The following is a 72,089-nucleotide window of genomic DNA, read 5'->3' as shown; positions in this document are numbered from 1 at the left end:
ACTATGTCCCTCTGGAGGAAGAGATCCCCTTTAATGACCAGTTTGTGGTCGACGAGCCCAACAATGACGAGGCAGACGATGTGGTGGTGGAGGTGATACCTGACCCCAATGCACCAGCAACTGCGGGTCAGATCAACCACCTGCACAGACAAATCCTCGATGAACAACGACTCTTTCGAGACTACCTGAGGCAGCGGGCGACGTCCCACCGCCGCAGAATATCGCCGTCAGCAAGGGCAGAGTCCGTACCTCGACAAGAGCCAAACCGTAGGAGATCATCTCCCAGGGGCGTGGGATCAGAGAGACTTGCGCGATGGGCAACCCCCACTCCGCAGCGGGGAGAGCCTTCCCAGCGACTCAGGAGAACAAGAGACCTCCCGCCACAGTCAAAGCGTGAGAGGACACCAACACCCAGGGCGAGGGTGCATAGCCCGGAGAGATCGGTCCAGAGGTTTGTGTTCAACGGACGACTTGAAGGAGGTCACATACCACGACGAAGCCGAACCTACAGAGAGGAAAGCCCCTCACCTTCGCGACAGGGTTCATCACGGCGTGACCATTCACCATCCCGCCAACACTCAAGGCGGGAGGGGACCTTCAGGAGAGAGCATGAACGAGGTCGCAGTGAACGTCCTGCCCGGCGTGAGAGACAGACACGGGATGAGGAGCTTGATCGAAGACTCCGCGACCTGGATGAGAAGCCGGAAGGGTTGAAGAAGCAGACCAAAGGCGAGACACATTCCATACCTGGACAACGCCCATTCTCGATAGAGATCATGTCAGCCACGCTCCCTTTCAGGTTCCGACTGCCTACCTTTAAACTCTACAGTGGTACCACGGACCCTAATGACCACATCAACTACTTTAATGGCATGATGACACTGTATGGTGGGTCGGATGTGGTCTCCTGTCGGGCATTCCCTGCATCCCTCAAGGGAGCAGCCACATCATGGTTCTCTAGGCTACGACCGAGATCTATAGGCTCGTTCGCGGAGCTATGCGAACAGTTCGTCACCCGCTTCCAGAGCAGTGTCAAGCAGAAGAAGACCACCGTCAACCTACTGAACGTGGTACAGAACCCTGGGGAATCTCTCAGGGAGTATGTTAGCAGGTTCACCAAGGAGTCCCTGGAGGTTCGAGACTTGGACGACCAGACCCAGCATGCAACCTTCGCAGGAGGTATCAGGGACCTGGACCTGATCAAGGACCTGGCACATCATGAGACCAGGACTATGAAAGAGCTCCTGGAGCGGTACAACGAGTTTGCAAATATGGCCGAGGTACTATAAGCTAGAACGAAGATAATTGAGGCCAAGCCGCAGGACAACAAGAGGTCAGCACCTGATGACCGCAAAGAAAGTAAGAGGTCGAGGACAGAGCGTCGACAAGAGAAGGGCGACCGCCCATCTGGGAGGACTGACTGTCTCCCAGAGAGAAGTAAGAGGGCAAGCAACCCTGAGTTCACCCCACTGAATACCACCAGGTCCCAGATCCTCATGCAGATCCAAGGCCGTGACTTACTCCGTTGGCCACGACCTATGCTAGCAGGACCAGAGAACGAAACCCTAACAAGTACTGTCTCTTCCACAAAGAGAATGGACATGACACAGAGGAGTGCTATCAATTGAAGAAAGAGATAGAACAACTTGTAAGAGCAGGAAGCTTGAACAAATATGTGAAGGGGAGACGTGACAACCACTCAGGCCAAGGAGACAGAGGTCGTGATGGAGACAAAGTAGAACCGAGAAGGGAAGAAAGAAGAACAGATCAAGAGAGAGACCGCCCAGAAGAGCGGAGAGATGCAACAGAACCTAGTGGCACCAAGGGACCTCCTATCCTCACCATACTTGGAGGACCGGGGCAAGAGTCCACCAGAAAGGCTAAAGCCCATGCCAGGTTCGTGGGAGTGGCAGAGAAGCCAAGCAAGATAGCCAAGACCGAGACGATGATCTCCTTCTCGGATGAAGACCTGGAAGGACTAAGCTTCCCACATGAGGATGCCCTGGTAGTACAGGAGGAGGTAGCCAACCGACCTGTACACAGGGTATTGATAGACACAGGGGCATCTGTAGACGTACTCTCCTTGGACGCCTATCGACAGTTCGGTTTCGGGGACGATCAGCTCAAACCAGAGCCCACTTACCTCCATAGATTCTCAGGTGCCACCGCCTCTATTAGAGGTACCATAGAACTACCCGTCACCTTCGGGGTACACCCTCGACAAGTGACTATCATGGTAAACTTCATGGTTGTCAAGTCCGTGGTGTCCTTCAACGGCCTCCTAAGGCAGCCATCTCTGATAGCCCTTAGAGGAGTCATATCGCCACTTCACCTGAAGATGAAGTTCCCTACCGAAAATGGGGTAGGCGAAGTCCGAGGAGATCAGAAGAAAGCAAGGGAGTGCTACGCCACCTTCATGAAGAAGAATAATGGTAACACCCGCGGAATGGCACTCTGCCTAGAGAACATGGTCAGTGACCAGAGAGATGAACTGACAGAGAGAAGAGGAAGACCAGTGGAACACCTCATCCCATGGCCCCTCAACAGGGGCGACCCCTCCGAGGTCGTACAGGTTGGCTCGCTACTAAGCAAGGAACAGAAAGAAGGACTTGGATACCTCCTCCAAGCGAACATGGATGTCTTTGCATGGTCGACCTCTGACATGCCTGGAATACCACGTTCCATAGCAGAGCACCAACTACATGTCGACCCAACCAGGAAGCCCATCCAACAGAAGCGGCGTAACTTTGCCCTCGATCGGCAAGCAGCAATCAAGGAAGAGGTCAAGAAGTTAAGCCAGTCAGGGTTCATCAGAAAGGAGAAGTTCCCAACCTGGCTCGCAAACGTGGTCATGGTACCAAAACCCAATGGGAAGTGGAGGATGTGTGTCGACTACACCGACCTAAACAAGGCATGCCCAAAAGATGAGTACCCACTGCCCAGGATCGACCTACTGATCGACGCCACCGCCGGCCATGAGATGCTGAGTTTTATGGATGCCTACTCCGGGTACAACCAAATCCTCATGCATGAGGGTGATGAGTCCTACACCGCATTCCGGACAGACAAGGAGAATTACTGTTACCATGTCATGCCATTCGGGTTGAAGAATGCAGGGGCCACCTATCAGAGGATGGTCAACAAGGTGTTCGAGGAACAGATCGGGCGCAACATGGAGGTATATGTGGATGACATGCTCATGAAAAGCATCCACGCCAACTAACACCTGACCGACTTAGAGGAAGCATTCACAGTACTGAGGAGGAACCAGATGAAGCTAAACCCTGCAAAGTGCGCCTTCGGTGTAACGTCAGGAAAATTCCTGGAGGTCATGGTCTCAGTACGTGGAATAGAAGCCAACCCATCCAAGATTAAGGCCATCCAAGAGATGGCACCTCCTCAACCGGTCACGGAAGTGCAGAGGTTGAATGGAAGGGTCGTCGCCCTTTCAAGGTTCGTGTCACGGGCAAGTGACAAGTGCCTACCATTCTTCAAAACATTGAAGAACCTCCGAAGCCCTAAAGACTTCACATGGACAGAAGAGTGCAGAAGGCGTTCGAAGAATTAAAGGAGTACCTAGAGAGCCCACTACTGCTTGGGCGACCAGAACCTAACGAAGAATTGCAGCTCTACCTGGCCACCACCCCTGTCACGGTCAGCGCAGTACTGCTGAAGGAAGAGGACAAAGTCCAGAGGCCCATCTACTATGTCAGTCATGTTCTGATCGATGCAGAGACCAGGTACACCAGGATCGAGAAGGTAGCCTATGCATTGGTAATCGCGGCTAAGAAGCTACGACCATACTTCCAAGCCTATACCATCACAGTCCTCACCGACCTACCTCTGAAGAAGGTACTCCACAAGCCAGACGTCTCCGGACAATTGATAGCATGGGCAGTGGAGTTAAGTGAGCATGACATCAGGTTCAAACCAAGGACAGCCATCAAAGGTCAAGCCCTGGCAGATTTCATTGCAGAATGTACCCTATCTGAGATCGGGCAAGAGATAGGGGAACCCGAGGAGAAGGATCGCGGAACGTGGGACATATTCGTGGACGGGTCGAGTAACGCAGCAGGAAGCGGCGCTGGCTTCATATTAACCAGCCCCGAAGGATTCCGGATCCAATATGCTCTCCGATTCACCTTCCAGGCATCCAACAATGAAGCAGAATACGAAGCATTACTAGCTGGACTCCGGGTGGCCAAGGCCATCCAAGTCACACACCTATCCACCCGGAGTGACTCCCAGCTTATGGTGAACCAGGTAAATGGAGAGTACGAGGCGAAAGATGATAGGATGGCATCATTCTAGCACGTGCTCAAGCATTGATCGAGAGTTTCGTAAAGTTCGAGATGGTTCGAGTTCCCAGGGATGAGAACGCCGCCGCCGACGCCTTATCCAGACTAGCCAATGTTGAACTTCGAAATTTGGCTAGTGCAGTCTATGTTGAGATCCTACATGAACAAACATATAAGGAAAAGCAGGTTAATGAAATCGAGGAGGGACCTAGTTGGATGGAACCCATACTCAACTACCTCCTGAACGACGTCTTACCAGAAGACAAGACCGAGGCAAGGAAGATCAGGATGAGAGCTGCAAAGTACACCGTCCCTGGCACGGGCATCGTGTGCGGGGGCAACAAAGACCACTACTCCTGACACTAGGACCTAAGGGGGCAGAGTACGCCCTAGCAGAAGTCCATGAGGGGATATGTGGAAGCCACATGGGGGGACGAGCCCTAGCCTACAAAATCCTCCGCCAGGGACTGTACTGGCCACCAATGCAAGAGGAGGCCATGCAATATGCCAAGAAATGTGAGCAATGGCAGTTGTTTGCCCCAGTACCCCATCGACCCGCCACCAAGCTGACATCAATCCTCAACCCCATACCCTTTGCCATGTGGGGGATGGACATCTTAGGAAACTTCACCGCAGTACCGGGAAACAGAAAGTACCTAGTCGTCGCGATTGATTACTTCACCAAGTGGGTCGAAGCTAAACCCTTGGCCAAGATAATAGAGCCAGAGATGGAGAAGTTCGTCCGTGACGACATCATCTACAGGTTTGGAGTACCACAGATCCTAATCTCAGACAACGGCAAACAATTCAACAACCCCAAATTCCAAGCATTCTGTCAATGCTACAACATCGACTATCGGTCTGTATCGGTAGCATACCCACAGGCCAATGGTCAGGTGGAGGTCACCAACAGAACACTGCTGGAAGGAGTCAAGAAAAGGCTAGAGGGAGCCAAAGGAAAATGGGTCGAAGAGCTACCAAGCGATCTGTGGGCGTACCGAACTACAGTACGGACACCCATAGGAGAGAGCCCATTCCGCCTAGCATATGGCACTGAAGCATTAGCACTAGTAGAGGTCTGTGCCATGTCCCATAGGGTTCTGCACTTCAACGAACGTACCTATATCGACGGACTACGGGCGAACCTAGACTTTATAGATGAGGTCCGTGAGAGAGCACTCCTAAGGAACGTCGCCTACCAACAATGTACTACCAGGTACTATAACGCCAGGGTTAAGGAAAGGCTATTCTACCAGGGAGATCTAGTCCTAAGGAGGGCAAGTGCATCACGACCCACGAAGCGGTGGAAGCCGTCGCCCAACTGGGAAGGGCCTTACATAGTCTCCAAGCAGATACGCCCAAGGACCTACCGCTAAGACTCTGGGGGACAAGGTCCGATGACCACCAAGGCGCAATGCCACCAAGGTCCGATGACCACCAAGGTTCAATGCCACCATGGTCCGATGACCACCAAGGCGCAATGCCATCAAGGTCCGATGACCAGTAAGGCGCAATGCCACCAAGGTTTGATGACCACCCAGGCGCAAGGCCACCAAGGTCCGACGACCACCAAGGTGCAATACCACCAAGGTCCGATGACCACTAAGGCGCAACGCCACTACCAAAGTCCCATGACTGTCAAGGTTCATAGGGCACCAATGTGCAATCAACCACCAAGAGACAGTGTAATCAAAGAAAAGCAACAGCGATCACATAGAGAAGTCATAATAGTTACAGCTCAAGTTCAAAAAGAAAAGGTTCAAGACGTCTATAAGTTCGATACGGCCATAGGGTCAAGGGACCACAGAGGGGTGGGTCACCTCCTACCCGGCAGGAGACATCAGGTCCACCTCGAGAAGGCACACAGCAGCACCCCCCTCAGGCAGGGCAGTCTCCACCTCTAGCACTGGGACGCTCGCCACCACCGCAACACCAGGAAGCGCCGCAGCAAACTCAGAGAACCCAGGACGGAGAAGTCATAACCGGGGGTTACCTCCAGGACGCAAGCGGCTAAGTCCCGGATCCCTCCCTCATACGCCGGTTGAAGCTACGCCTGATACAACGTCGAGAACGCCGGAGACGCCTGGAACTCAGCCACAGCTCGCTCGCCTGCAGATGCTAGCTCCGCCTCATGACTCCCCCTCAACGCATGAAGCTCCTCCTCCAAGGCAAGAACCCTGGCCAAACTCTCAGCTGCACCGGCAGAGGTCACTCGAAGCTCCTCAGACGCCTCCAGGAGCTTCCTGGACGCCACTGCGAGCTCCTCCGACGCCCTCTCACGGGCATTGATATGTCCCTGGAGCTCCCTCTCCACATCACGCAGGGTGCGCTGTATTTGCCTCAGCAAGATGGTGATGGACCTACAATCAGCATGACAAGCGGTAAACACTCTAAGTATAAGAGGAGCAGCGAACGTGACGAAACCAAAAGGAATAACTCACTGAAGCCATATCATGGTAGAGAGTCTGGGCCAGACATGCGTCACTAAGCCTCTGTAAGGCTACTCTCGCGGTAGGAAGCCTCCCCTTGTCCACCCATTCCCGTGACACGCCGGACCCAGCCAAGGTCGAACCCTCCGGCACGCCCAAGGTGATCACCAGGGACTCATCCGTAGCGGGAAGATCAATGGCAGTACCACCGGAGGAACTCACCCCTTTCCCCTTGGAGAGGGGCAATGCAGAAGACCCGGAGGGGGCGACAGTAGGAGGCGGAGGCACAGAGCCCAAAACACCATCATCATCAGGAGAAGTACGGGGAAGGAGGACACGCACACCAGAGCTCGTCACATGTGCATGTCCTGGACCACCCTTCCGCTTCGCCCCAACAGCCACAGGCGCGGAAGAACCACCAACATCTGTTACTCCAGCAGATGAACCACCCTGAGAAGCGGCCTTCTTCCACAGATTACCATGGAGCAAACTGAAATCCGGACGCGTATCCACTGTGTGACAACATCAAGCCAAGACCGCCCAACCAGTCAGATGACATACATATTAAAATACAAGCATGCCAATCAAGTACAAAAGACAGTGCTCTTACCAGGACTCAGCTTCCAAAGGGACAGGAAGGCCTCCCAGTCCAACTCCTGGACGTGGAATGGATCGCGACCCAGGCACTGCTTGAGGGAGTCACCCTCAAAATCACTTAGCTCAAGCCCCCGGTTGACCCTCTTGAGGTCAATGACTTCCCTAACAGTCCGTAGTGGGCATCGGGGGACCATGGCAAAAAAGAAGCGATCCCTCCAATACCCAATACTTCACGTTGCTAGTGATCCCTGTGAGAAGCTCCAAAGAGGCATAGGGCCCCTTGAGCACGCGGCGAGCAAATTGATAACATCCATGATTCCCCTTCTTCAGTAGATAAAAGTGGGAGAACAGGGGAACAGTGGCGGCACGCCCCATGTAGGCAAAAAATACATAGAAACCCAGGATCACCCTCCAAGAATTGGGCAATACTTGCCCAGGGGCGAGGTGCCAACGCTCTAGCACCAACTCGACAAAGCGAGGGATAGGAAGGCGAAGGCCCTGGAGGAAAAAGGTACGGTAGAGACAGATCTCGTCTGCACATTGAGAGAAGGCATACTCACCAGGTCCGGGAATACGTAATATGACCTCAGCAGGAATGTGGAACTCCTCACGAAGGGAGACCAAGTCGGAAGGGGACAAGATACTAGCAACATGACCCAACATATCAGCAGGACCGGCGACTGAGGACGCCGCCCCAGAAGGCCTACGATCCCTACCAGGACCAGAGACACTAGAAGGTCCCACACCCCCATCACTAGCACTGGGGGAAGGTACAGAGGATGGAGTACACACAAAAGAAGGCGATCCTGGGGAACGCTCCTCTGAAGATCCAACCCCGACCGAAGCAGGGCCAGGGTCATTAGGAGACGACATGAACGACAAGAGAAGAATAGACTACTTACTCGAGAAAGCGATCTCCCTCAAAGACAAGAAGCTAACAAGAAAAATGAAATGAAGACCACCGGCAAAGTATAAACAGCAGATCCATCACAGACAAGAAGGAGGAGAGTGGAGAAGCATGAGGGTCCATCGCACCCACGTGCGCGGCCTCACACCCATAGGCGCGGCCACACCCGCAGGCGCGGCCTCATGCCCGCAAGCGCGGCTACCCCAGGTGCGGCCTCACACCCACAGGCGCGGCCTCACCTAGGTGCGACCACACCACGGGCACGATCAAGTGACAGAGACTACCAAATGCAAGGCACTCAAGCCAAGCACCACTCAAGCCCTCCAAGTAAGCAAGGCACTAAGTGAGCACAAGGCATGCACAGGGACCCAAAACCAAAGGAAGGAAAACCAAAAAGTTGACACTAGTCTAGGTGACCCAAGGACAAGCACATGGTGGGCACCAAAAAGAGGGCAAAAGACAAAAGTGCAATGCAAAGGAGAAATAAATAAAAAAAGCAAAAAGTAAGAAAGAGAAATGATGAGGAAAAATGAGAAATGAAAAAAGAGAAAGTGAAGAAGAGGGACATATATCTACAAAAAACAAAGCAAAAAAGAAGAAGGAAAAGTGTAGGAGGAGAGGTTTGAACCTCCAACCTCTCCTACCTCACTAACAGATTTACAGGCAAGTCCCACAAAAGAAGTTCATTCTCAGCGGAACCCTCACTATATAAAGGCATCTACTCTCTTGGACATCCTATCTCAAGAGAGTTGGGGGCAAATGATACATCCAAGATTCACCAAACCAGTCAGCGGCTGCCACGTGTCACAAAGCGACCCGCTCCAGAACCAACCGGGGGTCCCACCCGGGCGCGGCCTGCACCCAGGTGTGGCCTCACCCAGGCGTGGTCTCACACCCAGGCGTGGCCTCTCACCCAGGCGTGGTCTCACACCCAGGCGTGGCCTGCACCCAGGCGCTGCCTCACCCAGGCGCGGCCTCTCACCCAGGCGTGGTCTCACACCCAGGCGTAGCATCATGGACGCAGACGTGATGTACACGGACACCGAGGCCGCTCGTCTATGACCCAATCATGTCAATGCAGACTTATGCCACCACCAAGACTCTGGGCCACCGCTTAGAAGTCATGTCACCCAGACGGATTCAAGCACCAATGACGTTATCACCACACGAGAGTATCTATCCGCCAAGGATCTTGATACCACCAGGACACTCCCTCCCGCGGGGAGATGGCCAATCAGGATAGAGCCCTACTACCCAGGGCCTCTATCCACTCAACGGCACACTCGCCATCAAACTGGGACTCTCCACTCTGCCACAAACCACTATAAAAGAAGAGGTATCTCACACCCTCAACCTATCTTGAATAATCACTATATTCATCTGTTTGCCCAGGAGATCTGACTTTGGCATCGGAGAGCCCTATGCCGGAACCACACCGGTTCTCTCTGGTGACTTCTTGGTCCTCTTGCAGGTGACGGCACTCGCAGGACCGCCCGACGATTTCCTGACGCAACACTTTGTTTTTTTTTTTTTTAATGAAAATGCTTTTATAATATCCTATATTTTGTTTATTGTATGTTGGTTTTTTCATATCAGGTGATTATTAGCATAATTATATCATATTGCAGTGATCTGGCTTCTATGTTTCATATTAGCATAATTATATAAATGATCATTCTTATATTACATATGGTCATATATTGCATGTCTAGGGCACCTAAGTGATGCCTAGGCGGATGCCTTGTCACCTAGGTGACCCTCCAATGCCTTGGGTCGACTGATTGCCTTGACAACTATGGTCTGGTCCAATGTCTTGGACAAGTCTCTTCAAGTTGATTGTTGCTCTTCCACTTCTTTCATCTCCTTCTGTCATTCCTATGAATCATGTCTCTAAGTTACCTAAATCATTTTACAAATACCCTCTATATTCCTCTGTTTAACTTTCCCTTTTGTCGGTCTACTTCGATTTTGTTGAGGCTTTAGTTTAGCTATTATTGTTAAATAATTAACTGATTCAAAAGTGATCCTCTTTGATGTTTGTATTTAAAACTTAAACCATGTTCAGGAAAAACCTCTGGTTCTAGTGCTTAAGATGAATTGAAGAATTGGGTACCTTCAATTTCCCTAATCCTGAATCACTGACATACCCTGAGGCCTTACTTCACTCCAGTTCAGAGCACTCTCATTTTGTACTTAAATTATGGTGGAATCAACTCAATCCTGCAAGTGATTCTTGTAGGATTTCTTGGTTCAGAATATTAAATTTGGTGTATCCCTCTCACTTTTCAGCTGTCTGCTTCTGGAGATAGTGGAATTCCTGAAGTAGTTGCTGATCCTCTAGGGGAAGTTGCCAAGACATTCCAGGACCTTGGTGTATGTGTTGTCCAACAGTGTGCAAAGATTCGCCAACAAGGTTTTCTAACATCTTCAAATCTGGATGGGAGCAACCTATATTTTTCTTGGGTGTAAAAGAATTTGGATCATCTCTTGCTTCTTAAGTATCTTCCAATATTGGTTCATATGATTACTTATATTGCTAGTGCACATTTGAATTCTTACTTTATTTGGTCACAAGTAGCTGGAGCATTTATGGACGATGAATTATTCATATTAGCTTCATTTTAGTGATAAATTGTTTTTTTTTTTCAGTGTCAACAGCTGTAACATATGATAAATATATTAAAGCAATCAAGGTTAAAGTACCAGATTCAGATGAAGAGTTCCTTCTGCATCCTGCAACTGTTAGACGGAATGACCGCTCTGCCCAAAGTGTTGTACGTGGATCTCACCCTCAAATATGAATGTATATTATCTTAGTAACTTTACGTTGAATATCCTTTCATGATTAAGAATGAAAATGTTCATATGGGAGCTTTTATCACTCCTCAAAAGATTAACATTATAATACATTGTGGCACCACTGTGTAGTGCAATGTGGAACTCTGTTGTCAAGTGTGAACATATAGATAAATAAGTGCTGCTAAAATTTAAAACAAATACGATTTGTCTGTACATGTAAAAGAGATTTTCAGCTTAGGTTTTATTCTTGAAACTGAATACATTGTTATTTTAATGATCCAGAGTGCAAGATACTGTACAGTTTGTATCCTAATCCATGTTCATTATTCATTATTACAAGGATTCTAGTGTATACAAAATCGTTAATGCTTCATTATTTCTATATTTTGATATCTTAGTTTTATGTATCTTACAATTTGAAGCTGAGCAGCTGGACCTAGTGGAATGTTTTCCACTACACAATACCTAGAGGTAGAAGTCAACTGTGTGGATTGGAAGGGTTACCTCAGTAAATACTGATTAGGATATATTGCATGAAAGCTCATTGTATTATACTGTAAATTTTGTATCGTGATGACTTCAAGGAAACAGAAGAGGAGTTTGTATGCACTTTTGACCATTGTCTTCATACTCTTAAAACATTCTATCCATTCTGTTTCCAACTTGCTCCTCTGATGGTTACTTTGGCTCTTTTGTTGAGACAGGATGAGTGGTCCGGGGAGCAGAAATTGCAATATGCAGATGTCCCTGAAGACATAGAACCTGAAGATATTCGGCCTATGGGAAACTATGCTGTTTCAATTACATGGCCAGATGGATTTAGTCAGGTGATTTGTACCTCCTTTTTTTTGTGTGTATATATTGATCTAATAAGGTTTTGAGGACATAAGATGCAAGATTATAGCAATTGGACAGTAAGCAGTCATGCATCTGTTCAGCTTCCCATTTGTTAGGCCTCATCTTTGTTTTGATATTTCTCCCTGACAGAGCATGCATAACAAATGTCAACCTGGTATGCTGGCCCAAATGAAAAACATCTCTCGTGCAGTTCCAAATTACCTCTGCAGTCTAGACCACTCAACAACTACTTGAGTTTTGCTACAGGAATTTTGTCCTGCCATTCCACTTATCTAGTTCCATCTCCCCAGTGAAGTCACCACTAATGCATTTGCATATTGACATGCTAATTCTTTCTTCTAAAAAGTGTTTTTATCGTTATAATATTTATAATTTGACTCATTCTTTTTTGTCTCTTTGCTCTTTAGATCGTTTTCTGTTAGAAATAGAGAGAGTATTCCAGACCTTTCGAGCAGAATACGCTAACTTGAGCAATGCTGAAGTCTTCATTGTCATTTTGACCCTCAACTGCATCATAAACATATAACTCCTCCCTGCTGCAGTCATTGGTCCAAACCATGTGTCAAATTCTCTTCATCTTGTCATCTATCAAAGCTACTTTAATTCGCCAAATATGACTTCTAACTCTATAGTTGTTACTTTCTCATCGCCACTCATTTATACCGTCCACTATTGAGAAACAAATTGCTCATTAACAAACTGACAGATAACATTTTCTACATGTAATCATGTATTTATTTCTGTTTTTGTTCATTGTGCAGATTGCCCCCTATGATCAATTGCAAACCATAGAGCGATTAGTTGATGTTCCAGAACCGACTCCTGTGCAGGTGAAACTTCTGTTATTGATGGCATGATAGGTGTGGATCCACCCCCACCCCTAATGTTAAGTCTCTCATAGTCTGTTTTCTGTCTTGCTATGTCCCAGGCATGATAGGTGCTGATGGAAATTGGAAGAGATATCGTCTTATAGTTATATGAAGATTGAAGAGAAACAAAAAGAATAATCTGGATACTGAATGGAGTTCTATAAGTGTGATCTTCATTCTTATTGATTTCTTTGGCGGATGCAAATATCTATGTACATTATAGATAGTTATATGTAAGCATGCAATCTTATTTGCTTAATAAATAGGTTCATGGCGCAATGTTAATTCTTCATTTATCAGAGTACTCTTTCTTTTAGAGAGAGAGAGAGAGAGAGAGATCAGATGTGCTTCAGAAGACCAGAACAATTGAACCAGTTGGAATATTACCTGTACACCAAAACATTGAACCTTCAACCCATCCTTCCCTACCTGAAACCCAATTCAATCCCTTTAAACCCGATCGGCTGCATCAACCGAAATGACCCAGATGATGGAACCACTTTACCCCTTGATTCAGCAATGTTAGACAATTATTAATTCATATTTGTCAACTTGAACCAGATAATCCAGTTGTAAACCGTTTGAACTGTGAGCCAACCATCAAAACCAGTTAGTCTTTGGTCAGGCCCAATGGCTCAACCTGAAATTATCCAAAAACTGAACAAAGAAGATTTTACAAAATAAATAGGAATACTACAACCATAAGTATCTTCAAGCCTCAAGAGAGCTGAGATTGCTAAGGGGGATCCTGTTAAAAGTCATGAAATGAATAGCAAACAAGCTGTCCAAGAGGAGAGGGATCACAAGGTAGAGCTAGTTTGTCGGTAGAGGGCTCCCTCCACTCTGCTATCTGTATCATTTCCATGGACTCTTGGGATTATTCATGCCAGAATTACCAAAACTATATGGTAATTCAGATTTTACTGTAGTGATCCAACGGTCAAATTATCAAATCAATTCTCCAAATAGTAAAACTAGCTACTTATTAAGGGAATTTTGTTCAATATTTGTGGACAAACCTTAATTAACATGCACTTGAATCTAGAGTCTGGACACCTATTACATCGGGTGGTTGTCAAGTCCAAGTCAATCACTGGCCCACCACAACTTTCCTTTTTCGTCTTTCTTTTCTTGGGAGTGTTTCTCCCTTTGTGGTAACGACATATAACAACTTCAGGTGGCCCAGACCATGAAAGCAAACCAGAAACATCACGTGTTTGATTTTGTGTGTTAGAGAGAGGGAGACACACACCCACTACCCCGATTGAGCTTAGGGATGTGAAGGGATTGAATTCGATCGGATAGTGGCATTATCATATTTGTATCCAATTGTATTCGGACGGATTCGCATAATATCTTATTGATTTTCGGATGGATTCAGATAATTTTCGGATAGTGATTTTTTGAATACAGATTCTCCTAAATTGATATGAACACGGATCAAATATGAATTTTCGACTATCCGTTGACATCTTTACCGTTTTTATGATGAGGGTTAGGGTTGAGACTTGAGAGTTCAGCAACTACCCTTTCTTCTACTCGATCTTCTTAGTCTTTGATTTTCTAACATTTTTTACTTTTGATTTTATCTTGTATTTATTTTAATAGATATGTGATTCCATGTATCACATTGCATAAAACAATATATATGACCCAATAGCAAATCTAGAAAAAAATCACATTATATAAATTTATAAAAATAAGATAACAAAATTCAATAAAGTAACTTAAAAGGATAGACGAACACAAAGATCTATTTCAGATATTTTATTACCGTTAGATTGCTAAACGAATCGGATAATAATCGATCGAATAGGGGGATTATCATATTCATATCCGATTAGTTTTAGACAAATTCGGATTCTCCTAAACGAATACAACGTGGATCGAATACGGATTTTTGAATATCCGTTTACATCCCTATTTGAGCTCCTCTCTATAGACCCAGCTCCCAGGGAGGCATCCAACAGCATTATGCTGCTGGGCATGCGAGAATGTGTATCTAACGTGCATCCCGATTCGTCTAGCACCGTTGGATGCCCCCTAGGTACTCCCTGAGCACTGGGCTCCCTGCAGAAGAGCCGGATTCCCCACTACCCACCATGACTTGAAAATTTAGTTGAGAGTTCAGAGGATAGGGCTGGGCATCCCTACTCTTTATGGATCTTTATTGACTTTGATCCCACATTGTCAAGAAGTTTCAGACAATAAATGCGGCTGAAGTCTTAGGTGAATTTTTGGTTAGAATTAATGACATGATTAAAGGCCATGTACCAATTCAACTTTCTGGTTTTATGTTTTATTTTTTGGTATTTTCCTCCTTTTTCCTCCTTTTCTTTCTGACTTTTATTGTTTATAGGAGGAAAGGAATATGACTATGGATAGCTTATTCTTTCTGCATCAAACATTGCTGTTATTGGGCTACGTTATTAGTTTTTTCCTTGCTTTTTCAGTTTTTGGAAAAATATTTGGAGTTAACCATAGTTTAAAAATCAGGTTTTGAGTCATGAAGAGTTGCCCAAGTTAGAAATGATCAGACCATGTCCAAGTAAGTATAGTTTTTATTGACTTAGTGTTTTTGCCCGAGTCATGTGAAATTCACTGAATCTAGTTATTTTTTATTGGACTATATACTATTTGGCCAAATGTACTCCGTGCCGAGCGTGCAGGCTGCGCACAGACGCATGGAGGTGGGCAAAATGACCACCCCGCCCCTTGAATGGCGAAAATATCGCCCCCATGTGTCTAAGCGCAGCTTGCACTGCAACTAAGAGAACATCGACCCATACTATTTATAGAACATAAGTTCGATCTACAATTAAATAAAACCTTAGATTTTTGTTTGTTGTCTTCAATATTAGTCCATTTTTGCTTTTTTGTCTCATTTGAAACAACCATAGCTCTAGTAGTCCCTCCTTACTCAGAGAAGGAGCAAAAGGAAGATATTAACAAAAGGGAGAGGGTTCTCTGAGCAAGTGGTATAGAGGATTGACTCAATGAGGTGGAACAAAATGGTATCGTACATTGAAGGGCAGTAAGGTAATTTTATGTGAAGAGGAAAGAAATAGAACAAAGATGCTAGCCAACGGCTCAGAGAACCTTTTCCATTAAAAATTAAGAAAAAAACATGACTTGCCTAAGTCACTAGGTTTTGAAAAGGGTGAATAGAATAAAAAAACCTGATTTTCCAGCTATGGAATTAGCATGATAGTTACTTGGATGCTTTTATGTATTTCTATGAAAGATCATTAATTTTACATCATACAACACCATGAAGTGCATGTTTGGGGGAGGATTGATTGGGTTTTCGCTTATGAACTTTAGAAGTCAACTTCTCAGATTCAAGTTTGGATGTGGAAAAGACTTTAAACCAACATTTCTCATTGGTAATTTTTGGTAGGAAACAAGAAAAGCAAATAAGAATGATATACCATAAAAAAGAGAATCATCATTAATCTAGATTGTTAATTGAAGATAGATACTCTAAATCCAGCAATGATGAATAGAAGCAACATAATAGAGTCATAGAAGTATATATGAATTATAGTTCCTTTTTTGATGAAAATGTAATCACACAAACCACACACCAATCCCAAAAGATTAATTAATCGACTTTTAGGACCGTGGAATGATGGATATACACAACACACACCACACACACCCGATGTGGGATTAAACCCACACACCCAACGCACACAACGCAACTTTTTTTGATGAAAGTGTAATCACACAACAATCCCAAAAGGTTAACCGACTTTTAAGACGAATTATAGTTCCTTTGAAATCCAAATAGTGAATTACCATTTTTCACTACAATGCAGTTCACCTAAATCACAACTTTTAGGCATCAGGACTTGCACTTCCAAAGTCATGACAACATTTCATCAGATGGGGATGAATTTCTATCTCAATGGCCGGCCTCCACCCAGTGGAAGTGGTATAAGTCGAGAGTTCTCCTACCCCCTCCCTTCTTGATATATAGTAGTACTATTAGGTAGGTATAATAAATGGGACTAGGCTCTTGTCCAGCACCTTGCCTGGGTTGCACGTGCAGTGCCGGACACAGTGAGGTGTGAAAAGACCGCCTCACCCTTGCCTGAACGCCTTGCCCGAGCAGGGGTGAGGCGGTCTTTTCACGCCTCACCAAGTCTGTTGCTGCACATGCAGCCCAGGCTAGGTGCTGGACAGAATCCTTTTCGTATTAAATGTGATCTTGTGTCCCCTTGCTAGCCCCTCATGGGTCCCTATCTCTGGCTGCAAGGTGGGCCTAGCATCAAAACAAAAAAAAAAAAAAAAACATATCATGAGAGAGAGAGAGAGAGAGAAGAGAGAGAGAGAGAGAATAAATGATAAAACAACAAATCAAGTTTCACATGGTCCTGGGCATATTTTGTTTCCTTGTTTGACCATTTGAAAACTATTTAAATTTCTAAATTGTAATATGGTTTAAAAAAATCCCATAGAAAATTTTGAATGCTTCAAGGGACCAGGTTTTCCAAACTCGATTAATATCTTAAAAAATGAACATAATCAATCAAATCTAAAAAGTTCAAATGGTTTTGGATGCCCGGAACTATGATTTTTCTATTTACTATGCAACTTGATATAAATTTTCAAACATTGCACTATAAGAGAGATTTATTAGAGAATTGCCAAAGAAAACTGTTCTACATTAAGCAAGTGCAACTATGATACATGCATGGATTATTGTCTTGCATCGGGACAGTACACATGGCTGAATTTTGTTTTATAGGAAACAATCTAGATTTTTCTTTTAATTAATGTTTTTTTCTTAATAATAAGTCCCCATCAAGAGAGGTTAGCCTAAAAAGTCTTGTGTTCTTAGCGTACAAAACACGGAACCCCCTAAGTTAATTTGATGAGTCAACTCATTCATAAATACCAAAAGTAGCAACCCCACAACGCATAATGACACAATTGGCCGATTTCCTTTTCTTATTAAGGAGTGTTCTAGAAGTGGACCTAGAGGGGACCCCTCCCCCATTGGGGATCATGGGATGAAAGGTGAGTTGATGCATGTGTGGTTCTAAATCGGTCAAAAAATCTATTTTTAGAGGAAGATCATGGGTAAATTTATCCAATATGATTTATTCTTGTCAATACCGATCCAATAATGTATCGATTTTCGAATTGACCGATATCGGTTCCGATACGATGCACTAAAACCATAGATGCATGGTATTCTTAGACTCATGTTCCATGTCTACCACGGCACCAAGGATCCAGATCCTCTACTACCGAGCTGCCCGGCAGGACCGTGCTGCCCAGACACGGTGCTGCGCTCAAAAACCGCCTTGCCCGAGTGGGGTTAAGGCGGTCTTTGTGCATAGCACCATGTCTGGGCAACACGGTCCTACTGGGCAGCTCGGCAGTAGAAGATCCAAATTCAGACAGCAATAATACCTGTAATTGATGCAACACATTATCTGCACAAATCTTAAAAGAACCTCATGTTTTAAACAATCAGATTTATGTCAATGGCTTTTGACTCCAGATTCATTGCCTTGTTGATGAAGCAGCCCAAGCCTCCTTTGAGGTTTCCACCACCATCATTCATTAGGGATCTAAAGCTCCTTCAATCGAGTCTTGAGTTATGTTCCTTCATTCATATATATATGTAGAGCTGAAAATGCTTGTATCCACTCTATTTTAAAATGGGCAATGAACTACCCTAATTAGAGACTTTAAAGGCCTCTTTCCCTAATGACCTTCTAAAGATTGTATCTATTGTTTTACCTTTTGAGGAGACTTAATAACCACCCCCCCCCCAATGGCATTGTTTGCGCCTATTGCCCGTAGAAAACCGATTAGGTTGACTTGGATGAGCTTTTCTACAAAATTAAAGAGCTAAGGGTATAAGAGAGTATCAAAGCAGACTCCGCGAGGGGGGGGGGACTCTCTGATGCCCAAGTCAATTTTCCAAGCAACGTCATGAATTAGTAGAGTAACTTGTGCAAGAGAGTGAAAGATTGATCGATTCCTACCTGAGTGCTTATCCCTATATTTATAAGATGAAATGACATGGCCATGCTAAGAGTCGATGTTGGAAGTCCAATATCGACAGGTAACCTCCGAAGGAAGTTGAATCCTGTTATGGGGCAAATCCTTGGCGAGGTAGAAGGAGAGTCCCGATGTATCACTGTCATTTAGCGTTGCCACTTAGTGTATCTTGCAATTTGTGGGTTATCTATCTTGGCCATATGTCGACTAGGCCATGTGTTGCTTGCATATTGGTAGGTGATATTTATGTGTATCAACACCCAAGAAAACTTTCATTCTTTTGACCAATCCAACTCTAGAAATAATTGTAGACTTGAAGTCATATAAGCCGAAGATCCATCGTTCCATTTGGATATGTTTTTTTGGAAAATTTTCACATACCTCCCTTGAGGTATCATGTAATTACAAAAACACCTGTCAGTTTTGAGAACTTTCGTGTGCCTACTACTTTTTTAAAAAGTTAACGCATGCCCCATTCTGTTAGTGTAGGACTAACAAAGTTAAAATTAATGGATAAAGTGATAAAAATACCCTTACAAGAAAACATCTGCAACTTATCTGCCCCAAATTGTTTAGGGTTTGAAAAAAGGAAAAAAAAAACCTACAATTATTTAAATATTTTTTGTTGAAGGTGAGAAGTCGTATTGTAGTGGGTACAATGTTATTCAATGCTACCCTAAAAATAGTCAATGAGGAGGTCCAAGTTGAGAAAGAATCAGCCGGAGTTAATAGAAGTTGAAGATTGTGTACGGTGTTCTTCAACCTCCACCGTTGTTGGCATATGATTGTGCTAAGGTCTTGGCAACCGATGAGGGCTTTTCTTGCAAGGGCATTTTTGTCATTTTACTCATTAATTTAACATTGTTTTAATCTTTACTAACGGAATTAAGGTATTTGTTAATTTTTTAGAAAAGTAAAAGATATGTAAAATTTCTTAAAATTGACGGATATTTTTGTAATTATGTGATACCTCAGGGAGGTACACGAAAATTTCCTCTCTTTTTTTGGGGTGAATGGACCAGTCATATTAGAATTAGCCATCATCAATCCAGACAATTCCCATCGGTTCTAGCAGATTTAGACAGATTCAATTAGAATAGATTAGTGGCACTGACCAATTCAATCCCGGATTCCAGTTTTCAAAACCTTGGCATTTACTCTTGGAATCAGATCCCTTTCAATTATAAGCCTATTGTCAACCACCAGAATTATAAAGCAAAGACAAAGACAAATTAGTGAGTACAGATGGAATCCAAGGGCAAATCATACAGTGGTGGGACCTATTCCCCTTATTCATTAAAGGAAAAAAGGTTTCCTTTGGACTTATCTTCGTTGCCAACCCGTCTAAGAGAGACAAAACGTCCTCCAATTGCGTCGTTACTCTCAATCACAGACATCACGCGCACGCCTTCTCTCTCTCTCTCACAAGTCGTCTTGTGGCCGTCGTTTCTTTATAATTTTCCTCACTTATCTCTCTATTTTGCTTTACCTTAATTACCTTTTATTATTTGTTGTTAATAATTTCGTGTGATCCCCATAAGTTAGATGTAATGACTGAAATACTCTACCTGCGGGAAATTTTGTGGTATAACTCTCCATTTGTTTTTGTTACCAAAAAAACCAGAGTGCAGGAACATTTTATCACCTCTGATTTCCCTTCCAAAAAAACAGTGAACTCTTACATCTTTTCCCCTGTCATTGCTACACAAGGAAAGGTTTTACATAATTAGTAACCTACTTGCATGTCTATAGATCCATGAAGAACATGTATATTTGATGAAGGTTTTCCATTAATTTCAGGAGCTTAAGGTTCTCTATTAATTTCATTTAGTACTAACGAAATTTGTTGTCACCCGAGCTACAAGAATTTTCCTGATACTCGAACTTCTAGTAAAAAAAATTGGAATTTCGAAGGGTACTTTGGAAATTACAAAAACTTAAGAGGTGTTTGTGAAACCAAAGGAGAAGTGAATTATGTAAGATTTCTCAGTGGGCTTAATTAATTATATCTTATCTATTGGTATGGATCTATTACCGCAAAAACCTAGTTTGGGATCACTTTAAGGTTAATGAGGGTATTCTAGTACTTTCTGTTGTGAGAGTGGATAAGGATTAGGATTTTGTATTATAAATACACAGTTAGGTATCCCTTGTAGTTTCTTTGGTCTCATTCTCCGTTCTTCCAATCAAGAAAGAAAGATGTTAGTGGGAGAAGACTATGGAAGACCCAAACCAAAGGTTTTATCGTGTTCATCGTAAAGAAGTTTTACGAGGTCTTCTTCAACATTTCTAAATGTAAAGTATGCTCTAATCTTGTTATATCCATTGATCCATCACGTTCTAGGGTTCTGTGTGATTTTCTTCCTAAGATTTCTGTCAAACCCAAATGAATTTCGTCCAACAAATTATTCTATTTCTTTGGTTGCAAGCCCAGGTAGTAGGAAAGTTCCTACAACCCTGGTAACAGCAATTTTAAGTAGGGAGGTCAGGTGTAAGGCTTTTAGTCAAATTTGCAAGAGAATAATGGGGTAGGGAAGGTAATCCTATGGGCGGTAAGCCAGTAGTCTAAAATTATAAATTTGTTTCTAAAAATGGGTAATAATAATTTTTTTACTAAGTCAATAAGTCACCCAAGCTTGAAATTATCTTAAAAGTTAGGGAAAATTATGTTTAATACCCTTGTAGTTTGAATCTATTATGTGTATCATCCCTATAAAGTAATTTATTACATCCGTACCCTTAAATGTTACCTCTATTAATTTTAAAAAGAAAATGACAATTTTATCCTTTCTTAATACTCGAAGAAAAAACCTTTTTTTTTTTTTAATTAAAAGAATCGAGAATCAAGAATCAGATTAGGAATATTCCTTCTCCTTCTTCCCCAAATCGTGAAACAGAATAGGAAACACAAATCCAAGAGACCAAGCAGTCGCCAATACTGAACTCTCCTCTCCATTATCAGATCTCGAAAGAACTTCCTGTTGGCAGTCGCAGTTGTTCCGACTTCTGAGATGAACGGATCATAAAAGGTAATGCTCACCTTGTTTTTATCTGAAATTTTAACTCGATCTTGACTATATCATAAGGTTGGACGCTTTGAGTATTTTTTGAAGAAAACTTGGTACTTGTTGCTAATCTTAGAGGATTTTCATGATTCGGACAGGAAGATGGATCGACGTTGAGAGTTAAGCGAAACAGGAATTTATAGAGAATACCAAGCATGGTGCTTCTGTCATCTGTTGATTGAGGTAATTGCAAGTTTTCACCTTCCACCCTTTTCAATCCCCCCGAAACGACTCAGTGGGCATTAGTGTCATTTTTTTAAACGATCGATCCAACTAACCATTAGAAAAAAAAGACTTGAAATGCAGCATTTAGTAGAGTGACTGAGCAAATAATTTGTTGCGTTTATCCATTGAAGGTACCACTGGCAAATCAAGAAGAAAGATAGATGAATTGATCAGATCGCAGCCATTGTCGTGGATTTAGGTGGCAAGCTTATCATGAAGATAGAAACACGTCAGAGGGTATTAGTGTCATTTTATCCCATCAAAGGTATTATAGGTATTAAAATTAAAATTGTGCGATGATATCATCACTTAACTGTTCTAATCTAACAGTAAGGGTACAATTATAAGATTTTTTCAAAATACAGAGAAGGTTTTTGAAATAAATGAATTTTTAGGAATGATAGACGTAATAGATTCAAATTACAGGGATGAAAAATGTAATTTTTCCTAAAAATTATCATTAAATAGGAAAGAGGACGAACAAAGAACAGAAGATACATAGACAAGGACAAAAGAACTCTTTTAACATCTCTCTCTGTCTCTCTCTCTCTCTCTCTTCAGGCTTCATAAAGCCTTCAACCTTACTTTGCTTCTTCTGCTAAAGATGGTACTGATGATGGAGAAGAGTCTTTGGAGCTCCATGAACGCAAAAATAATTGGATCAGGGAAAGAGTGTGTGGTGTTAGCTCATGGGTATGGAGGAGATCAATCGGTTTGGGAGAAAATAGTTCCACACTTGACCAAAAGTCGTTACCGTGTGCTTGTCTTCGATTGGAGCTTCTCGGGTTCTGTGAACGATCTGAACCTCTTCGATCTTGATAAGTATTCTTCGTTAGAGGCCTTCGCTGACGACCTTATTGTTCTCATGGATGAGATGAACTTGACTTCCTCTGTTCTTATTGGCCACTCTATGTCTGGTATGGTTGGTTGCATTGCCTCTATTAAACGACCTCATCTCTTCAAGAAGCTCATACTCCTTGGAGCTTCTCCTAGGTAGACCTCACATCTCTCTCTCGCTCTCTCTCTCTCTCTCTCTCTCTCTACAATTACTGCAATATATTACTCATGCACTTTCAATTAGTAATTTTTATTCTATCATAAAAAATAATAATAAAAATAATAATTTTTATTTGGGGCGATTTTCTATTCACCGCAGCGCATGGGGGTGCAGGCTGCACCCAAACACATGGGATGGGGTTGGATGGTCATTTCAGTCATTCAAGAGATGAGGCGCGGAGTTATTTCGCCCATCCCATGTGTTTGGGCACAGCCTACGCCCCTGGTGCAGAGAACATTTTCCATTTTTATTTGTAAACATATAAATCAAAGGGTATTCCTTCTACTCCTAAGATTTATTTGAGTGGATTTTATAAATAGGTCTGTTTATGGGGTTTTATGGGATAACCCACCTATTTGTATCACATAGCAGCTCTGATCGAAGACTGAAATTTTGTAGACAGGTGGACCTAAGAAGTTCCCTTTAGCATATGTCAAGTTTTAACTCAATTGAAATTGGTACGTGACAAATTAAATAAATTTAAAATAAAAAAACAAAAAATTAGGACCACTGAGAGGATGCATGAAAATGCTTAGACTACAAAGAAAGTTCAAGACAATAAATGAGAGTGTATATGATTGACTTTAAGTATAGAATTTGGCAAGTGACCAATTCGTACCATTCCATGACACTAATCTAGCACAACTAAGGGAATCATCCATAGGTACAATATGACATGATCATCCATAAAATTTTTTGCTTAATATAAATATACCATGAAGCCTAGAAGTTTTCTTGTTGTTGCCCCAAAAAAACATTTCTAGGAGTTCAGCCTTAATTGATATTAAAAAAATAAAAAGCTCTAGGATTGCATAGGATTCTTTGCAACCGTTGTCTTGGTCAAAGTCAAAGACCCAATCAACCCTAGCCGCCGCCTTAAGAGAGATTTTTATCCCTCCCTTCCAGTTTGGTTTGAAAGAAAGGTCTCTCGAGAAGGTTGAAACTCCTACTTGATTTGTTTTGAAGCCCCAGCTTTAGACTAGGTATAGGTCTCTTTAGAAGGTTGTGGATTTCGCACTATCACACTATAGTTTGGTGTGGTATTGTGCTGAATTGGTTCATCCCGGAGCGCATTTTATCAATTATGTAGTTCTCAACAACGATATGGTAACTAGAGATCATGATGTTGCGAAGGCCTAGCTATGAGGAATCGCTTGATGAACTTGGAGTCACACTATCACGACAAAAGTCACTTGTGTTTGATATTGGAGCTTTTGAGTTTGCCAAACGATTCTGCGTTCATGCTAGTACTGTTGACATTAGTCCTATATCAAATATGCTTGTATTCCTTTGATCAGAAAACCATAAAAATTTCTTATTTTCTTAGATGTTAAATGGAAGATGTAGATTGATTGGCTTGACCTATCAGATGATTTGATCCACATCGTCCATTCAACATACTTGGAAACCTCATAAATATTCACTAAAACTACCCCTTGGATTCCTATCAAACTAATCCCATCTCCTATTAGTCCGTCTAGTTTGACTTTGATGACCAAAAAGGTTCTTTCTTCTTGGCTTAATTCCAAGTAACCAAACATTCCCCCTGGTCTAGCTTTGGGTTTGGGTTGAAACCAGGTCCTGGCCCGTATCTCCCTAGTCCCTACTAAGGGTGTCAATCGGTTCGGTTCAATTCCTGAAACAAAATGTATAAATCAAATTGAACCGAACTGAGAATACTTTTCCAAAATCAAATCAAATCGGTTCAATTTGGATTCGGTTTCTTAATGGGTTTTAATTTGGTTTCACATTCGGTTTAAGTCTTATTTTAAGTGTTTGGGACAACTTTTTACATCTTCACCAATAAGATACCCTTATTTGTTAAGTTAAAAAGTCCATCAAACTTTTCCAAACACTAAAAAAGAATAGAATTTATCATCCACATTTTATGGGAAAAAAATTAATAGAATTTTATTTGGTTCCTTATTCGGTTTGGTTAAACGGTTTTAGGCATGAAACTGAATCAAACCGATAAAAGATTCTAATTTTTTAAACCAAAATCAAACCGATTTACTCTGGTTCAATTCGATTCGATTTTAAACGGCCAATTTCGATTTTCGGTTTCAGTTCTAAATTGACACCTTTAGTCCCTAGTACACTTGACTACTTGTTAAGCAAAAGCAGTAGAGAATTTGGGCCAAGAAAGGCTTTATTTTCCTGTCCAATAAGTATAAAATGGGCCAAATTTGAGGGTTTTGTGGATTAATTTGCAGGTACTTGAATACGGAAGATTATGAAGGAGGGTTCGAGAAATCAGAGGTGGAGCAATTGTTGTCAAACATAGAGTCCAATTTCCATGCATGGGCACCAAGCTTCGCTGGTCTTGTAGTGGATGCAAGGGATAGCGTGTCGGTGGAGAAGTTCGGGACACTCTTGGGACGAATGAGACCCGAAGTCGCACTCTCACTGGCCAAAACCATCTTCTACTGCGACTATAGAGATGTTCTTGAGAAAGTTGATGTCCCATGCACCATTGTTCAGACCAGCAACGACATCGTCGTTCCACTATCTGTTGTGTATTACATGCAGAGGAAGATAAAAGGGAAGACAACCGTGGAGATCATTGAAGCTGATGGGCATTTCCCACAACTTACAGCCCCTCAGCTGTTCCTTGATGTTCTTGATAGGGTTCTGGGTGTTGATTCTGAAGAAAATAACCTGTGAAGACATATGTATGTCTGGAGAGAGAGAGAGACAGGTGGTGGATATTGATAGCATTCCTCTATTATTTCGGTTTGGCTTTATGTGCAGTTAGAACTCTAAGATTTGCTTAGGCTAGTGTAGGGTGTTGTTGTAGCTGGGTCTATGGATCATTATCTGCGTGCAGTTAGAACTCTAAGATTTGCTTAGGCTAGTGTAGGGTGGTGTTGTAGCTGGGTCTATGGATCATTATCTGTTGCATTTTCCAAGTCCCTTTAATAAGGGGGGGGGGTTGGAAATGACCACCCTACCCCTGATCGAACACACTGTCTGGGTGGGGTCCACCTCCCTCTGTTAGAGGGACTTGGGGAACTGAACTGGGCAGGAAATGGAGTAGATAATTTTCCGAGATTGTTTGGTTGGGATTCTGGCTTTGGACTCTGGTATATATAGTAATTAATAAGAATCTGGCCATAAGCATCATTGTTGTATGGTATTGATAGTCAATTATTGAATTATTGCAGTAATTCTTGTTGGTGATTATCAAATCGTAGAATTAGTGTAAGTCTCCCAAACAAATTGATATTTCCATATTGACACTTAGAGGAGGATGAATTAGGGTCACAATTTTCTTTTCGAATTTATACCGACACACTTATGGAACACCATTGTTATCCCCAATATTGATGGCACTGCCTATCAACTCTTCTGGTACAACACTCACAATACAATCTTGTTGAAAAACACTCTTATAACGTATATTACTTCAGGTACACACATTGCTACTGATGTAGAGATCTTCAACCAAAAACAGTTTACATGCACTAGCACAAACACCAAGTGGCTGGGGCACCCCCAATTTTACCAGTCTACAATTTAGTATGCCCTTCTGCCTTGCAAACACAATTGGTCAGGCCAACTGGAAAGTGCATATATACTCATCTTGTCATCACCATATCAATCCAATATCCAAAAATAAAGATAAACAACCACAATGATATAGAGTTTACGTGGTTTGGCAGTGTGCTTACATCCACGGAGTAATGGTCAAACTAACCTCAACGTCTACTCAGTCACTAGTGATTTTTTACCGTAGCAATAGCTAATGAACACCTTATCCTACATCAACACTTACCTACACAAATACAATGACAACAATCCCAAATGGTGTGTTTCAGCCACAAAGTGACTCAGGAACACTAACCTACTTCTACCCTTGACAACAGAAAGGTACGCAAGGACTACAATCCCAACACCTAGACAAGTCCCAACTTGCTAATTTACAAGAAAGATCAAAATAATCAAATCCCCTCCCTTAATAACTCTAGAACAAATAAAATAGGGATCTGTAATTACGGAATACCTCTACTAGTGTATTCCTGATGACTTTTGTTTACTTGATGCATACGTGTGGCCTCAAATACCCTCAAATAATGAACAATGATGTCTCAACAACCAAAACCCATCACAGCAGCAAATAAGGGTTTTGCGTCAATAAATACCTCCCTTGGGTATTCCCACACTCCACTGTGTCGTCGGAGATCAATCAATATGTTGCACACTCTTCCAACTACATGTGGATTGATAAAGTCTTCAATGAATCTTTATCTATGATGCTTTTATACTTTTCTCTATATAGGGACGAAGCTCTCTAAATTCTAAACACGTAGGAAAAGATTGTGTCCAAATCAGAGTTAAATTGGCCAAAATATGGCCATCCAAAGTTAGACAGTCCAAATAGACAACTACGAAGGGCAAGTCTATAATTTTATAGATTCTTCGTGACATTCTACATAGCACTAGGCGGCGGTGTGCGTTTGCATAGCATCACAAGGTCGTTAAGTGAGTTAATGGCCGTTCAATAAAGTTTCTAATTCACAAGTGAGTTGTGGTTATTCGGATGGGAATCTTTCCCGTCTCGATTGATTTTGCAGATGCAACGTAGATGACTCATTTGAAATCTATGTACCAAAAATGATACATATGCTTTACACCACAAGGGACTCTAGGAGCACATGCGACTATAAAATCAGCTAATTGATCTTGATTCAAATCAACACATCAACTATGAGTCGTTAGATATCGGTCGTTCCATCAAAAATTCGGGTGCAACCAGAAGCAATAAAATGGAATCTAAATGCTTCGAACGGTACGTTGGTGTAACGCAATAACGTCCTAAGACGCACGGTAAATGGTAGCTTTCAAATTATCAGCTTCCTTGTCATCGTACAATTGCATGCAACTACTGAATTGGCCACCTAATCTGGTGTTGCATGGCGCACTGAGCATCATACCCCCATTCAATGAGAGATGCCACGATGGCATCTATTCTGTCAACTTCCCGCACCTAAATGTGGGCCTTCATGATAGCCAGATATTCTGAATCTGATGACATGGTTCAATCACAGCCGCATATAAACCCACTCCAGTGTATGACAGAGTACCTTAAGTCAGTGCTCCCAACCTCTCATAAGCATGGAAATGGAATCTAAGTCATAAAATGTTTATTTTAATGAAATTTTCATGGATTCCAATGCCAGGAGAAAGAACAAGGGTCGAGGAATCATGTATGCTACCGAAACCATTCATATCTGCAGGAAAACTGGTAGAATGCACCCCAAACTCATCAAAACTCGTTCAAACCTCTTTCTATTCACAATGTTTTCATGCGACCATACGAAAATCATTGTAACTTTCTCATGATAGCTTTTGCATTCCTAATCATAATTACCGATGGACAGTGATTCCTTTTGGACTCAAAACAACTCCTTCCATCTTCCAACGAGCTATGATAAAGATCTTTACCCCTAATCAGGCTCATGTATTAATCTATGTAGATGATATCTTACTCTTCTCAAAGGATGCAGAATCTCATCTCAAACTCCTACAGCAGTTTCACCAGATTGTCCAAGAATATGGCGTCATGCTCTCTCCAACAAAGTTTCAAATTGGTGTTAACCAAATTGATTTTGTTGGAGTCACAATTAAAGATGGACAATACCTGTTTCAGCCTCATATTGCCACATCTCTCCAGCAATTTCCAAATGGTCCTCTTACCAAACATCAGATACAGCAGTTCCTCGGCATTGTCAATTACATGACTGAATTCCTTCCAGAACAAATCAAGTACACTGTTGTAGGTATCGCGGCCTCCGGATGCAGGTTTCTCCGTCTTGCGGGCAGGATCTATGAGTTTCCAGTGGCTCCTTTGGCAACAAGGGCTCTTCTTTTCTATGTTGGATCATATGAATAATCACGGGGGTTGGGATAGTGCTTAAAATAAATAGACTCACCACCTAGGATTAGGGCCTAGGACTCAATGGGTGTAGCCCTATCTGAATGAACAGAAAGAGCTACGTGATTCCATCTGCTCTGGTCAGAGATTGGGTAAGGGGTCAGGTTAAAAGAATGGGAAGGTATTACCACCCATCTCGCTCGGTCAAATCGGTCTTTCTATTAGATGCTAAATATCGAATATTCTCCCTTTTTTGTAATTCTAGATCAACATATGAGGCCAAATAACATGTACATGAGAAAACAAATTCATAATATTTACATACATCTAATCATGGTCTATTTTACACATTAAAATATGCATGAAATATACTAATTAATATTTACACTACCACATTATGCATTAATGATCTACATTGTGCCAAAAATAGAATACGACAAGTGTAACTTTATGCAAAATTGCAAGGGACTCTATCTATCAATTGTCTCACGGCTCAAGTGGAGACAGATGGTAGAATTGCTTTCCTTCTACTCAAATCAATCAATGGATTTTGTCAGAGACTTTCTTCACTCGGACAAAGTAACAACTAATGAGAAAGGTTTCTAGTTATCGATATGTAAACAGTGTGACATTCACTCTTGGCTGAGGGTCATGGAAACATGATTATACGTAGGTTAATCTTCATTTAGGATAATCAAAGGATCTAATCATTTTTTATTGGCCAAAGGAGGAATTCAAGGGGAGCAAAGTGGAAAAATGGGGAAGGAATGGGTTGCGGGGACACTCTCTCCCGCTTCTCTCTCTTTTTCTCCTCTTTTCTTCCTTATTCTGAAGGTATGCGGCTCCACAGTCGCATTACCATGCTTACGTCGCGGTTGTATTATCCCCCTATGAGTGATTTTTTTTGGGGTTTTTTTTGGGTTTTTTGGGATCGTCCAGTATTCAGGGTGTGATTCCTTCTTTCATCCGTGTCTCATTGTCATCATTACTGGGGGTTGGTGACAAAAATTAAGTGTCTATAGTTTGCTCTTCTTTTGTCGAAACCTGTGTCACAATCGTAGGACAGACAAAAGAGCATTTGATTTTGTCATTAAGAGCATGTACTATAGGCGCCTTGCTCAAAGGCGACAGAGTTGCAATGCGAAAACATAACCGATTAATCTCAATGAAATCAACTGATAACCATGCTTAAATCAAAATATGGTTAAAATCGATTAATCATCTGAGAGTGATGTGGTACCTCTCGACCATATGTATTCATGTGAGGATGATGTGGCACCTCTCGACCGTATGCAATCATGTGAGGATGATGTGGCACCTCTCGACCATACGCAATCAAGTGAGAGTGATGTGGCACCTTTGGCCATATGCAATCATGTGAGGGTGATGTGGCATCTCTCGACCGTGCAGGGGTAAAAACATGTGCCAAGATTCAGTTTTTTGAAGCTACACGCTTGAGATACATTCAGATTACTGCAGCGAGGTTGGCAAGTTCAGAAACCTTGGCAGCAAGGTTGTATTATCCCCCTAGAAGTGATTTTTTGGGGGGTTTTCTAGGTTTTCTGGGATCATCTGGTATTCGAGGTGTGATTCCTTCCTCCATCTATGTCCCATTGTTATCATTGTCGGGGGTGGTGACAAAAATTCAATGTCTACAACTGTCCCCCTCCGCTAACTCCTAAAAAAGAATGCTCCTTCGTGGTCTCAAATTCATTCCACTGCAGGTGCACTTTCCGAGAAAAGATGTTGTGTCCAAATGGGGGAAGTGACACCTATTCATAGGGGTTTTGGGGCGATCCACGGCGTCGCAGATCAAAACTTGAATTATTGAGCCGCTATAGCCACAGCGGCTCAATAATACCTATTTTTTATTTGTGGCGTTGTGTTATCTGCGACACCGCGGAAGGATATTACCTCTTTCTGCAACATTGTAGAAGCCTGGCCCATGCTTTAGCTAAATCTACCTGGCTAAGGGATATTTTGGGTTTATTTGAACATGTTTTGAAGCTTCGGGGGGTCTTTCGAGAGACATCATCAATCATCTAAGTCTTGTTGTCATCATTGCGAGGGGGGTGGCAAAAATGTAGCATCTACAGTATGTTGGCCATGTCAACGTATCGAGGGGGTACAGTGCTCATCATTCCTTCCTTGTTTAACTTAGTGAAAAGAAGGGTTGGCTTCATACCTCTGAAGTCGAACACCTGTTTGTTGGAGGGTTTTTGGGTTGGAGGTTCAGGTTAAATTACTAGTGAGGAGGATGTTGCAGCAACAACTTGTAGCTTTGCTTGTTGGTGACTTGATCCTACCACATTCACGCCTTTTCCCATTGTTCCTTTAGCAGCTCTTCCCGAGTAGGATCCAATGGCTTCCTTAGAAGTGCTTTGGGTTTGCTTCTTGAACAGTTTATCCTCAATTCGTTTATTGGTAGCCATGAGTGTCTCAAAAGTCTTGATATGTTGGCAATAAAGACGGCCATGATATTCCCCATACAAGTTTTTGAGGATCATCTCTACTTGCTCTGATTCTGTCGGACGGTTCCACATTTTGGCCGCTTTTTACAACATCAAAATGACACGAAACAAGTTATGTTGGAACTAAGACTCAATGAACTACATTTTTCATATAGACCACTTTGCCAATTATGCCTTTCAAAATCAGCTTCGAACATGCTGCCACTAGACAAACCTATGAAATCACAACTTTTAATGCACGAGGCCTTCACTTGCTGCTTCTAACTTATGCCAAACCCTGTAGTCCTATAATAAATCTGTCAAAGCTGCTCCACATGCCTAGAAACTTCTGTAACATGCCCAAACACTGTCTGCACTGAAATCGAAATGTCTACACTGCAAACTCACTTTCTGCCACTGCCAGAGCTACCACAACACACGTGCATTATATGTAATATCACCAAATACTATAAAACACTACTACACATGTCTAGAAGCTTCAGTACTATAACAAACTGACTGTACTACCACTATACTGCCAAGTCAATATCTGCGACTAGACATCACCAGACCTTCACTAACAGTCATGTTATAATAGTGTACATGTCTGTATTGCCACTGGTACACTTTTGGTGTTGATCCATGTCATCTGTACTGACCTTGCCATACTGTCCTAACTCATGATTGTTGCTGCCATGTCATCACATTAACTGCCATGTTGATATTGTACATTATACCATCTGCTCTGACACATTTGTCATCTCACTGACAACTTGCACTTTACGGCATCATCATATACAAGAGCACTGCCACTGTGCTTTCTACCTTGTACATTTATCCACCTACTGTGCCACTATCCTGAATTGTGTGAGTGTGTTCACTGACTGTTTCTGTGTGTGTCACTGATTATGTTGACAATAATGACAACAGTAATTGTCAGTTACCCAACACAAATGGAATCTCAAATTCTCAGAACTTTTGAAAGGCACTTGTGCGGTTGTAGCTATTAAAGATTTAAACCCAAAAGCTTGAACTATTTATGGAGAAATCCAACTAATATATGAAGGCATTCAAGAACCCAGAGTCTTTCCTATATTGAAATGTTCTCATTCGTACCTTGCACTAGGGAAGGTGTTAGGGTTTTATGTTGAGGTTTGTGTTTAATTAGTTAGGCTCGAAGTTCAAATAAGTTTTTTTTTTTTGGTAAAAAAATGAGAATTTTATTCGCACATGACTATAATTAATATAAAATAGTTACTAGACCCAAGTTGTTTCCTCCCCAAACAAAAAAATGAGTAGATAATATATTAAACAAAAGGAAACAACAATAATAAAGCCGAAGGGGCTATTCAAGGGCAAAAGTCCCTATCAAAGAAAACCAAATAATCATAAAATGGGGATACATCAAAACTTGGGGGGGGGGGGGGGGGGAGAGACAAAACAACTAACCAAAGAAGGTGATGCAATAAAAAACAGGGTGTGTGGGAAGAAACAAAGATGAAGGATGATACAACAAAATTAGGGGGATTAAGGTTGAAGAAGGTCTTTGATTTTCCATTTCCTCTTTTCCCTTCAGGGAGTTGAGATTGAAGAAGATCTCCAGCTGGTTAGACGAGCTTCAGAAGTTTCCATATGTGTCTCCCTATGAAGACTCCTTCTAAAACAGCAGTAGCTCTGAAAAACAGGTTGCGGCCATTCTTCACGAATCGCTAAGCCTCTCGGGCCATGAGGATTGGTAGCTAAAGCCTAAAGATGAGGTTGCCTTTAAGGGAGGTGTCAAAGTTTGGGGAATGCAGCTAGCTCTCCATTATAGTACTTCTTGTCAAGGAAGAACCAAATGATTAGCTCCTAAGGCTAGGAGAAAGAGGTGGGAAGATTTAGCTAGGGGAGCCTCCAGTGTAGAATTAGTCGGAAAGCCATGGCTCATTGAAGCTTCCGGGGAAGTTGGTTTTGCCGCCCCAGTTTCTGTACAATCTACATTTGAAATGAAGAGAGGGAAGCAGAGGAGAGATGAGAATGAGAGTAAGATGAGCCGTTGAGGGAACTGAGATTCTTGTGAAATTAAATCCTTAGATCCCTCAAGAAACTGATATGACATTCAATATGAACAAACAAATATGGTTACAAATTCTGTTTAGATAAACACTTTTTAACCTAAATAAGAAATTTTGGTAATCATTATTTAATATGATTGTATAAACTATTTAAGATTTTTATCATATTTAGTAATGATGATTTTTAGATTTAATTTTTATTTTACTTTTCATGCAAAATAATTAATTGAATTTTTATAACCAAACCTGAAATGATTTGGAGTTAGTAATATAATTATATAGTGTTTGAATAATAAACTAGGAATATAGAACTTATCTATGGTGCAATATAGGTTCTAGCGAATTGACCTTCAAGATGAAACAGTTCTTTAGGCCGCCTTCAAGTATTTATTGCACTCACTCACTGGGCCATGCCAAGGTATTTTCAGGTTGTGCTCAACAAAACAAGACAAAGAAACAAGTAAATCCTCTTGAATCGTTATGCAACAAGACAAAACAAAGAGAGCTTTTAGCATACAAAAATCATATCTTTGAGAGCCTGGGATGAATCCTATTTACAGGCTGAAGGAACCCCTTTGAACGCACCTCTACGAAAGGAGGTGACATAATAGAGAAAACACATGAAACGGACACCAGTTGCAGCTCAACTCGACTCAATCATCGTGCACGAGTGTGAAAAGCACGTACCCCAGACCAACTCCGAACATGAGGGAGGAGAGATACCTCTATTCAAGGAACTCTACCCTTGTAGTTCCCATTCTCATATATTAACCTCTATTGTTTCTCTTCCACTTCCAATATGGGAATACAAGTCCTACATAACTCTTAAGAAAACAAACTTGTCTAAGAGAAAACACCAAAACCAAAGTTTCAAAAATATATATATATATATAATTTTCTGATGGACCGAGTTTCCCTCCACCCACGCGGTGAATGGGATCCCATTCTCCGCAGGCGGGAGAAAGCGGAAAAGTGTACCAAGAGGGTATTTTGGAACATACCAAAATCCTAGGAGGGGGTTGTGAACCCTAAGATGGTGGATGAACCATCCTCTATAAGTGGAGGAAACTTAATCCTTTTTTGAAACTTTATTTATAACATATACGATAATAATTACACAAGTTCATTTTTAAGGTTTGAAAATTCCACTTCACTTTAAGTTCCCTTGGACCCAAACGGATTAGGTGAATCAAAGCATGAAGCCAAATCCCAATATCTATCATTTGATGTTAGGTTGTCGACATGATGCCGTTTTCTGATTTATCCATGGATTTTTCTGAGTGTAAGGATTTAGAACCCAACCCTTTATAGAGCCTGATAACTAATGCGTAATGATTTAAATATATCAACAACAACAAAAAAAAAAAAAAGGAAAATTACAGCGCCACCCCTTGAGGTTTGTATCAATTACAGCGCAACCCCCTGTGTTTTCAAATCATACAGCTACACCCCTTTAGTTTTGATGATTTGTTACAGTCAGCCCCATTTCGTTATGTCATTCCTGTTATGTTGCAAGGAGATGGTAATTCATGACCTAAAATGACTCATTTACCCCTAATAATTATTTGAGTTTCCCACACCCATCCCTGCCCTGTTATTCGAACTAAGGATCTTCCCTCCCGTTTTGGTTCTCTGCAACTTCAGAAGAGGGAGATGTATACAGGGAGGGTTCATTGCCATCCCATCCCTGCTACATGATTTGAGAAGTGTGCGACCACAACCTGCGACGACAAACTACGACCAGAACCTGAGAACTGCAACGTTGGAAAGCCATCACCGAGATCTGCAACCTACGACGAGAACCTGCGACGATAAGGAGGTAATCCCTTCCCTTTTTTCATTTCTGATGCTTCATGGCAGCAAGAAACATTTAAGGTTCTTATTTGTTGCATCCAAGTATGTCGATTTAGTGTTTTGAATCCAAACATTTAGGGTTTTTTCACAGAACAGAGGAATCGCATAGCACTTCTCCCCCCCCCCCCCTTTCGAATCCTCTCCTTACTCCATCTCCATGGTAGAAGAACAGAGGAATCGCATAGCACTTCTCCCCCCCCCCCCTTCCAATCCTCTCCTTACTCCATCTCCATGGTAGAACAAAGAATTCCTCTGCATCAAGTTTTTATACCAATGACTGATATATGCTTGGTGGGACCATTGCAATCACCAATGTTGCTGACCATCAGAGCTGAAAAGGGGTTCTTTTTCAGAACAAGAAGTAAGAACCATCATTGATGTTCATAGAATTCTAGGCAACAGGTTTGTTTGTGTGATCAAATTCTTTAAAATCCCAACCCATCAAATTTCTCAGCATTTCCGATTTCTCATCACATGGAGTTCCTTCCCTTAATTTATTTATTTTTCACAGATGGGCCCAGATAGCAAAGCATCTACCAGGAAGAACAGATATGAGGTGAAGAATTTCTGGAACTCAAGCATTAAGACAAGAATTTCTGAAACTCAAGCATTAAGACAAAACTGATTGCACAAGGATTGGATCCAAAAACTCACAATCTCCTCCCTTCTCATCAGTTTACCAGCAATTAAAATATCCCTAAAAATAACAATGGATGCAATAATCTTCATATCTACCAAGATCCCACTTCAATTTTCTCAATAAATTCACATAAGAGAGATGGACCAATGAACACAAGTTCACTTTTTATCAAATTTTGAAATTCGCCGATTTTAGGGTTAATAGCAAATGAGAAAGGAAAAAAATCCGAGATGGAGTTGCAGTTGCAGGTCAGAGATGGAGTTGCAGTTGCAGGGAGAATAGATGAGGGAGAGAAATAGATGTACACTTGTACGATGGAGTTGTAGTTCACCAATGGAGTCGTAGGTCAGTGATGGAGTTGCAGTTGCAGGTCGGATTGCAGGCCAGTGATGGAGGCAACTTCACATTTGGGAAGAAAACGTTAAAAAGGGTTTTGGGTTATAATCTTACATCAGGGCAAATATGGAATTTCCACTAAGTTTAAATAGCATATTAGACAAGGGCAAAGTTGGTATATAAAATGTATAAATTAACACCATCCACGTAGCTGTATGATTTGAAAACACAGGGGGTGGCGCTGTAATTTACCCAAAAAAAAATGAATTAAATATATCTCCAATCACAAGGACCGAAAAGGCATTAAAAAAGATGGGCTGTCACATCCCACGTACCTCCCTTTGGATGGTTAATTGGTTGGGCCAGCCAAAAAGACCCAACAAGCGTTGGACTTGACCCACAGTCTCCCAGCCTCAGAATTAGGCCCATTTGACGCTCAAGGGGCGCAGGATTCTCCCAAATAAATAGCTTAGAGGCCCAATATTTGGGCCCGCTCCACAGCCTTCATTCAGTAAACAAACGGATCCAGAAACATGTAAATGAAAATTGGGAGAAAGAACTGCTATGCCGTCTTGGCGTGTACCTGCACCCCGCAGACACAGCCCAACGCGAAAAGACTGGTTTACCCATGGTCCAATCCAAATTCTGATTAGAATGGCTGATCTGATTCCACCTTTTAAAACATCAGTTTCTTCTTAAGAACCTAGCCACCTAAGCTTGCATGTAGTTGGGCTGCTGAAGCTGACTATGCCTAGATTATCCAATTCGGTTCTTCTCATCTTATTAGAAATTTTATTGGAATGGGTGGAATCGATCGACCCTGATTCTGATTATATGTCTAATTTTTAAGTCAATCGACCATGATTGCACTTAGATCTTCATTTTTTAGCTTTTTTAGAACCTTCTTGTAATCAGTAAAATATTTTTTTTTTTAAATCAATAAAATTTACCTCTCATGACAAGATCTTCAATTGTTTTGAATAAAGAACTTTAATAGATCATAAATGTGTAGAAATCTTTGTTTCCTCTTTCTAATTTTAATTTATAGGGTTTAGGTAGAGATTCCAAACTGATTTCAATCCGATTCCCATGCCCTATTCTTGGTTTTTAAACTTTGCTTTTTCTCTAAGCAGCAATGATCACTTGTTTTCTTGATTGAAGCGTATCTGCTGTGAGGATCAAGGTGCAAAATCCAGGTATCGGATTTGGTATCGGTCATTGCCAAAACCTTTTTAGATTGGGATCAGATCTGTGCACCCCCAAAATCTTTTTTTATGGATCGGGTCATGTATCGGCCAAAGTTAGTGGATGTTTTGATCTCGGGATCGGATCAGTCGATAGTATGCAGATCGGATCAGTCAATATCAATTGGTATCGGTCAATATCGATTAATATCGGTCTAGATAATATTTTTTTTTTTTAAAAGCTTAAAAACTTTGAAAAAAAAAATATTCAATTGGATCGGATCGACCGATCCAATCGAGTTGGCCAATCCAAGGAATGATCCAATCAAACTTTTTCGTATCAATCAAATCTCAGGATCGATCTCGACCGATATTGATCCAATTCGACCATTATCAACTGATTCGATCCAAGATTACGAACCATGGTGTGGACGAGCCAACAAGAAAAAATACATGAAGATGATCCATCAAATGTATATAAATAAAGTGTTTAGTGGAGGCAGTTAGAACTTTCCTTTTTGGGACTTCACTGAGTTTTAGTGCAAGACAAAAGCATACTCATCGTGAGAAGTTCAAAAAAACATAGCATAAACCATAAAGGATATATATGGAGTTACCAGGACCCATGTGGGTCTGGAATCTTATCCTGACACCCTATGTCGCAGAAGAAGGCAAGAAGTGGTTCGTCTTCTTCTTCCTCTTCTTGTTCTTCTACTTCTTCTTCATCGTCATTATCATAATGTATAGCACTTAATCATCCCCTAGCTTGCTAATCCAAGATTAGCATGGTCAGATAGCCTCATCTTATGTAGGCATTCTCTTTACCTTGTATGAGGTATCGGTATCAAATCGGTGAGATTGATTGGATCAGGTTGGTATCAATCAAGATTGATCTTGAGGCGAGAATTGGTATCGAATCAAAGATAAAATCGTTAATAAAAAAAACAAAATAATGAAAACTAGTGGTAAAATTGATCGATACAAGGCAATCCAGATAGGTATCGAATCAGTATCAGTGGAGATGATACCGATATCCCAATCCCTACTCATTACAGTATCCTCACACAGTCACACCTCACTTCCTCCAACTTATAGGATCGTTGGCATTTCCAGTTGGCACTTGACGGTCAAACGACTGTGAGCAAATGAATGAAAATCATCTATATCACTCCGATTTTGTCCAAGTTTGACTTGTTGACCCAAGTTTGTTACTCGTCACCGTCGTCGTTCTTAATAGGGGGAAAAAAACGTTACCTAGTCATGTGGCTGCAATATAGGTTAAGGGTGTCAAACAAACAATTCGGCCTAGTTTCAGTTGGGCTGAATCAGTTTCAGTCTCGGAATGAGTAAGACCAAAACAAATCATTAAGACATTTTGATTTTTTTGTCATTTTGGTTTGGTGCGGTTTTGGTTTATTTTGATTTTTTAAATATCGGGTTAATATTGTTTTAGATTAGTTTGTTTTTGGATTTGAATCACAATGAAATCTTACATTCATAACATGTAGTGAGGAAAGAATCGATAAAAACACTTTAATTCATCTTCCCCCAAGTCAAACATGTAAACAACCATGAATAGAAAAATTGATTTGATATGTTCAAGTTGTAATCCGAACAAAGAAGATAAATTGTAAGGAAAGAAAACTAATATTAAAATCAATGGATAAATAGAGTTTGTAGCAAAATCATTGTTACAAATCATATCATTATTTTTCATTAATCATAAAAGGAAGATAACTAATATTGAAATCAACGAATAACTAGTTAATAAGTAGATAAATATTATTGAAATCAGAAAATGAATCTTAGAAATCAATTTCTCTATTCATAACTTCATCATAGTCATTGATTTGTAACAATTCCCCTCACAAACCAGAAATTTTCTCATTAATATTAAAATCAATGGATAATCAACTCATTTATTTATAATCTTATACTCAATAATTTTTTATCGGTTTCATTCGGTTCGATTTTCAATTTGGATATCGGTTAGTTTGGTACGATCCAATTTTTAGCCAATCTCATCATACCCCAATCCAAAACCAATCCAATAAAGATCGGTTCAGTTCAGTTCAATCCAAGTTTTTCTGGTCGATTTTGATCGATCTTATCTGTTCAGTCTAGGTATTGACACCCTTAGGCTGCATAGTTTCTATACCTAGACATAAAAGCATGCAAAACCATCGCACTACACCATGAAAAGTGGAAATCGTGTCCAAGGCGATGCTTGCGTGTGCATCCAGTGCCCATGCAAAACAATAGTGATAGAGTGTAACACAGCGTACCAACTAGAATTCTTTCATAAGATTAAATGCCAAAATGAGTCTAATTTCACCGTCTGATTGGTACCACTATAGCATTCGACAATATTTGGAAACACTCTCAATTTTTTTCTTAGAAAAAAAAACAAAAAAACAGCATCAGATACAGTGCGACACAGAGTACCAATAAGTAGTAATTCATTCTCGAAGAGAGAGGAATGTGGCTTATCCCACCGTCCGATTGGTACCAGATGGGATTCGTGCGAGACCAATTTTGAAAAAAATTAAAAAAGGCGAAAGTTTCTAGAGAAGAGAAATTCGTGCGACACAGAGTCCTTCTCCGTCTCTGTCTGGTCTCTCTCCCTCCCTCTCTCTGTCGGAGAGACATACTACCGTGCTACAGCGTTCAAAAAGCTGTTCTGCTTCTGCACCTGTAAGTGCGCACATTTAGAGCCTCTTTAAAGTTATAATCCTTTTTCATGTCTTTTCCTTTTTTATTGAGATTTCGGATTTTCTGCTTCGAAAATACTGCTCAGATCTATTGCTCTGAGCTTTCACAGTCTCAGATTTGTCAAAGATCGAAGTAATTTATTTTCATTCGAAGCTGAGTGCTACTGATCAGTTGTGCTTCCTTTTTTGTTTTTGGGATCGAAGTAATTTATTTTCATTCGACTCAGTAAGTTTCCACTGAATTTGTGATTTTTGTGTGTGATCTACATCGCTCCACTGTTCTTAATCTAGAATGTGAAGAATCTGTTTTTGAACTTAGTGAGTTTCTCTGGTTGAGTTTTCCCCTGGTTTAATTCATTAATGCAGCTCAGGAGTGCTTCTTACTGTGAATCGTTTTCCCCGGTGAATTCATCGTTTGTTGTGGCATTGATCTTGATTCTGTAGTCAGAAGATTGCTTGATTTCTTATTTTATGTAGGTTACCGGTGAGGAACTGTAAACGATCTAGCAGAGTGCCTCCTTCGGTTGTGTGCAACAAATGTTGGCTAGTTCTTCAAGGTTTCTGCTGGTTCGGCTAAGGAATTTGGTTTGATGAATGATTCGCATTTATTTGTATGATTAAGTGCAAGAAATAAATGGAGGAAAGTGACAACAGAGATTTTCAAGGAAATGTCGTTAGGCAGGCATCTTTACGTCAAAGTGGGAGTTTGAAATCTACACTATCAGGGAGATCAACTCCTAGAGGTTCTCCTTCGTTTAGAAGATTAAATTCCAGTCGAACTCCTCGAAGAGAAGCTCGTAGCAGTGGAGGGTGTTTACGGTGGATTGGGAGTAACCGTTTGTTGTTTTGGTTATTCTTAATAACTCTCTGGACTTATCTAGGGTTCTATGTTCAATCCAGATGGGCTCACAATGATAATAGGGATGAGCTAATAGGTTATAAAAGTAAACCAGGTGGCATTTTCAACATGAAACGGGATCATCAGCCAGATTTGATTACAAAAAGAGATTCTTTGGTAGCTGAAAATGCTTCTACTGAGAATAAAGAGGGAGTCAAAAATGTAACACAGTTTAAGATACTGGACGTGGTGGCTTTGGCCAAAAATGGGAATCGCCCTCCATCCCGCCGGAAGAGGAGTAAGAAAACAAGTATGGAACGAAAGTTGCGTAGTAGTAAGACACGTGACAGGCAAAAGGCTGTTGTAGAAGGTACAACCAGCAGCTTGGAGGAGACGGAAGAGGAAATTCCTAAAAGAAATACTTCATATGGGTTACTTGTTGGTCCCTTTGGGTCAACAGAGGACAGAATATTGGAATGGAACCCTGAAAAGCGAAGAGGTACTTGTGATAGGAAGGGGGAATTTGCACGTCTTGTTTGGTCTAGAAAATTTGTTTTGATATTCCATGAGCTTTCGATGACTGGGTCCCCACTTTCAATGATGGAATTGGCAACAGAGCTTTTGAGCTGCGGAGCTACGGTGTCTTCTGTGGTTCTTAGCAAGAAGGGTGGATTGATGGCAGAGCTTGATAGGAGAAAGATCAAAGTGCTTGAAGACAAGGCAGAGCTGAGCTACAAAACTGCCATGAAGGCAGATCTTGTCATTGCAGGATCTGCTGTGTGTGCATCATGGATCGGTGAGAAATCTCTTCTCAACAGTTAACTGATATAAATTTGGCTTAAATGATAACTTCCAAGTGTTTTCTGTAATCCCGACACCAAAATTGCTTTGTGTTGCTATTTGTGGTATTTGCACTATAACTAAATTGAATGGGAATCTTTTATGATGAACCTTTGAATTATATTTTATTTTCTTGTCCCTGAGGATTTATCTATCAAGTTATTGAAGGGCCAAGCTGAAATGACTGATATTAATCAATTCTATATCGTAAAAAAAGAATTTGTATGGGGGAAATTATCTCCTCATATTGTAATCCCCTGCAATTTACATGAATGAGTTTTTGGTCTCATGCTATTTTTAATCCATAGAAGGAACAGATAGCCTGATTGCCTTCCTGTACACACACAAGTATATTTTTGCCATTGTAGTACCATACTGTTGATGCAGCACATTCTTTGGTTAGTACATGTCATCTTCATCATGTAGTTCATCTTGCAAGTGGTACCTGCTTCTGACCTGAGTTATCTTAAATGATTTTCCAAAGCTCCATGTGATATCCCATACTACAAAGTTTTAGCTTTGTTTAATAACAGATTCAAATGCTAATATTTCATATGGCTTGTCATTAAGTATGTGTGGTTACATTCCATGTCCCTTATCCTGATGAGGCTTTTTAATCTATCGGGATGGCATTGCTGTGTCTTTATTTCCCCTTGTCTTTACAGTAAGCATTGAACTCTATCAGTGTACAGTTGAGGAAGCATAAAAGACAAGGATATCTTTAGTCCTTTTTGAATTGAATCCATTGGTGACGTTTTTATTTCCTGTAACAATTTATGCTTCTAATGGGGTGCATGGGTGGGATTCAAATGCTTTTTGTGTTCATTGTAAAAGTTACTATTTCTTTTTCTGCTATTGGTATTTTCTTCTTATAATATTTTACTTTTAAACAATGTCACATCTAATATGAGGGAGTCTAAGGGTGAAATGAAATCGTATTCTTCTTCTTTGGTGTGCTTCCTTGTGATTTAATGGTTTAACCTGAAATGAAATCAACATTTTTTTTCAGAGCAATACCTCAAACGATTTGCAGCTCGATCAAATCAAGTTGTTTGGTGGATCATGGAAAATCGACGGGAGTACTTTGACCGATCAAAGCTAATGCTCAACCAAGTAAAAATGTTGATGTTTCTTTCTGAATCACAATCTAAACAATGGCTAGCATGGTGTGAAGAAGAAGGTGTTAAGCTGAAGTCTCAGCCTGCTTTGGTTCCACTTTCTGTTAATGATGAACTGGCCTTTGTAGCAGGCATTCCTTGCTCCCTAAATACACCATCATTCAGCATTGAAAAGATGAAGGAGAAAAGGCAGCTGCTAAGAGATGCAGTTAGAAAGGAGATGGGATTAACAGATAATGATATGCTTGTGATGTCTCTTAGTAGCATCAACCCTGGAAAGGGCCAACTGTTGCTTCTTGAATCAGCAAGATTGATGGTTGGACAAAACCTTTCTCTGGTAAACTCAGGAAGCAATGATTTGATCAAAATAGGCCAAGACCATTCTTCCTTGGGTGGGAAGAAACGTTTAAGAAGTTTGTTTCAAAATAAGCTTCAGATTGGTGAATCTTCAAATGGATTATACAGCTCTGACAAATCTATTTTTACTTTCAATGAAGCTAAGAGGAAAGGCTTGGGGTTACAGATTCTCCCGGTGCTCACTAATTATACAGATACTACAGATACTCTAACCTCTGTTGATGACAAAATGAGGAAACTTTTGTCCGACAAAGAGGGAACTAAGAAGCAGGATCTTCGACTTTTAATTGGCTCTGTTGGATCCAAGAGTAATAAAGTGGCTTATGTCAAAGGGTTGCTCAGATTCTTGTCTCAACACTCAAACCTGTCAAAGTCAGTGCTATGGACTCCAGCAACTACACGTGTTGCCTCACTTTATGCTGCGGCAGATGTTTACATTATAAACTCTCAGGTAATCATATCTTCCTAGTTGCCTACCACTTCATGGCATTAATATATATTCCCAATTGGGCAGTTATATCTTATTATATTTTCGTAAAAAGCATTGCTGATTTCAGATTTGGACATTGAGATATTATCATTAGAAGTTCTGTTTCTTATTGGCAGAATTTGGTTAAATAACTGGTGGTGTCCAGCGAAACTGAGATATAGATTGACTAGGATTGGTTAAACAATGTCTGATGGAAATCCATTTTCAGCAAAAGGTGGATTGATCTTATATATGTTACTGAAAATCTTCCCTGCACAACAATTTGTAAATTGCCAAAGGCTCACATAGAGTTGGTATTTGTATATTGTAGCAGTGGAGTACTTTGATGGACTAATTAGAGCATCCCTACACTAGACCTTAAATAAAAAAAGAAAATCATCATCCCTCGTTAGTTTGAAGATCTACATAATATCATATCTAACCTTTTGTTCTTCCTTTTTTTCTCCACTTTGTAAATCACAAATCGAAGAAGATTTTAATATAATGAGAGGAGATAGAGATATGACTCAAGAACTTGAAGTAACCAAATGAACAGAACCGAGGAATACTTTTATGAAAGATGGATGACTTCCACACACCCCCCCCCCTCAACACACACACACACACAGAAAACAAAACAAAACAAAAAAAAAAAACAGTAGAATACAAGTTTCATTATCAAGCTCAGTGTTAATCTATATCTCTGCAATGCTCCTCAAGTATTATCAGTGTTGTCAATATTGTTTACTTTTTTGAGCCTACTAATTCTTTAGTAGGAAAATCTGGCCTGGAATGGGGTTCCAGGGATTCCTTGTACTTGGGACATTATCTGATAGCCTAATGTTTTGATTTGAGACGTAGGCTTCAGCTTTTGTTGTTGTTGAATACTAAGCCTTGAGTTATTTTTTTAAGCAATAGAATTTCACAGTTATCTATGAAAAAAAGTTGTAAACAATGTGTACCTCTTTTAAGACATTCAATGAAAAGTGCATGTTGAATACAAACCTATCAGATCTTTGAACAAATAATAGTTTTCTATCTTGTGAAATGAGCAGATTGCCTCATTGAGATCGAAGGTTGATTCAACCTCAATCCAATGATTACAAAGGAAGCTGTCCATTACTTCGAGTTATTTTGTTGCTTCACCCCAATTTTTTGCTTAGCCTGACCATCTTCTGCACCAAGTTGCTTTTTTTGGACGGTGAGTCTGGGGCTTGTCCAATCTGGTGGACCATGTATCACCTGATCCACTGTCAATATGTGGCTTTTGCTCACAGGATCAGCTGCTCCTTTGTGTAGATCAGCTTATCGAATCTGATCTGGATTGGTATCACATAGAAATGATCTGGAATCTGATAACAATCTTTAAATCTTTGCCTCTGAACCAGAATCTTGGATGCCCTTTGACACCAAAAAAAGGGGGCCAGCAAAGCATGGTTCGGGTCGGCTACATTGGCCTTAGTTCGGTTACTGAATTCCCCATGCTTCAGGCTGCATTTTTTGTTTTGTGCTTTCAAAATCAGCATGCAGGATCAGAAACTCCAAAGGAATCCGCTGGCAAAGAGTGCCTCCCTCATTGGATTGAGATGTTAAGCCTGGACATCAAGGCTTTAGCATAAATTTGAGTGAATCCATCTGACAACATTCAATGAATCCCCTCCACTGTCACTCTCTTACCATTGCAAGAGCAAGAAACAGTATGTGAAATTCCCAAACACCGCCTAAATGTATCTAATTTGAGTCTGTCCAATTTAACTGTCGGGTTCAGCCCTTCGGGTTGTTGGTGACGTAGAAAATCCTTTTCTTCTGGGGTGGGGGGATGGGGAGGGTTGCTGTAGTTTAAGAACAAGCAATCAAGATATGTAAACCATAAAATTCTAGATTTGGGAAAAATATAATCTCTGGTCCCTTTTATTAATATCTATTCCCACTTCTATCTTCCTTCAGAGTCTGTCATCCTATACCTGAACAGCATGGGCTAGTAAAGTTCTGCACTTATACATCCAAACTTGGTCAACATAAAGCTTGATGCTTGTATTTGATATTAGGCATATGTAAACCTCTGATTTTTGGGACAAGGTGGTCATCAAGTTTTAATGCAAATATAGGTCTGTAGAAGCAAATTTTGTCCTCTTATTGCCAGTAATCTCATTCTCTTTCTATACATGCTTCATCATTAAACTTCCACAATTCAAATATGAATCTACTATCTCAATCAGCTGAGATCTCCTCTATTCTAGTCTTCTAGATACTTCTGGCTGTTGGTGGCTTTTTTTTCCTATACTAAAATTGCTAAACAGGCATGATTATGCAAAGGTGAATAGATATGTTGATCCTCCATCCTTAGATGTGAATATGGAACTGTATCTTTTATTGAGCGTTCTGGTCCTATATCTCCCGCATAACAAAACTTTTGCTGGCGAAGAAACTCCTATTTATCTTTAACTAGAAATTTGTTCTGAAGACAATGATGTCAAAGAACCGCATAGCTGCATATGGAGAGCCTAAAGTTAGAACTGCTAGAGCTAACTTTGTTATTTCCTTTTACTTTTCCTGAGAGCTAGGTTATGAAAAACTAGTTCTCTTGAGGAACACAAGGAAAATATTGTAAAATATGATCCATTTTAGTTGACAATTCAATCTGGATTTTGCAGGACCCCAATCTAAACTTTATTAACCTGTATTTGTGTTTTCTGTCTGTAGCTTTTCCTTGTTTGTGTATGGAATATCATTGATTCTACCAAATGTAAATTTTTCTGGTATTTGTCTATGTTCCATGACCCATGATTGTCTTCCCAAGATTTATAATGCCTAGTTGTCTACGGTTCCTACAATTACTTAAATTTATTTCGTAAAATTTTATTTTCCTTTCAAATGGTGTACAGGGTCTTGGAGAAACATTTGGAAGAGTGACTATCGAAGCTATGGCATTTGGCCTTCCGGTACCACTATCCTATAAACTTGTGTCTCTTTTCTTCTATTGAAGCAGTTAGCTTATTTCAAATCGATTAATATTGCTGTTAGTCCATTCAGTTGGATGTTCTGTCTTCTCACGAGAATATTTTATGCATGCAATGTGCATGCATAATCTTTGAATATTGTTGAAGAGGAGTTCTTACCCTATTGCCCTGCTATCGATAGCCTGAAGGCATCCACTCTACTATTCCTCGTTCCAAAATACCCTTTGTCCATAAAGAACCGATTGTCGTTCCTATTTGGCTATTTCAACATTGCATCTGACTGTTTTCCTTGTAAGACAAATTCAGTTAACCTTTTCACATTTAACCACCCTATTATTTGTGTCGTGGAGTCATTGCCTTATGTTTTCATCTTCTCCTCATAACTCTCTCTTGTATGATAACCAGCTTAATCTTACATGCAGTGACTCCAATTTCAGGTATTATAAGTCATAGCCACTAGCTGCCTTGAAAGTTGATAACGATATACTTCTTAAAAGCTTTCAAGTAATCATCTCATTTGCCTTCGAGTCTAATGATTTATATTCTAACTCAGAAACATTAATTAGGAACCATGCACTATGTTTTTCCTTTCTTTTATCCACAATATCCAGATAATTATTTTAGCCAACCTGATTCAGTTGGGATAAGGCTGAGTCGTTGTTGTTGTGCAATTTATGAATGTTGTGGCAACCAACTTCAGCATGCTTTAATTCTCAAAGGTTGAAAATCTGAATATGCACTCCTATTTAAATGAATGTCAAAGGCACCAACGCAGAGATACCTGAGGACTTTCAATACTTCTTACTGTCTTGAGAGATCATCATCACTAATCAAAATTTTGCCTTCCCTCTTTGAACCATGTCCTTCCCATCTTCCCTTCCTTCAGAGCCTCTGACCTGCAGCAGTGTGATTCCCATCACTGGTGCCAACCATAGCCTTCTTCAACATAATCTCAATTAACTCTCCTTTTATTTTGCCACTTGCTGGAACTTTTCTTAGATAAATTAAGCGAACCCATATAAGCACATTTTTTCTACTTAAAAGGAGGTACTATTGTATCAAGGATCTCTCGAAAAACAAAAGGACATACATTCAGATTTTTTGCTGACTTTCTTATTTCTTAGAGACCTACTTTCTTTTCCCTGGTTAAAACATATTGACATATTCCACCAGGTTACCCCCCTCCCAGTAAATGGGTGGTAGTCTGGCCTTCAAACCAGGGTAGTGGCTTCAGCAAGCTCAGACTTTTAGCTGCTTAGGAGGCATCTACACTGAAAACCTTGGTATTCTTATTTTACCTCAACCATCCTTTGATATGTTTGGCATGTATTTATATGCAGATGACCTTTGCCATTTTAAACTAGGCAGTCTACTGTGGCTAATGATAGAAAAAGGCCCGTCATGAAGGTTTCCTTATGGTGACTCCTGTGGCTAATGATAGGAAAAAGGCCTTTTGTCATAAAGGGTTCCCTATGGTTGCATATTCATTTGATGAGGTCTGGTTCACTACTCTCACTATTTAGCTTTACATAAAAGCATAACAAGATTGGAGCATCTATTGTAAGATTCTCCATGATCAATTAAATATTAAGCCAGTTTCACTATTAACTGTTGTTCTTCCTCAGTATTAGTAAGCTAGTTGCCAAAATATGCCATAGGAAGGATACTAATTTTCCTAGGTTTACATTTGACTTCTAACTACGTGCTATAAAAGAATTGAGAAACTGTCAGTAAACTTTTCAGGGAAGATCGATCGATCTTAGCACACTTTCCCCCCCCCCCCTCTCCCTGGAAAAAGTTTGTCGACAGATTCACCTCACCCTAAAAGAGGAGAAAAAGATTGTCATGATAGATTATTGTTTGCTATTGCCTTTTGGTGACTAAGTTGGTATGAATTCATTAATTTGTTTCATGGTTCCATGGAACCAGTAGTGAACATAATTGCAGAGCATGATTTATTACTAATTGAAACTGAGACCAAGACTAACAAAGTATCAAATCGTATTGGGTGCAGGTTATTGGCACAGATGCTGGAGGGACAAAGGAGATTGTAGATCACAATGTAACGGGTCTTCTCCATCCTATTGGGCATCCAGGCTCTCAATTCCTAGCCCAAAATATTCAATTTTTGCTTGAAAACCCAATAGCAAGAGACCAGATGGGAATCAGCGGCAGGAGGAAAGTGAAGAGGATGTATTTGAAGCACCACATGTACAAGAAACTTGCAGAGGTTCTACGCAACTGCATGAGAATCAAATAGACGCTTTAGTTCACGTCATTTATGGATATTGCGCGAGGCTGGCAACTGCGAGTGTACAGTCTTGCCCATGTCGATTAGCCAATTTTAAATCAGTTCATGTAAACACAACAGATAAAAAAAAATTAGGAAGGTTTCTTGATTGATTTGAATCTGTTTCAATCTCTTTTGTGCATGAGAAGCCCTGAGCTTGTAAGAAGTGAATTTTCCTTTTTTTTTTTCTAAAATAGAGTTACCACCATTTTCAAATCCCCACTTGCATGTCTTGTACTCTATATGTGAAGAAACATCTATGAAAATCTTACCACGACGCAGCAGGATGATAATGATTCTGATCTCTGTGAACATGTTATACATATGAATACTTACAGGCTTACATCTTCTTTTCTAAATTTGAGCATAGCAGTTGATATGCTTCTGAGAGTAATCTGTAATCCTCTCCAAGCACGACTTGAGGGACCTTGGAGACGACAAAAAAACATATAATTTTGTAACCCCATAGGTAGTATAAGTATTATTTGGGCCAACTGCTCCACCTTTGGGCAAATACTTGACCGAATTGAGGGATAGACAAGAAGGGGGGCGGCCGGGGGAGGGAGGAGGAGGAGGAGGGGAGAGAGAGGAGGAGAGTATGAGGAGGGAGGGGGAAGAAAAAAAGGAAAGAAAAAGAAAAAATTCTGTACATAAGATCAGCAACCAGATTTCTACAAACAACCCAACCCCCCTTTTACCTCCCTCCAAACTGTCAAGATGTAAACCAGTCAGACGAGCACCAAAACTGTCCTAACGATGACTTCCATCCTGCGGTCACCATGTCAAACTTTATCCTCGATTCACCAGCCGCTACCACCCATGCGAGATAATCGCAAGCAAGGTCAATGCCAATCTCCATGGATATGCGTCTGTCTTTTGAACAGTTGATAAGCCTTCGTAGGCTTTCAAGTGGCCTTTTGAAACCTACGTTATCGCAGATTCATTTGGGACTTCTACCCATCTTCTGTGCATTCCTCCTCAGATGCTTTTATGGCCTCGGCAGTCATAAGGGCAACCACAGCCTTGTGAATAGCAAGATCTGCCCTGTAAAGCAATCTTTGAGCTTTTTCCCGCTTCAGTTTTGCCATGTTGGATGCATGCTGAGCCGCACCTGATGCATCCCTCAACCTAAACTCATCAAGATCTGAACAACCCAACTGTTCAGCTCTCTGCCTATGGGAACCTTCTGGTGGGTATTGTCTCTGGCTGGGCCACTCAGGTAAGCCCATATTCCAACGGCAGGCCCCATTTCTCCTGCTTGTCAATCTCTGGTTGTATGGCACCGCCACCATTTTTGAATCATTGGGGAATAAAAATGTTCCAACCTTCTTTGACTTGTTTCTATTTAGTTTTGGATAATGATTCCTCTCAGCACCATCACTGCTCATCGACAGATAACCTGTACTAACTGCATCTCGTGGTGATAATACCCTTGTTGACGTCTGGAGCCAAGTGGCAGCATCTGATTCATGGCTATGACCAATAACTAAAGATCGCTCCTCCCCAAGCACATACCCATTTAATTTTCTTCCTGATACAGCACAACAAAATAAAGATAAATGTTATATGCTCACAAGAGATGACACCGAATTGCTAATTAGAAAAAGAAAAAAAAATGCCTATAAGTAATGGAGATAGAAATTTACCAAAAACCTGGACACCATCCTGATCTCTTGAGAAAGCATTGCTGTGCCCACTGGCTGCACACTTCCTCTGTGACCTATGTTTGGGGCCCTTGTTAAGCACCTCCAAGCCCCGTGGTTTCAAACAAAAAGCAAACATAGGTGGCTTCTCAACTTTAGCCTTCTCCTTGCATCCATTGGGGAAGTTGTTGCCTTGGTTAACTGCCAACTCCCACTCTCTCACTTGTCGGTGGTACCTTTCCCACAACGGAGGCTGCAGCAAAAGCAAAAGGTCGATGAGGTTTACATAACAAATCGCTTCAGATAGAAAAGCAAGGGTAAATCCTGGGGGAGAATTATGCAAAATGAAGAATGCCACGAAAGAAGAATTGATGAATGACTTCTGTTAAGTAGGAGGTAAACATAATCTGAATGAATGAGCTCAAGAAAGTCCCCTCTTATAACTATACTCATTTCTGAAAAAGAGACCTACTCCTACAGGTATTACAACCATAGGAGGATTTCTAACCCACTCTTGATCAAAAAATAAATTCTTTCACTTGTCAAGCAAAAATGACCTTATGCTTTATGCCTTCAAATTAATAATCATGGTCCAGAACAGCATTTTATTTTCATTGATTAAGTGTGAACTACAAAGGCTTTCCATCTTTTTACACATCTCAAGCTACTGACTGATGACAGTGCCGTGCCATTCTTATTGTTGGTGTAAGTTTTGACCCTATTTCAAGGACCGGTGGTTGGGGGGCAGTTATTATTTCTAATCACAAGTTTCTTGTAGCATCAATTAACTTTCGCAATGCAGGGTGTGCACAAGAGGCTGAGGCCCGAGGACTCACGCAGGGGCTTACAAAAGCATTATTATTGGGATACCAAAAAGTAGAGATTTGGACTGATTCATTGGAGAAACGGAACTGGATGACTGATGCTACGAATTTCACTTGGCCATGGCGATTATTTGCACACCGCTCAGATATTGAGGCTTCACTACGCCTTTTGCCACATGTTATTCATAAAAAGCATAGACACTATATATTTCCAGAACATACTTTTGCTAGTAAAGCTCGACAGTCTAAGATTCATATGGTTTGTAATAACAATGTATAAGACTTTATTATTTTGTTTCTCATCAAAAAATACATCCTTACAACTAACAGTTTGTTCATGTACCTGCTCACGGCCTCGGCCACAACAGGGATTTAACCAGTTCACACCTTGGACTCGACCATTGTTGAACTTAATCAGCAGACATTTAGGACAACTTCAATTAAAAAGTGATTGAATAAACTGCTGGAGTGGACGGTCCAAAAGAATAACTTGTACCATGACAACAAGACATCTCAATGAAGTAGTCAGGTTGAGGACCAGCACAATGGCATCACAGCAGGCACTAAAGCAGAAAATTTTCAGATTTCAATTTACAGGGTGATTTTGCCACCTATCCAAATCAAAATCTTACGGCAAGATAGCCAAATAGAACAAAATAAAGGTAAAATTTGGAGAAATGGGGGTATCATGGGGTAACTCTAAGGTTCCATACGGTTTGAAGTAATATGTAAGCATATAATGTAACATCTTTTAAGAAGAAAATAGAAATAGCATGAAAGAAAATAATAGCATTTAAATAGCTCTTGAAACATGAAGTAAAAACAATCTAAGTAAATTAGTTGAAGATTGTGGTTACCATATTTAGTAAATTAGTTACACAATTATCTTCGGTAGTAGTTGGAAATTTTCCATTTTGTTTCTGTTTCAGCTCTACATTACCTTACAACAGTTACATCCAACCAGACAGTGTAAATATGATGACATGAAACTTCAGGAAATGCTAATTTAAGTTTTAAGAAGAAAAAAAGAACAAACAAAACCATATAATTGATTAGAGGCAAATGATAACCATCAAAAGAATGGTTTTTTTTTTTAAAAAATTCCATAACCTACTTTAATAGTGTCACACAGGTTTCATTATAATAGATCATTCTACAGAAATATAAGGGGCTTCTTGCATAATAGCATGCACTATGAGCTGTCAAATTCTCATGTATCTTCCCTCATAATCTACTGCATTATATTGCTATTATATAATTATAAATTATCAGGTATTTTTAAGATTAAATTTAAAATATACATACTATTGTATGCAAGAAATATGAAATGACCCAAAATACATTGCGAGTATTTTAGCTGCATGATTTAGGATGCCATTATAATTTTCTTTTTGTAATTTTTCTTGATCACCTATAATTTTTATGAATTTAGTTGACAAATTTAAAATACTATTCTTATAAATTTTTTAATCTTTCTACATCAATGCTTAGAACGACTCATCCTACATGAAAAACTAATTAATATGGTCATAGTTGTCAAGGTGACTAGGCGACTGGCGACACAAGGCGTTGGAGGGACACCTAGGCAACTAGGCGCCTGCTTAGGCGACGTAGGTATGTAGTATATGTAATCTAGCCATGGTAATTTATATAATGGGTGCGTCTATTTGTAACCAAGAAGATTAAAAACAGAAGCGTTATAAAATGGTGTCAGCTATTTAGAGAGGTATAAGCATGCAATTTTACCTCTCATTCTCCTCCCCACCATCCCATTCGCAACCTTCCCGCTGCAACTCACCCTTCCACCTTCCTCATCTGGATTCCAGACCCTGCACCATTCCCAAGCCACGAGCAGGGGGGAATAACTTCCACTGTTTCAAACCAGAGTTCCGCTCTCCATCTACCTCTCCCTCCCTCCCCTCCCCTCCGGCCCTCCCCTCCCCCACCCTCACCAGCAACTCCCCGCCGTCTTTGGAGCTGATGGTAAGCTTCACATCAACTACACTCCCACAGTTGAGATAGAATCCCAAGCCATACAAGAGATTTACTCCCCCAACTTCGTCCGCAATCCCTTCACCCTGAACAGGTTCTTGTGCAGATTTTACTCTACACAGCTGACTGGGCCTTGGACATCACAGCAAAAGACAATAGGGGAGAGTCAAGTGTAAGGGTGTCAATTCGGTACAGTACCAAAGCCAAACACTCCATACCAATACCGTACCATACCATACCGAGTACGGTATCATTTTTCCCTACCGATATTGTACAGTACAGTACCGGTATGGTATATATTCGATATGTATTCAGTACGGTATGCAGTATTTGTTATACGTTTCTTATATTATATATATAAATTCATATACATAATATGAAAAAATATTCTATTAAGTATGTTATATTCTTATATGTGTAAATTATTATATATTTAATACATATATACTTATTTATTATATTTTATTATATATAAATTAGTATATATACATGTATATATGCCGGTAATACGGTACGGTATCGGTATGTACCACCGGTATCAACCTTCATACCGATACCATATCGTACCGAATTGACACCCTTAATCAAGTGGCCCTCATAAGCCAGTTCAAGTTGAAATTAAAGAAAAGGAAGATGAGCATGCTGATGACTCTTGATCGAAGAGACCAGGCTTCACCACATTGCCTTGATGATAATCTTTGTTGTAGAAATCATTGGTGATGTAGGCCCATGCACTATTACTTCCCCTACTGATTGGCTCAGGTAGCCCAAGTAGAGTTGAACAGAAAACTTTAGATTTAGATGCCGTGCCAGATGTTCTACCTTGAATTCACTCTCTCATTAAAGAAAAGGAAGATGAGCATGCCAACCAATGGTGTCTCTTGATCGAAGAGACCAGGCTTCACTATCATTGCCTTGATGGTAACCTTTGTTGTAGAAATCATTGGTGATGTGGGCCCAAGCACTATTACTTCCCCTGTTGATTGGCTCAGGTAAACCAAGTAGAGTTGAACAGAAAACATTAGATTTAGATGCCATGCCAGATGTTCTACCTTGACTGCACTCTCTCAAATTTTATTTATTTTTTGTTTTCTTTTTTCTTTTTCTCGAGAACATATTTATTTTACTATTGAACTGAAGGGGGTAGAGGAAGGGAATACCCTTTGCTCTTTGCTGGAATGAATTCATGAATTGCTTCTTGAAAAGGGAAAAAAATCATGAATTACTGCTGCTGCAGTTTCCGTCTGTCGACCCCACCCCCACTCCCACCTGCAACTCCCTGCCCCACTACTCTGCAACCCCACCCCGTCCTCTGCAAAGCTTCCCCTTTCCCACCTCCACCCTTCTCTCCGCCCCTGTTCCTCTACTCCCCCCACCCCCTGATCTGCCCATCCCTCTGGCTGGTCAGACCAGAAATAATCAATCCTCTATTGCCCTTTTGTTTGATGGATTATGTTTCAATTTTTTCCAGTGACAGGTGAACACGAACAAGAGTGGAAGACACATAGGCTTCACTCGGTGATGGAAATTATGAGATGGAGAAGGCCATTAATCAACAGTTGACAGAGATGGATTACTCCTTTGGCAACAGCGGCGTAATTGTGTTGCTGTGATGAGATCGACGTAGTGGGAAGGCAGCATGCTAGGCTCAGTGGTGGGAATAATGAGAGGGAGTGTGCCATTAATCAATAGCTGATGGAGATACGCCGGATTCCAAGTAGATGTGGAGAAGAACGTTGTACATGGTTTTACATATCAAATGGCAAAAACTAACCCTAGTCTAACGAGTAATAATTGGTGTGAGATGGGCAAATAAGTAAAGTTACAACAATTGGTTGTAACCAAGTTGGTTACAAACAGATTAACCCTTATATAATTATGCTTATATGCAACATAGAAGCCATATTAATGCAATATGATATAATTATACTAGTAATGACCTAAATGAGAAACCAGCAAACAATAAACAAAGCATAGAATAACATAAGTATATTAATCAGAAAACAACGCAATAAACATAAATCAGCGTATATTCGTGAAGTGCTCAAAAACTAATATAATATAAGGTGGGTTATCACAAGGCCACATGATCCCAGCAGAAATTCCTGCGATTTGTCAAAGTTAATGAAATCTATTGAAACAAGTCAATTTTGGTTGATAAATTGGTCAAAAAAAGGACAGGTAGAAGTACTGTTCAGTCAGTAAAAACATCATCCATAATGTGAGGGGGGAGAAAAAAGAAAAAAAGCCAGAAGAAAATAGAATTTTAATTTCTCCAGAACAAAAAACTGAAATATTTCCCTGAAGTTAGTTAAGGCTGGCAAGAAGAAATGAGTGGTGTAAATATCGACCTCTGCAAAGATGCATTAGAAACAAGCAGAATTTGTTAATAGCCGCCCAACTTCTGCAGCAAACAAGTTTCAATTAAGCTACACCAGCAACTAGGGCTGCAACAGGGTCGGGTTGGGCCGGGCCTTTCAAAACCCCAGCCCAACCTTGACTCCCCTTAGCTAGGCCCAGGCCCAGCCGCCCAGCCCAGCCCGGCCCTAACTCAGGGCCAAAAAAAATCAACCCTGACTCGCACTCAGGGTCAGGTCGGGCTGACCCTGACCATTGGGGGGGGGGTGTGGAAGATGCATGGGCTGGCTAGGCTGGGAAGAAGAAGAAGAAATTTCTGATCTGGTTGGTGTTCTAAAATCCCGAATCGAGGGTGGCTCTAGAGGAAGAGCAAAAAAAATAACAGGAAGAAGAAGACAGGGTTGGGTTTGGCCGGGCTCAACCTAAGGCCTCAATCCTGGCTCGGCCAGGCCCGGTCCTGACTCAATGATAGAAATTCCTAACCCTGACCCGCCCTCAGGGCCAGGGTAACTCAATCCAGGCCCTGATAGGGCTCAGGGAGGGCCAGGGTGGGCTCAGGCCATCAGGGGCAAACTTGCAACCCTGCCAGCAAGTAAATTAGCACAGCATGACCCTAGTGGAGGTCAGGGCATTCCATCATTGGACTTGGTTTATAAGGATTAAAAAAATATAGAAAATAAAAAATAAAATCCATATTAAAATATTGCCTCAAGACAAGTATTAGATGGTACTCCAATCCATATCGAGATCTGCACTCTGCAGTTAATCACGAAATGCAGATATGGGGTCCTTGATGGCATATCCGAATCCGCGGCTATCTAACTTAATGCAATCTTCTTTCTGTAAACTGATCAAATAGGGAGATTTCAGTGTATATAGTGTGAATCCAATCTGCTTATAGACCTAGATTGGATTTGTGTTTATGTGCAATGCTTGATAGGGGGTTAGGTCTCTCTCATGTTTTTTGTCCAACATTTGCTTGTTACAGCTCCACTCCAAGCAAGGGAGGGTGATTCTTTCATTCTTTTTCTCCCACCCCACCCCCGGCCTCTCCCCCGGGGCAGTCTTTGTAATGCAATGCTAAAATCCCGAACCAGTGAGGTCCAGTGGGAGACCAGCTCGCGACAGGATTGCATAAAGTATGGGGGTGTGTCAGGTGTTGGATCATCTTTTGTCGACATATTCTCGTATCCAACCCAACTGGGTCATCTTCTCATATGCCACGCAGGATCTTTTGTCGACATATTCTCGTATCATCATATGTTGATGATGAGTGTCATTGACCATAGTTCAAAAACTCGCCAAAATCTCAGTAGTTTTTAAGTCACCAAGATCAAATACCATGCAAAATACAGAACATACATTGTTTATTTGTTTCAACCGGAATTTCGATATTCTGTGTCGTCTTGTCATAACGACACAAAGCAAGGTATAAATATACCTCGTTTCGCGAGTTTAGATCAAAATTTCAACCAGAACTCGCTGGTACCGCCTGATTCGACTTGGGGAAGGGGATAAGTGCTGGAAACTTGGATTACCCTCCAAACTACTGGATACACTGCTAGGGGTTGCCACATACTCCAAAGAGATCAGCTGCTGCTGCTTACTGGGGAAGATTTGGCCACATTTAACCATTTCAGGTAAACAAATTTTTCCCAAAAATTATGTTTTGGAAAAAAATATATATGATAATATTTGTTGCTTGGTGATGGATTTTTATTGCTAACCCAGTGTGCAAATCCAAAACACCACTTTGTGTGACTTTTTTGCAATTTGAAGGTTTTACATGTTTATTTAGCCTAAAACAATGTTATACTAAAGTTTCGGAGCCTACTATGGCCATTTGCACGCCAAAACAAGCAGGAGAAAAATGCATTGTTTCGGCAAGATTTCGCTGAAATTTCGGTGTTTCGATGGTTTCGACCTAATCAAAACATCAAAACGAAATGAGATTTTGAACCTTGCCATGGACTATCAGAACAATTGGGAACAAAATATGTCATGGGAGACATATATGCTGCATTCGCAGGAGCGTCAATGAAATCTCTAGTCATACACAACTCGTGGATTAGACCCGCCAAGAAACTCTGTATGGTATTGAGTAGTGAGTGTTGTATACTTGTATTTCCCTAACCTAATGTATGTTTTATTTTTTAAATTACATATTTACATTTTCAATAGCTATATGTAATCATTCCTCATAATAGGGCTAGTGTACAACAGCATTCAAGGTACACTAGCAAACTTTGGTTAAAAACAAATGTCCCATTTTGGGTGGTTTTTTGTAAAACTAATTCATGGAATAGGTGTAGAATGGTAAAACTAGGCAGCACAAAAAACCACTTTTTGGCCCTCGAATCCTAGGTTTATTGATTTTGGCCCAGAAAAATCCCAGGTTTCGGTCGAAACCCGGGAAGTTTCTGTTTCGGCCATGTTCGAAACCTAATCGAAATCCGAAACCTTGGGTTAGGACATACATGTGATAGCTATGCATAGGCTTAATAGAGTTTTGAAGTTCAGATATAAACCCAGCAATTCAGAATAGTAGCTATGAAGTTTTCTAATGGAGAAGACAGATCTGAACTACTGGTTTATAACAAAACACAGAAGTAACGGAGAACTAATAGAAATCAGATCTGAAGCTAATATGATACTAGTGTATGCAACAGAGTGGACAACTATTGTGATGTAGATCAGATCTGTTCCAGCGCTGCAACAGCCACGACTTAAGAGAAATAACCTTGCAACAGGATGAAGAGAAAAATAGAGGGAGAAATCTGCTAGCCACAAAGAGCCGCATGTGGAGAAACAGAAAGGGAAGATGGGGGATTGCATGAGAAGATAAGAGAGCAATCCAGAACCATGGGGGAAGGAAGAGGAGAAAAAAGAAAGAGCCAACCAAATCTTCAAAATAAAATCCCAAATTATATTCCAATCAATGGGGGGGGGGGGGGGGGGAAGGTTACACCTCTTAAAATAAAAAAGGAAATAGACTTCCACCTATTTTGGACTTCATATGAGACTAAAAGATTTCTAAGCTTATCCCACGATTAGGATGGGCCCCACAAGACAGCTAGCTACTATAAATAGAATAACTTCCTAACTAATATCTAATAGGCTGCACTACTAATCTAAATTAAAAGACTAAATTCCTGTACCCTCTATGGACCTAAAATTTGTGCTTTATAATCAAGCCCATAACCAAGTACTATCAAAACATGACCTATGTTGCACCATAACTGCATTACCTATAGTTGTCAAGGCTTCACCTAGGCACCCAGGCGCCTTGGACGCCTTGTGTCTAGGCCCCCCCTCCAACGCCTTGGGTCACCTAGATGCTGTGACAATTATGGCATTAGCAGGATAAGAATGATTCAGAGAACTGAAGTTAAGGAACAAATTCAATCTTTAAAAATCTGGATTGATGGAAGGAATAAACCAGTGAGCAATCTACCCACAGAATTATATGATTTAATGAAAAAACAAAACTAGAGAAGGAAAAAATCACCAGTAGCAGGAATGATAAATAGAAAACTAACCTCAATTGATAGTAGAGAAAGAAAGAAGAAGGAAAGGATATGTTCAAGCCTCCCACTTGTACTGCAGGGCAGCAATCTCACCTAATTCCAAACCTGGAATCTCACCAGGCCCACCACGGCACCCCACAGCAGGCAAACAGAACTGCATCTCACAGAACTAAGCAAGCACAAGCTGGAATGTATGCCAAATAGTGGGGCGGGCTTAGACCCCCTTTTCTTATTTATAACTTTGAGAAACAACTGAAAAAAGGAAACTTCTCCAAACACAGCTAAGGGAGAAGTCCTGTTAAATCTTGGATTCTTTAAAATAGAAAATCTAAACGAAAAACAAAGCAAACTGGATCTCATAGGTGCTAATGCAGCTTTCTAGAAACTCTTGAGAAAATAGAAATAAACAACTAATTTCGCATAGGGGCCTTAAACCTTTATTTTTGGGCTTTAGACTTCGTCCATTAGAATAGAAAACCCAAAAATGTTCCGCCCATGACCCATATACCCATATACCCACATAAAGACTTGAAATTAAGACTAACTTGAATCAGAGGTTCAGTTTGAGCCAGAAAAATTAACCAATCCCAAAACAACATGCTCTTCTTCTTCTCTACTTGCTGGAATTCTGCATCAGTACTGCTACTAAGACTTTGAATAAAATAAGAACTGGACTTTTAAAGACCTAATCTAGCCCAACTAAAACACTTAATAAAATTTAAAAAAAAAAAAAAGGAATAAGACTCTGACTAGATCCAACAACTTAAGTAATTAATAAATCCCGTATCCATTCTCATAATCAAACCTTTTCTCACCTTCAGAAATCAGAACCAAACAGTCAAATGGGGCTGTCAATAGAAAGGAATCCCAGTACTAAGAAAAAAATTGTGGAGCCTCTAACTATTTCAAAATACGAACTGCTATGCCAGAGTGCCATATGGCATTTACCAAACAGGGCCAATGCCTTCGGAATGGTATTCTTTATTCTGGAAGTACTTTCTTTCCTGGTTAAGTATCTTTCTCTCTCCCCTTCTTGAGACTTGGAACCAAAAAGCCAAAATATGGGGCTGTTATTGGAAAGGAATTCTAATACTTAGAAAAGCCATCTTGTATCCAAAGCCTTGGGAAAGATACTTTTGAGTATGGAAGTTCAATTCTTAACTGGCATATCTCTGGTGAAGAGATCAAGCTCCCAAGGACAATTTTTCCAATATATATCAGCCTCAGTTAATAAAGAAGCAAGGTAACAGAAAATGAATAGCCATATCAGACACAAATCACACAAACAAAGCTGACAATGACAACAGAAGCAGAAGATTCTTTTTTGAGGATTTTCTTAGAGCCTTGGGGGGGGTGGAATGGGTGTTATCCCATTAGATCAAACTCTAATCGTTTTGTTAGTTTAATTACTAATACTTCAAAATCCAAACCCTATAGACATTTTCTGGCCCAACAAAATGAACAAATGCCAAAGTGCATCAAGAATAGTTATCAATATTTCACATTAAATGCCAAATGAATCTGCCTAGATTTTTTCCTTTATACAAGAATCTAAATGGACTAAAAAATAAATATTTTACACTATAAAGGAAAAATAAATTGTTTATGCATCATATATTAAAGTGGATTAAGCTGTTCTGAGTTACCATGCGTCTTATATTAAAGAGAATCAAGCTATACAGACTTGAACCACGTACCCAGAACCCATCACAAATTTTATTTGGAGGATGAGAAGCCAAAGCAAATAAAAATTGTGAGAGGAAATAAGCAATCAAAACACCAAAAGAAAAGAAATCATCAACATCAAACAGGTAGGCAGAAGTTACCTGGAATTGCCGGATCAAAGGCATTCCATTCCTCTGTCTTTTCTGCAGCCAATGTTTATGAATTGCCTTAATTACACTATTCGGACCTACTCCAACCATAAGCTCCTCTATTTCATCACTAGTGAAGTCATCACGCTGCTTAGAATATGCAACTTTCTCAAACATGTCCATTGTCCTCTCAAACATCTCCTCAGAAATCATCAGCAGGTTATTTCCATCAATATCCGAAGATGCATGAAATCTTGATATCCAGTCATCATCTTCACTATCCATGTCATATAGAACACATGATGGATTCAAGGCCATTTCTACTTCATTCTCAACCTGTCGAAAATACTTCGGCGAACTGCGAACAAATGGTGTTTGCATTAGATGATGATCACTCTCCTCAATTAAGTGAACCCCAGGGATTGGAATATTCTTAACAGTAGCAGCTCGAATATTCCGATTGTAACACTCTTCATGCATCTCCCTGAAAAGGGTCCACTGGCTCCTGTCAGAAAATTCCAATGTCCAATCTTTTCCTCCTTTCCACATCATAGCATGAGTATAACGATTTGTGGTTCCAGGCTGCAGAAACTGATGTGCCTTAAACGAATACTTCATAGCACCAGAAACTTTTACCACGAGTCTCCAGTCCTTATGATCAACAAATTCTAGCATGAGCTGAGCCCCACATTCTCTCCAACCCCTGTCCCCAGCAGTAATCAGGAGATTTGCTTCACATGATAACAACTCTGTGTGCCTCTGAGGACTTCCAGAACCATATGTCGCCATCTTTTCATCATCATTCCTGATTCTTTGGTGAGAACGTGCTTTCCGGAGGTGGCTTCTGGGCTTTGAGCTGAAATCATAACCCCCAAATGGTGAGACATGAGAGATCTGAGTTTTTGGTTTTCGAGAACCATTCCCAAAGTCATTATGGATAAAATGAGCCCCATCATCCATCCATATTTTTGACCGCTTAAATGATGAAGAACCCACACTATGTCTATTCCGATGCCACACACTTCTGGGTGCAGTAGGGTTTGGGCTATGGATGTTAAAGTCATTCATGTTCCAAGGTAAATCAAATGTAGACTGCTGGCTATTTGGTGTTTCCACATCACAAGACTGACTGTCACCTTGGCTATGAGGTGGAATCTGAACACTAACACCATTCAAACAAGAAAAGTACCCAGTTTCGGACCTGCCTGGAGAAGAATGATTGTCAGAAACAGAGGGCCATGACTTCCCCACAGACTGCTTTGAAACTGAATGTTGGCATGTAGGCCTTTGAGGTAGGCCAATGCGATCAATCTCCTTCCCTGAACCTTGGGGACCTACAGAAGTTCCAGTTGCATTAAGCTCACTATCAAGGTATTTCTGAGAGGACTTTATCCAATCACCTCCATTGCTTATAAAGAGAGTGTCAGTCTCTTCCTTAGGTTTGGCACAAGACAGCCATGGAGAACCAGCACCATCTCTCAAAGCAACCCCCAAAGCATTTTCAAGGGTACCTTCTGGGACATGGTTAGGTAAATCCACAACAGGAGGGCAGTCAACATCCATCACTCTGCCACAGTTTTCTGGACATTCTAGTAGAGACACCGAATTGTGGTTCTGAAAGCTCATAGAAGCAACATTATTATCCATAAGCAGCTTCAGATGCAGGCTCAGAAAGAAGGAAGGTGCAGCAGCAAAAGAAAGAACAAAGGGAGGAAGTCTCCAATGCTTCTCATTGAAACTTGAAGATGAACTGTTCGTATCAATATAAACTGATTCTTTGGATACTCCCATGTGCACAATTCCCTGGCTAGATTTTCTGCGTAAACCCTGGTTGGATAGCCAAGACAACAAATTAACACAGGGTCAAAAGTTTGAAATTAAGGCAAGGCACAGAACAAACATTCCAGATATGATTATGTTGGAAGATCTATTTATTCATACATTACTAATCCCTCCATCTCACAAAGACTCTATCGTTTGAAAAACCCCATATTGATGTAGTACTGAATTTGAAGACTCAAAACAGTACCAACATACAAAAATCTCTAATCAAAGAAATAGTTCAGATTAGGGAGATTTCAGATAAGATAGAACCATATGGTCAGAATAGGTTCAAACTCAAATAGAGTTTAGTATTCTGGGATTGGGATAGTTTCTGAAAGTTAGAGATTAATCTATTGGTTGGATCAGCAAATACAGGGTAATCCTAGCAGATCAAGGATAGGGGTATTTTGGTAATGCACTAACCAAATCAGCAAACAAACCATAGGTATGTAATAATCGATCAATACAGAAACCTAGGATGATATCTCAGATAAAACAGAACAGTAAACCCAGTAAATCGATTCAGTGTGATATTGCACATAACAGTAACTAAGGAGATAGGGACAGAATGGGAAATCTGGAATAACTCCAGATCAACAGGTGAGAATAGAATCAACCTTGGATCGAGGGGGAAAAATTATCGTAGGTGATTCTAAATAAATGTGTAGATGATTAAGGGCATTGTGGCAAATTCAAAGAAGCTTCATATTTACAATGGACAAACACTTTGGAGCAATTAAAAAAAAAACCTCAAACAAGACAATTTTGTGGGAAAGAGGAAGTAATAAAATATGCGTATGTTAACTACCAAAAGAAAAGTAAAAAAGCATAACTCAATCAAAGGAATAGAATAAAGGAACAAGAAAGTACCCTGCGCATTATAGGCTCCTCAGTAACAAGAGGAACTAAACAATCGCAGCCGCTTTGAAGCAACTTAATATTATCATATGTGCATTCAGCAAGAGGTAGCTGCTTGGTGACAGAACAATGCTTCTTTAGTTTACAATCTAAGTACAACCACATTGAATTTTTCATCTCTAAAAAGTTGTACACCACGAAGACAAACTGCTTTCCAATGTCCCGAAATCCAGACAGTTTAAACCTGATTGAAGTAACTGGCAACTGTAGATCCACCAACTTTCCATGTTCATCAGGTTGATGAAATGCCCTAAGAACCAAACACAAAAAAGCTACTGCCTGAATCAAGCATCCTTCAAACAACATAAATCTTAACCCAACAACATTATCAACAAAAAGAATCTCCAGATGAACCTTTGGCCACACAGCCACCACCTTACCAAACTGAAGGAACAATAGAGCACGATAAAGCCAAAACAATTCAGCATTATATACATGGTTATATACAAACTGATGAAGTGGAAAGTTAAACTTCAATTTCCCTTGTTTTAATTTCATCAGCTGAAAGGTTGACTTGAACAACCCAGAATTCTCACTGGACCACAGCAAAGTCTCTCCATCCAAGTTTGTCAAAGCTTTGGGACCAGATCCCTGGAGAGTAACATCATATTCTTCTAAAGTCCCCACCCCATCAACTGAGGCAAGAAACGAAACAGATCCAGGTAAACTTTTGCATCCTGAACTCTCCTCAGAGTGATTACCCAATCCCTGCCCTCTCTTATGAAAACGCCTCCTGAAATAAACAAAGGGTGGCTTTCTGCCATTGGGGTATGAGGTGCTCGCTGTTGTAGATTTTTCAGTAACCTCTCCTTGAACTGACCTACCTTCCAACAACACAGATTTACCTAGTGATGCATCAGTTCCAGCTGAATTCACACCCAAGCATCTTTCCGGCGGATAATCATCAGAAAATATGGGTTTCACAGATTTCTCAGCCTGACAAGATGTTTTCTGTTTCTTCATACTACCAAGCGGTGAAGACTTGACTCGATGTGTAGATCTAGCCAACCATGTGATGATGGGTTCCGAGTCCATAAAACTAGCTGTACAGTTACTATCCCCAATGTTAACGCCGTCATCTTGATCTTCCACCTTTTTACAACCCTGCTCAGATTTTTCTGGACCAAACTTACCAGGAACTTCACTTGGAAGTAACAAGAGTTTGAATCTTTCGTTGTGGAGGTTAATCCATTCCTCGTCGCGGTCATCATATTTGACATGATGCAAATTCCTTTCAGGATCATAATTAGTAACTAGGCCAAAATACCAACTCTGGTCCAAAGGCCAAAATACTTGGATCCTCCTGTTAAGAACCCAGTAAGCATCCAAATCCCCAGAGAATATCTCATAGAAGTGGCGCCTCTTCCTCACAAGACTGCTTTTCTCTTTGTGTTGTTTCCTTGGCCGCAACACTCTGCCGGCAGCATCAGCAGAGGTGGACTCAAAACCAGAAGAATTATCCATCCCCTGACAAAACAAGGGGACAAGAGATGGCCCATTCATAGATTGAGAACTTGGCGAGGCTTTGTTGTTTTCAGTAAACCCAGTACAGCTGGGATCAAATCGAGATGACAGCATCCTTGCAGCATTCTGTTCAAGATTCTCCTCATCGTCTTCTTGCAATTCTCCACAGGCCTTGGCAGATTTACTAACCAACTGCTCAATAACATCAGCTGGGTTTTTCTTCTTGGATGTAGATTCCCTCCTTTTTCCTCTGTTCATGTGAACATTTTTTAAGGTTGGATCACCACTATGTCCGACAGAGCCACCATCTTCAACCACATCAACTGGGTTTTGCTTCTTGGATGTAGATTCCCGCCTCTTTCCTTTGTTCCTATTAACATTTTTTAAGGTTGGATCACCACTATGTCTGACCGAGCCACCATCATCAGCCTTCAAACGTCGAGTTGGTTTAGCACTACTGGAACTATTCTCCTTAAAATCATCAGGAACCTTCTTCTCTTTACCTTCAGAAGAAGTTTTTGAGGTGACAGAATCACTGGTTAACTTAATTATCTGAGCAGCAGAGCTGACTTTGCTAGTGGAAATCCCCACCTGCTCTGGGATGTGATTACTCTGGAACTTCTTTCGCCTCGATAAACCTCGAGGACGCTTTGGGATGTTATCATCCAAACTGTCAGAAATAACACTTAAACCACTAAAATTTTGCAACTTCCCATCCCCAGGAGCATGGCCATTCTTCTTCTTTCCCTGAGTCTTTTGGTGTAAAACAAATCGGCTTAACTTCAATGCTGGATTGTTGAATGCGGATGATCCCAAATTCAAACAACTACCACCTACAGCAATTAAACTCTTTTTACTCTTCTTGTTAGCCGGTTCAAAACTACTAAGAGAAACCTGCTTCCTATTCCTTTTCTTCTTCCCTTGCCCCAAACCTGACTCCCCGTTCTCTGAAGGAGACTTCCTTTTCCTCTTTACGACCTTATCTTCTGCCTCTCCCTTACGAATCGAACCCTTGGACTTCTCAACATAGAGGCTTTGAAGATCCAAAGATATCGGTTTCTTTGAAATTCCAGAGAGATCAGGCTTTTCCAAGCTCTTTTCCATCTACAAACACTCAATCGACAAAAGAAAAACTGATATCCCCAATTTTCATCTTCCATCATACATGTTCATACATGTTTCTTTATTTCGACCTCCAGCATCAGATCTGGTGGTGAAATTACAACAAAATGATCAGATAAACCCCGAAATGAAATCCTAAAACACATGCAAACCGATCAATACCCAATTCTTACCAAGATCTGAACAGTTATCGTAACGAAAATGAATTGTTAAACCAGTTAGAAGCTACAGGAACACATACCTGAACCAAAACCGACATAAAATAGAAGCTCCCACTTCCAATCGTTAAATATATTTACAGAAAACAACAATCTCCCATCCGAATTCGACCTTTTGCGTCTGATAAATCCGAGGGATCCGTCGATCCTTCCTGAATTTTTCTTTTTACCGTGAAAAACGAAGAGTTAGGGTTTCTTCGGTTACACTAGAGTTAGGGTTTAGAACGAAAAACAGAAAAAATTAAACGAATTAAAAATAAATCTCTCTCGAGCGACGACTCCGAAATTTTTTGACCGCAAGATTCATACCCAACGGTTCAGATTCTTCTTCCATGATGGAAACCGTAACCGCATGTAATAGATCTCGACAATTTCGGGGCAAACGTGGACAATCTGTACGGCAGAGATCATTCTCGTGGATTAGAAGGACGGTTGAGATTCGAAATATGGTAGAAAGATGGTGGCTAGTTATGCGACATTGCAAGCTACTGTAAAATAGCGAAAAAGCTATTTCAACTTTTTCCTTTTATGTTTAAGTTACGAAAACGACCCTATTTAGTTATGGAATTTCTTAATTACCATTGCCATTTTGAAAAATTGCACGGGTCGCAGAACGCGCCACTGAACCACGTCAACGTAAAACCGGAAGTAAAGACGGCAGTAGTCAACAGCTAAGAAAGAGAAAGAAATTTCTTTATTTCGTTTGATGTCTCTTTCAAATTAAAATATTGGGTCAGGTGAAAAGATCAGAAACACCCTGAAAAACATTACATTCTTTGCATTCCCAACCAGTGACTAAGACGACCCACGCAATACGCAGAAAAAGGTCGGAAAATGATCCCCTCCAATTCTCTGCCGGATCCATTTCCCAAAGTCCCTTTAATAGATGGTAGATCCCACTCTTGGGAGTATGTTCGGGTAAGGGTAGGGTGATCATTTCTACCCCCTATAAGAAAAAATTGAGGAAATGGACAAGAAGTGAATTATAGGGGATAAAGATCCAAAAAAGGTATTTATAAGAGATAAGGACCTGACTTGTTTAGCAATTTGGATTCTCTACGGCTGGGCAGTTAGCAGCCATTGTGCTGCTTACACCCAGACAGGGGCGTGGACCTCACCCCAGCAGGATGCTCGGACAACAGGTAAGACGATCATTTTGCCCATGTATGGGTGTGGGCCACACAATGGCAGGTCAACTGCCCAGCCGTAGAGGAGCCAAATCCCTTGTTTAGAGGGTAATATGGGGTGGGATAATCTTACACATGGGTCTCGTGTAAACTAGGGTGAAAGACAAGAATGTGAAGGGTTGCAAAAGGAAAAGTACATATTGTAGTTTCTCACCCCACCTTGTTTGGTTGGGTGGGATGGTTAGGTGCGAGATTGAGGTGAGATTTGAGAGGAAGAGGGAGAGTGAGGAGAGAAAAAAGAAAGTGATCTAGAGAAAGGGGATGTGAGGAAGAAGATAATGGAGTGTATTGTTGGATATGTGTCCAACAAACTATGTGTTGCGTTAAGAAACCGTTAGGTGGATCCTTTAGGAGTACAACATGCACAGAGGAACAAATAAGCAAAGGAGGGTTTGTCTTCTACGGCGGAGGACTCTTCGATGCTTAAGTTAGGTCTCTTTAGCAGCAGATAAAGTACTAGAATTCAAGATGCTCATTGTGATCTATACTTGAGTATATATAATGTGAACTGTAGGTAGGCGGCAATGGAGAGTCCCGTATCCTCAATCTTCTATTCATGGTAGGAGATTTCATAGCCGAGTCGTTGTGGAAAAGTGTTTCTCTAGTAAGTAGGAGTTGTGAGTTTCCATATCGCTGCTCTGCAGGGGGGTATGGCTTCCTTGTAGGACTGCAATGCTAACTAACTGCGAGATATTAGGATTTGGATAGGTCATATATCTCCCACTTGGGGATAGTGTCCCTTTATAACGGAATCTCCCGCTTCGGGTTGATCGGGTATCATGCGGGCTTGGATTGATGGGCTTATCCACTGGACTGCTCATGGTAATCGTCATGTGTCGTGTCACCATTGGTTGGTCACATTTAGGTATATCATAAGCCCCCCAATCCTACAGCGCCGTGAGGGGTTGCTAGAGTAGAAAGATGCTCGTTACGTATCAACAGAATGGTGTAAACACCTCATTTTGTCATTCCCCATGAAGGTTTCCCATGACGATGATGAGCATCCTCCAAGGCATTGAGTTGATATATTTGTAGATGTAGCACAAGTGTGCACTACCCAAATCCGTCCATTGATCGTTAAAACCCCTTAACGGAGCCAAAATCAAAGCCTCAAAGCCCTCCAAGATCCCCTGAAAAGGCTAGCCCTGACCCTGACCCCTTGTAACCACTTTGGGCCAGCACAGAACCTGGCCCAAATAGTCTAAACCCATCATGTCGACACCCAAACCAGGGCCGACACTCAAAGTCCCCGAGTCGACATCGACTGTACTTTCCATTGACCAATCTTTATTGATTGTTAAACAGAGCCCTTTGATTGCCTATCTCACATCGATATTCAGAATATTCACATCGACACCGAAGCACTTCCATTGATGTCGACAGATGTTCATCAACAGCCACTCAATGTCGACCTAATCCCTCTTCAATGTAGACTCGACCTTAGCTCAATGTCGACCATGTGCAAATTTAAGAAACCCAAACTTGCCATGTTTAACTTTGATTTCACTTCCTTATGTGATCAAGCTCAATTTTGGCTTGGATGCGAATTTTGGATTCTTTAGGCCTCAAAAAGCTCATCCTTTAGCAACAAACTATTTTTCCACACCCCATTGGCCGTTACTTTAACCAAACACCCACCATCGATGCAAAGACACCCATTTTGATGTCTCACTGACGATTCGGATCAAACTCAACATCCAAGCATGAATTTGGGAGTACACACACCCCTTTACATCTATAAATACACCCCCCTCTCATGTTGAGGAGGATCTTCGGAAAGCTTGAATCCTTGGACAACTCTCTAAGTCCTTCCTTGGCTAGTTAACTTATATCGAGTGACCTTCGAGTACGGACAACGAAGTGCTGCCCAAAAGACCGACAAAGCAGCCTGAACTGTTGGCGATATTGTCTCCGCACATCACTCCCCTAAGTCATAAAAGGGAAGCCTCTACCTCCACTCAAGTCCAAGTCTTCTAACTAGGTAAATACTTATTTTCTCATTTAGTTTCTGTTGTTTTTGTCATTTTCTTTTTCACATTTGTTTTCCATCTCTTAAGGGTTGTGTTATCCCATCTCCTTAGATGTTGATCATACACATGATCTTGTTGTTTTCTATATTTTACATTCTCATTCATGATCCCCATCCCCTATAAATATAGGGTTAAATACACATACCCCCCTAAAATGGACCCAATATTTCTCATGCACCCCCAAGGTTCTGACAATTCCACACGCACCCCTTGAAAATTCCACGTACACCCATTAAATGCTAACCTGAAGAAGGTAATGCACAATTATACCCTTTCTATGGCTTAGTTACCAAAATGTCCTTAAGTTAAAAAAACAAAAATGACAAAAGTTAAAAAAGCAAAATACCCACATCGCCCTTTCCCTTTTCCCAGATCGCCCTTTCTCCCTTTCCCTTTCTCCCCTGAATAAGAAGGCTTTAGGTTCAGAGTTGGAGTTGGAGCAGGAACGGGTTTAGGTTTGCTAAAGTTGAACACTTGATTTTCTGTGCCGGAGGAAGAGCAATCTTCAGTGATGGCTGACGAGAAGCGAATCTTGGAGCCTTCGATTTCGTCAATTCGATAGTTTGAGGTCTGACCTCGCATTGAAAGAAACCATTTTGATAATTAGTGCTAAAAGAGAACATATTGACATCTCCACTCTCTTGTTTTCCGCTGAGGTCTATATAATCAAACACTGATATTTCTAAATCTGGAACCAGAGGTTTCGACGACATCGAAGATGTAAAGATGCATCAAACACCTCAGTTTTGAGCTTAAGAGGAGGTAGAGATCCAGAGCTCACTGTTCTAGAACAGAACAAATAGGATTTTACCACTCTCTCTCTCTCTCTCTCTCTCTCTCTCTCTCTCTCTCTCTCTCCATCTGACCTGACTGCAAATCTGAGTGATATGATTTGTTGATATACACAGAGAAAGAGAGAGTCCAGAATTCTGGGAAGAATTGGTGAGTGAATCGATAGTTTCTTTTATATATATATATATATATATATATATATATATATATGTAAGGAAATAATTTCAATAAAATCTTTAATATCCTCTTAAAACCCAATTCTTGATTTCTTTGAAACCCACTAAAACCCTCGACCCCAACCCTCTCTCGGCTCTCTCCCTTCCTTCCATCTCTTTTACTTGTAAACAAGAACGAAGAACACGATGGATAGGAGGAGAAGCGACGAAGAGGAATTGGCGAAGCTCTAGAAAGAAATACCCATCGATACGTCTCCCCCTTTGTCGTCGACCACCCGAATCGGAGGCAATTTCTCTTCCTTGACAACAAAACTACCAATACTAACAACAATAACATCACATTTCATGTCGCCAACGAAAACCCCTTTTCCCTTGAAAATTTTTCCCAATATTTGCTTGATTCCACTTCTGCTCGTCTTTCTCGGTAGGTATGTTAGGGAAGTAGTTCAGGATTTCATTAATGAAATTTTCAAGTAAGGCGTAATCGTCGAGACAATGATTCCTGATGATATCCAGAGCTGCAACTTCGTCATGAGTCACCATGAGAGATAGAGAGAGGGCTCAAGCGAAGTTCTTTAAGCTTTGAAGAAGTGAAAACTAGAGAGAGAGAGAGAGAGAGAGAAGAGAGAACAAATTAAAAAATGGGAGTTTTTGAGAAGAGACTTGGCAGTGGAGAGGACGAAGTGAAAGGAGATTGGGTTATGGCTATTTAAAGTGAACCATATTAGCAGCAACAATATTAGCAGTGGAAGCAGTAGCAGTATTGAAGTACAGAGAAGAAGGAGCAGAGAAGAAGGAATCATTGTCTTGACATGGAGCAGAGAAGAAGGAGTAGAGAAGGAGCAGAGAAGAAGAAGCAAAAGAAGGAGTAGAGAAGAAGATACCTGTAGGTGGTCGTCGCTGGAGAAGGAAGTCGTTGCCTTTCTTGGTTAGGGTTAGGTTCTTATGAACTAATAGGGTAGGGCAAAAAGGTCTTTTCAAATTATGAACCATTAGGTTAGGGCAATGAGGTCTTTTCAAATTTTAGGAGTGGTTAGAAGAAAGGGTAGTTTGGCCAATAAAAAAAAGTTGTTAGCATTTAATGCCTGAAATTAACGGA

The 72,089-nt window shown here is 40.9% G+C and overlaps 4 protein-coding genes across 8 annotated transcripts in view; 3 read left to right on the top strand and 1 right to left on the bottom strand.

Annotated features, from left to right (window-relative positions):
• The window catches only part of LOC122671507 (fe-S cluster assembly factor HCF101, chloroplastic), a 22,723-nt gene extending 9,716 nt beyond the window's left edge, over window positions 1-13,007 (top strand). For 2 of the 4 annotated variants that reach the window (XM_043868761.1, XM_043868762.1), the window contains exons 12-16: window positions 10,521-10,644; window positions 10,863-11,005; window positions 11,735-11,857; window positions 12,650-12,718; window positions 12,817-13,007. In XM_043868761.1, the coding sequence (XP_043724696.1) occupies window positions 10,521-10,644; window positions 10,863-11,005; window positions 11,735-11,857; window positions 12,650-12,718; window positions 12,817-12,822 (465 nt within the window). In that variant the 3' untranslated portion in view covers window positions 12,823-13,007. The remainder of the gene's footprint in view (window positions 1-10,520; window positions 10,645-10,862; window positions 11,006-11,734; window positions 11,858-12,649; window positions 12,719-12,816) is intronic. The other 2 variants (XM_043868763.1, XM_043868764.1) reach the window with 1 other exon arrangement.
• Window positions 13,008-22,672: 9,665 nt separating this feature from the next.
• Window positions 22,673-23,065, top strand: LOC122672184 (probable strigolactone esterase DAD2). The gene has a single exon (XM_043869680.1). The coding sequence runs from the start codon at window positions 22,673-22,675 to the stop codon at window positions 23,063-23,065; it is 393 nt and encodes a 130-aa protein (XP_043725615.1).
• A 17,187-nt stretch (window positions 23,066-40,252) lies between these two features.
• LOC122671361 lies at window positions 40,253-49,087 on the top strand. Its single transcript, XM_043868526.1, has 4 exons — window positions 40,253-41,863; window positions 42,917-43,833; window positions 46,737-46,793; window positions 48,826-49,087. The coding sequence occupies exons 1-4, from the start codon at window positions 40,864-40,866 to the stop codon at window positions 49,069-49,071; spliced, it is 2,220 nt and encodes a 739-aa protein (XP_043724461.1). The 5' UTR covers window positions 40,253-40,863; the 3' UTR covers window positions 49,072-49,087.
• Window positions 49,088-49,742: 655 nt separating this feature from the next.
• LOC122670974 lies at window positions 49,743-67,053 on the bottom strand. 2 transcript variants are annotated; one of them, XM_043868035.1, is made up of 6 exons: window positions 66,829-67,053; window positions 65,789-66,672; window positions 63,954-65,674; window positions 61,272-63,086; window positions 50,748-50,997; window positions 49,743-50,632 (listed from the first exon to the last, which is right to left on the bottom strand). In XM_043868035.1, the coding sequence occupies exons 2-6, from the start codon at window positions 66,567-66,569 to the stop codon at window positions 50,055-50,057; spliced, it is 5,145 nt and encodes a 1,714-aa protein (XP_043723970.1). In that variant the 5' UTR covers window positions 66,570-66,672; window positions 66,829-67,053; the 3' UTR covers window positions 49,743-50,054. The 2 variants fall into 2 exon arrangements, with proteins under 2 accessions (XP_043723970.1, XP_043723971.1); XM_043868036.1 differs by having other exon boundaries at window positions 65,789-67,053.
• Between the last annotated feature and the right edge of the window lie 5,036 nt (window positions 67,054-72,089).

Source organism: Telopea speciosissima, chromosome 8, assembly GCF_018873765.1.
Source record: "Telopea speciosissima isolate NSW1024214 ecotype Mountain lineage chromosome 8, Tspe_v1, whole genome shotgun sequence".
NCBI lineage: Eukaryota > Viridiplantae > Streptophyta > Magnoliopsida > Proteales > Proteaceae > Telopea > Telopea speciosissima.
Note: the sequence above shows the minus strand (reverse complement) of the source record. Positions and strands in the feature narration are given on the sequence as shown.

Bases quoted from the DNA above. Each gene is read 5' to 3' on its own strand.
- LOC122672184 (XM_043869680.1), top strand. From the start codon at position 22,673: ATGGTACTGATGATGGAGAAGAGTCTTTGGAGCTCCATGAACGCAAAA.
- LOC122671361 (XM_043868526.1), top strand. From the start codon at position 40,864: ATGGAGGAAAGTGACAACAGAGATTTTCAAGGAAATGTCGTTAGGCAG. The intron at 41,864-42,916 runs GTGAGAAATCTC...ATTTTTTTTCAG, and splicing joins TGTGTGTGCATCATGGATCG to AGCAATACCTCAAACGATTT. The intron at 43,834-46,736 runs GTAATCATATCT...AATGGTGTACAG, and splicing joins TTTACATTATAAACTCTCAG to GGTCTTGGAGAAACATTTGG.
- LOC122670974 (XM_043868036.1), bottom strand. From the start codon at position 66,569: ATGGAAAAGAGCTTGGAAAAGCCTGATCTCTCTGGAATTTCAAAGAAA. The intron at 65,675-65,788 runs TTGATGTGGTTG...AGAAAAACCCAG, and splicing joins ATCCAAGAAGCAAAACCCAG to CTGATGTTATTGAGCAGTTG. The intron at 50,998-61,271 runs GTAACTTCTGCC...CTTTTGCTGCAG, and splicing joins CTTTGATCCGGCAATTCCAG to CCTCCGTTGTGGGAAAGGTA.